Source organism: Ammospiza caudacuta, chromosome 2, assembly GCF_027887145.1.
Source record: "Ammospiza caudacuta isolate bAmmCau1 chromosome 2, bAmmCau1.pri, whole genome shotgun sequence".
Lineage (NCBI taxonomy): Eukaryota > Metazoa > Chordata > Aves > Passeriformes > Passerellidae > Ammospiza > Ammospiza caudacuta.
In genome coordinates, this window is record NC_080594.1 from 48,599,444 (window position 1) to 48,671,148 (window position 71,705).

At 43.3% G+C, this 71,705-nt stretch overlaps 3 protein-coding genes across 7 annotated transcripts; all 3 read right to left on the bottom strand.

Moving 5' to 3' along the window:
* Positions 1–9,152: 9,152 nt before the first annotated feature.
* Positions 9,153–10,694, bottom strand: GJA3 (gap junction protein alpha 3). Its single transcript, XM_058825202.1, has one exon. It carries the CDS (start codon positions 10,692–10,694, stop codon positions 9,153–9,155), a length of 1,542 nt encoding a protein of 513 aa, XP_058681185.1.
* A 15,882-nt stretch (positions 10,695–26,576) lies between these two features.
* LOC131572036 (gap junction beta-2 protein-like) lies at positions 26,577–31,743 on the bottom strand. 3 transcript variants are annotated; one of them, XM_058824918.1, is made up of 3 exons: positions 31,639–31,743; positions 31,509–31,548; positions 26,577–29,244 (listed from the first exon to the last, which is right to left on the bottom strand). In XM_058824918.1, exon 3 carries the CDS (start codon positions 29,220–29,222, stop codon positions 28,545–28,547), a length of 678 nt encoding a protein of 225 aa, XP_058680901.1. In that variant the 5' UTR covers positions 29,223–29,244; positions 31,509–31,548; positions 31,639–31,743; the 3' UTR covers positions 26,577–28,544. The 3 variants fall into 3 exon arrangements, with proteins under 3 accessions (XP_058680901.1, XP_058680903.1, XP_058680902.1); XM_058824920.1 differs by lacking the exon at positions 31,509–31,548 and having other exon boundaries at positions 31,644–31,665; XM_058824919.1 differs by lacking the exons at positions 31,509–31,548; positions 31,639–31,743 and adding an exon at positions 31,599–31,620.
* A 19,520-nt stretch (positions 31,744–51,263) lies between these two features.
* On the bottom strand, positions 51,264–63,585 carry LOC131572013 (gap junction beta-6 protein). Of its 3 annotated transcripts, none has more exons than XM_058824863.1 (3): positions 63,428–63,585; positions 63,013–63,089; positions 51,264–54,057 (listed from the first exon to the last, which is right to left on the bottom strand). In XM_058824863.1, exon 3 carries the CDS (start codon positions 54,033–54,035, stop codon positions 53,244–53,246), a length of 792 nt encoding a protein of 263 aa, XP_058680846.1. In that variant the 5' UTR covers positions 54,036–54,057; positions 63,013–63,089; positions 63,428–63,585; the 3' UTR covers positions 51,264–53,243. The 3 variants fall into 3 exon arrangements, with proteins under 3 accessions (XP_058680846.1, XP_058680845.1, XP_058680847.1); XM_058824862.1 differs by having other exon boundaries at positions 63,013–63,092; positions 63,428–63,583; XM_058824864.1 differs by lacking the exons at positions 63,013–63,089; positions 63,428–63,585 and adding an exon at positions 59,880–60,017.
* Between the last annotated feature and the right edge of the window lie 8,120 nt (positions 63,586–71,705).

Consider the following 71,705-nt stretch of genomic DNA (forward strand, 5'->3'; position numbering starts at 1 on the left):
ACTGCACTTCTCCTATACACCTAAAAACTTGTAATGCACATTTCAGTGTTATGCATGACTTGCTACAGCAGCTGTAGGGAAAAGGAATTCCTGATATACAAAACTTTGTTAGAAAGCTAAGTCATGGCTTTAGCTGTAAGAGATTTCAACATCTAAGCAAATGCATTTAAGCTTTTCCATTATGCATGGACAGAAGCAGTCCATGCTCTCTCCAACTTATGGGGTAGCAATAGAATTATTTTGCCACCAGGATCATCTACAGAGATGGCACTTCAGCATTCTGAGTATGAAAACTGGGTTTGAACTCAAGGGTGGAGGAATAAGGTTCAAAATAACTAGGTGTCTAAAACAAAACGATAAATGAAATTACTGAGGCATTTTACATGGTGTCATCTTACACAGGAAGACAAGAATTTTTTCCTACTCTTAAGGAAGTTCTGAACCTGAATTTAGCCCCACAGCTTGAAATAAGTCAGGAGCAACCTGTGCTGGCAGAAGGACTGATGCTGCCTGCTGCAAGGAGAATGGCATGGAAGCAGCCCAAAGGCAGGCTCTTGCAGCTCCACCTACAGCCACAGATATGCTGAAAAGAGGCTCCACTCCAGTAAACAATAAAGAGCAGAGATTTTAAAAATACATCCTGAAAGTCAGATAGAATTCTCATGTAGGCCACAGCAAGAGGCTGGTGCAGACTGCATCTTTCTCCGTGCTACAAAATCCCAAAACACTGCAGTCACTAGTACAGCCCCATTCACAGACAAATGTAAATGTAGGCATTATTTTGTAGACTCCTGGTCAAGAATTTTGCTCTCAAAGCATTGGGCTGCACAACTTCAACTGAATACAGAGTTTAAAAGACTACAGGATGTAGAAATTCCAGAGAATCAGCCATGTGTGTTTCTGGCATCCCAGCCAGGCTGGCTTTGCTGCAGGTTTTTCTCCCATAATGAAACCGATTCTTTCCCTTAGAGTATCCATAATCCAAACACAGTGAGTTTGCTTAGGCAAAACCTCCTTAGCTGCTTACTTCTGCATTTTGTGCAGAATTTATATAGCAAACCCCACTACATAAGACATGCAAAGCAAACAGTAGGTTCCTCTGTGGGGCAGGATAGTTCAACCATAATTATCCCTTAGTCTCTGCTCAAAAGACCACAACATGCCTTAAAGCCAAAATCTTTAGAAAGATTAATCTTCTCAGACAGGAGAATGAGATATATGATAGCTGCTAATTGTTTGCTCTTCCTTTTTAGTTTTCATTAAATTGAGTATAGAGATAGAATCTATATTTTCACATGAAAAGTAAAGGTTTTATTTCACTGTATTCTATCAATTCACTGACTTTGGTGGATCCTGTGCAAACACAAGAAGAATGGATCCCAAGGAAAAATGCATTGTCTTTCTGAGAGTCTGAACTCGTGAAGCCCTTTCTATTAAAAAAAAATCCCTAGAAACCATAGCAACTCTTTAAAAAGCCATGTCTCATGCTACTTAGAAATGCAAAGGTCTGGACATTTTAATATATTTTATCATACTTTCATGGGACAAATAAATGGTGAAGAACTTCAAGTATTTGATTTTTCTTTTCCCTCAGGAGGCAACATCTAAGATTACAGAGATCTGTCTAAAAAAAGGTTAGAGATGGCTACATTAGTGATGCAAACACAGTGAGCCTGGGCACTTCTTTGTGACCTGGGTGTCAGTCTGCTCATTGCCACTGTCCATGGCACCAGGAACCTCAACTACATCTGTAGCCACTGTCATAAACACTCCCTTAAAAACAAGGTGTGGCAAAAGCCCACCCATTGAATACTGTTCTCCATGGACTAAACAAAGTTCTGACAGGCACTGTACAACTGCTAGTGACTCAAAGATACATAGACCACATACTGCAAAAAAAAAAAAAACAAACAAAAAAAACCAAAAGGAGGTGACTACCACATAGGACAGTGCTTTGTTGCTATGTACCACTAATCTCTCTTTAAAAATGAAAACAAACCTTGCTCAATGAAGAACAGCTGGTGCAATCCAACTGTCCTATTAATGCATCATCAGTAATTAATGATACCTGTAATTCTGGCATAACATCACACACCTGTACTTCCTCAAACACCCTGTCTTCCTGGTCTACGACACTCTGAGTAAAACAGTCTTTCCTAGATCATCTTTATGAGAAAGCTCTCTTCAGTTTGTGGGTTTGGATAAGCATCTGCTTACTCTATTTTCTGCTGAAAATAGACACAAAGACAATTAGACTTGATGCACATCCAGTTGCCAACAGTGATCAAAATGTCAGAGCTATTAAGATCTCACTATCTGACATCTGTTTCCTTGAGAGGCAACATGTATTGCCTTCATTCCCATTCCAGCTACAGTGTGGGGAAACACTGATGGTGTTAGTTAAAGCCCATTCTTAGTGGAGCCACAGTGAAAATATTTGCTAAAGCCTAGTTGATTGTTCCTGTGCCAAATCCCTGGGAACAGCAGGAGCAGTACAGGGGTGTGTGGAATGCTGCTCATTTGGCTTTCAGCACAACTGTTCAGACACTTACTGGAGCAGGTTGGAGAGTTCCCCCCGGCACACCTCTTTTCATTGCTATCAGAATCTTCAGGGTGCCCTGACACAGCCGTGGATGAGGAGGGCACACTTCTCAGGCTTTCTCCAGAAGCTCACATGAAGCTACCTTGCTCAGTGTGGCAGCAAGAGATACCCACACCATCACAAAGGCCTTCAGAGACCAAGAGTAGCAACACTTGTATCTCCTACTCCAGCCAGAAATTCTTTAGAATCAGTGGATGGAAGGTGACAGCTGGGTGATTTTGTCCCGAGGGAGGGAGAGTCCATGAGCAAGCAGTGTCCGCACTGCTGATGCTCTCAGCTCCCTTGGGAGTATCTGTCTGTTCCTCAAGTGACAAAATGGTGAATATGCATCTAAGTAGAAAGCTTGCCAGATATATTTGCAGCAAAAGGTGCTCTTGATCAGAGGCAAGTGAGTTATCAGCAAGTATTACCATACAACTTTATGCAATTCCTCAGTTTACTACTGCTAAGCACAATCTTTAGTACTACTCATACTGCCAGTCATCAGAGATAGTGAACAGTCTGGTTTACCATATGGATACATCAGGTAAAGCAGAGACAGCACTGCTTGAGCACAAGGAGGCACCAAAAAAATATCCTTCACTGTACTTCCATGAGAGAGAAGCACTCAGTACTGCAGGGCAGAAACTATCTTAACCTGCCAGGTCCATGTAAGTGCTGCAGGTAAAACAATGTTTTACAAAGCCTTCATACTTAACAGTTCTGGAAGACACACTTAGTCTTGCCTACATTGCTGCTCTCCACAAGTAAAACTTCTCAGAAATCTGGCCCTGGCCTCTTCATGGGCCTAGACAATGTTCAGACTGACTTGCCTTTAGCATATTGTACATTCTCAGTGCAGAATTGAGTTACACTTCTGTGTGCTGAACTGTGAACATTCCTAGAAAGGGGCAAATCAGCAAATTTCAAATGCAGTGGACAGCCCACATTATCCCCAGTAAGGACACACCTTCCCTGCACTAAAACCCTTCATGCATTTATAGGTAATAGTCTCATGGCACAGAAGCTAGATGGTTAAATCATTATTAGTGAGTCAGCACCGGGGGAAGGTGGGAGTCACTGCCAATGCCACACTGCATGAGATGAACAGTAACTCCTGTGTCAAGGCAGGAGCCAGGAGTGAAGCCTGGATTTGGTGTAAGGCAGAAGCAGACCTCCCACTGATGTCAAGGCAGTCAGCATTTCACCCTTGCACATGCTCAAGTGGGTCTTGCTCCCACGTGTCTTCTGGACTGTGAACTTCCTTTGAAGCCACTGGGAGTTCTGCAGGGAGACAGGTTTCAGCATCCAGTTTTCCAAGAGATGCAGTTCAGTGAGCACTTCACATGATGAAGGAAAGCAGCAGTGTAAATGATAAAGGGAGGGAGCTTACCCTTCTGTCTTACTCTTAGTATTTTAAAAGACCATCTACACAATCATGAAAATTTAATCTAGAAGAGACAATGCTGTGGTACAAAAAGTTTATTTAGTCACAATTTTGTAAACATATGAGGTAAATTAACATTTACATCAACCTTCTTCTTACAGAATTTAATATACAAGGCACTTCTCAGAAGACAGTACTGTTTGCTGGTTTTATTGTTACTACAAGTTCCTGACTGCCCAGAAAACTTGCTATGTTTATTGTCAGATTCCGTCATGTAAAAGACAAACATGTGGAAAGCAACAAGAAAGTTCTGAGTAAGTTTTCTTATGCATTAGAACACTTTAACTGTGAGAAACAGTGGCAATGCAAATAGCAATGTACTCTCCACCTTAAAATATGCTCACACATCTTGCATAACTCTTCAAGAACTGAAAGCTCTAGAATTAGATTGGCATCTTACAGCAAACTTAAAATGCAAATCTACAATTTCTTTAATACACCAGTGTTTTTAGTTTATGCAAAGAGTCCCATTGCCTTTAATGGTCTTATTTGCAAAAGTTAAAATAACTTGCATGAAATTGTATTTGCAGGCTCAGAACCATATTTTTGCCTAGAAAGCAAAACATTTAATTTATTTTTTGTAAAATCTTCTACAGTGTAAGAGTGCCGTGTTTATTCACAAGTACTTTGTTTGGAATTTTAAACCAGGCTGTAAATTTAGCTCGTAAAGGACATATGTCACAGCAAATTTTTGTCATTGAAGCTCTAAACACACAGGAAGGCATATGAACAAGAGTGAGCCTTAGTTTATTTGGCAATAATTGAATTCATGATTAAATTTTTTTCCCCCCTTGGTGTGCTCCCTATATATCCAATGCCCATATTTTAATTGCACAGAGAAAGCTGATATTATGCATCAGTGATCAGGTTAAATTTAATGGTACTGCCTTATGTCTGAAGAGTTCCTGTGTTATAGTAAGACATTTCTCTCATGTTTAACACATTGGCAGAGTCATTCTTTTACTTCTTATACAAATGTAAACTTAGAAAGCAGTTTATTTCATCCAAATGTGCAATCTGAAATCAAAAACTGAATGTAAACTTCAGAAAATCAAAATTGCAAGAGCACACTTTTCAGAAGAATCAAAGTAAAACATTTGGAATTTTAAAAAAACCCAGCCTGTTCAAATGCATGGTGTTAGTATCTGTACAAAACAAAAAGACCTGGGGGCTCAACACTCTGCTCCTGCAGACTGCTGTCATCCACATGAACACAGGGGAATACAACAGTTTGGAGCAGCTGAGGAGGTGGTCCCATGACTAACCAAAGAAGGACCTAAATAGTGATCTGATTTTTAAACCGTGCTTTTATTATTTTACTGATCCTACACTTATGTATTCATACCATAAAATAATCTTAAGAGCTGCAAAATGTCAGACATTTAATTAGCTCTAAGTGCCTTGTTGAACAACAAATATACTGCAAAAGGAGTAGTACATCATACACCTGGTAACTTGTTCAAAGATTATCTTTTTTCAGTTTTCTTTTCCATAGCTTACCTCAGCACATTTTTTAACTTCAAGTAAGAGAGAGAACAAGTCTTCCCACAATTATTCTACTCAAAGAGCAAAAATTAGTAGGTTTTTTTTTTCAGTCTGCTTAATATCGGGCATGATTCTGTTCTGACTTCTGCTTTTGTGATAACTTACCTACTGGTTTTGTATCTTAGCTGTGCACTTGAGGTCTTTCAGAATTGTGTTTGAACAGCCACATGACTGGGCGAAATCAGGGTATCACCTGCTTCCAGTTCCCATGAAACTTTCTAATTAATTGACAGGAAAGAGTCAACAGCTTAGAAATTAGCAGATAATTTTTGCCAATAGACTCTATTCTGCAAGTCAATGGATGTTTGTACATATTTTCTAGAACTGTACAATTCTGCACAGAATTCAGCACTTGACTCACAGGACGTTGAATTCAGTGATCGTTCATGAGTAAAGATTGAAGTCCTCAAAATTGGCCACACCAGTAAGATTTTTCTTTCAACAAATCTGAATCCAGGTGTGATGCAGCAACTACAAGCAGTTGTAAGCACTAAGGAGGAGTTCTGCCAAAACAGTTACCTGGGCTTAAATGAAGAAACAGTTACTGGACTCCAAAAGAAACTGCAGGCAATGAAGAGGCGTGACGCTGCATAGTTACGTGATGGAACTTAAGCTGATCTTAAAAGCGCAACCTGTGAGTTGTAGCTTTGCTTTCTCAGACCAGGACTGCCTGGATGCAGAGGCTGCTCTCTCAGACTTCTCTTAGGGGTTGCAATAGAGTTACATTTCTCCCCCCGAGCTTCACCTAACAGGAAAAACCATCTTTTAGAGCTTTCCAGTAGTTACTCTGGCTGAAAATACCATATATTCCACAAAAGCAGCTGAACTTTCTGCAGGTCTAACCACACACATTAACTTGAAAAGGTCAGCCTAGGTCTCAGTTGACCCCAAGTTAAATCCATCTCTCTTACTATTTTTTATATACAATATGGATTCAATCCTGCAGGACACACTCTGTGAGGGTAGAACTAAAGTAAGGGCTGCAAGATGCAGAGCCCCATCAAACATCATCAGTTTTGCTCTCAGGAAGTGATATTTAAAAGCACACATTCCAGGTGGTCTGGTTTATATAAATACACTCCAGAAAGATTTGGACTTCATTCTTCAGAAACACAGAACAAAGGAAAATGTAGCCCATAAACTCCAATGTACTAAAACACAGAGATGCATATATTGCATTATTTCAGCAATGTAGTTAACTGGCATTTATCAAAACTTACAAAACTGCTACTATAGATGCTAGTAAATCTTAAAATTTTGAATCATAATCTCTGTTTACATCTAGGCAACTTCATCAACTTTAGTCTATGTTTAGCATAGTTGCATGGATACAATAGAAAGCAGAACTTGGCTTTTAGTTTTCTTGCAGAAAATGTTTTTATGGCTTGTAACACAGAAAATCCACGAGAGAATGCCTGAAGCTGAATACTGAATAATAAATATCTTTACTGTACTACTACATATCGACTTTTAATGCAGTGGCTGCCCTAAAGATCCATGGAAGCAGAAAGACTTCTCCTCACCTGGTTCAACACAAGCAGGACAAGGAAGTCATGAGACAACATGCCCAAAGCTTGCAGAACAGTGCTTCTGATCATATGAAGCTCATTGTGACTACTCAAAAAGCAGTAAAAATGTTTAATCTTGTGTGGTGGGAATATATTTTGACTGTTGAATAAAATAAGCATGCTCAGGAAAACATTTAACACCAGAAATAACTGGTAATGTGAACTACTTGCTACAGGTTGACCCTGCTTTGCCTGAGTAAGGACTGCACTGCCAGGCCAAACACTTGGAAGATGCAAAGGGTTATCCCAGTGTGTTTGATTGCTCTTTTCCAGTTACAGTACGCTGGATTTATAGCAGCAACAGGACTGACTCCAAGCTTTAGTTCTTTTGGATTTTGCTTAGAACAGAAGCTGGGCTTAATTCTGTATTCCTTTTGTACTGAAACTCTTCTGAGCCTATTCAGGCATGCAGAATTCTAACATCTTGTTTAGGAGGGAATAAAGGACAAAGCCTGTTGAAAGGAAAGATACACCTTAGAAAAAAAACCCTAGTACTTTCCTCCACCCATTTTTAAGGGACACGCACATTTTTCAAAAGCAGGATTTCAATGTCTTTTCTAAGGCCCAAAATCTAAATTTCTTCTGGCTCCCAAAACTTCATGGGAATGTTAGCCTTGTTTGAATAAGGCCTGCAAGATCCACTCCCAAATCTTGCTCTTTGTTAAACTGAACGGAAATTCTGAAAGTGACTTCAGTTGGATTCAGACCCTTCAGCCACCACATTGCCCAGATATTTTAGCCACTTTATCTGCAATACAATCTTATCTAAGTCTGTTTTCACTGACCTAAAGACACTACAGATTGATGTTAAAGGGTACACAACAGGAAATAATGTTGATTTGGGAATTTCACCATTAGTAAGTTTTTTTCCTCTTACATTTTCTTGTAAGATCAAAGATCAAACTAAAATTATTAAGTACACAGTCAAGTAACTTTAAGCCTACAGATTATTCTCAAAATGTTCAAATACTCAAAAATAAGCACTCAAGTTCACTTCTAAAAAGCATTTTTCCAACAAACTTATGCTGATATCTAACAGTCTAAAATGCAGAGCTGTACTTTATCCTAATTGTCTGTCCATGGGCAATGTATGAAGCCACATGTGTATTGAAATCATAATCCTTGCTTTCTGAAGAGAAATTGTTCTGTGTAATAATTTCCAAGGTGTGGTTTGAATTCCTGTCCTCCTGTAAGCAATTTTAGAAGTCAGCTAAAATTATAGTCAAACATGCTCAAACATATTTGCAGGCTTATAAACATGGTGTGATCATGGTTGGCAAACACTGGATAGAAGGTCAAACTGAACACTTCCTAAGAGGTCAAGAGTGAAAAAAAAAAAAAATTATGGAAAAAAGAACCTCAAAAACCCTATTCCAGGGGTTCCCTAAACTTTGCCTGGCCGAGGACTGCATCGGTGACTTGCCATGAACACAAAGGCTCATAAGGCACGTTATGTGGAAGAAACTGAGTTACCTTTGGCAAGCTGGTCCATACACACTACAGGTGCCAAGAGGCAATATACCACCCTGATGTTTGCCATAGGGCTACGTAAGATTTAAGAGGAAGAAAGTAAGTCATTGCATCTGCTCATGTAGAGCTTCTGGGAAAGAGCTGAAGTGAAGGTAAGGGCAGGAGGGAGATGACAGCCAGGTGCACGGGCACCAGGGATATTAACATTTTTCTCAGATGGAAGTCAGCCTCAGGGCACATGACCAGCTACCATCACCACCTGTAATCTGTGCAGGCCTCCCCTACAGCTGCCCTTGAGGGATCTGCTGTGAACATGAAGGAAAGCGGGACTGGTCCCCTGGCCCACGGGCTGCGCTTCGGTCACCCCTGACCTATTAGAAGATGTTGATAATTTTCCCCACTACAACTCACAGAGTGCAAAAACAGCAAGCGTCTAAGTTTGAAGCCCAGGCCTCCTCACCCACGCCAGGCCTGGCCTCCCCAGGCAGCTCCCCTGCCCACTCCGCCTTCCAGCACCCGCTCCCCGAGCAGGGCGACCGCCTCACACGGCCAGATCGTCTGACCGGGCTCTGCAGCTGCTCGACTTACTGGCCCTGCTCAGGCGCCGCGTGTCTACGAGCAGCGGCGGCTCGTGCATCTCCACCGTGGTGCAGGCGGCCGACACGGGCCGTGCCCCCGACAGCTCCACCTCGCCCTCCACATCCCACTTGCTGCCGCTCGCCCCGCTCAGGCTGGTGCTGCTGCCGCTGTTGGCTGCGGCGATGGGCAGCACGGCCGGGGGTGGGAGTAGCTGCTCCAGTGGCTCTTCCTGCTCAGGAAGGGGATGCCGGACACTGCTGGGGGTAGAGGAACCTGCTGAGCTGGAGGAAACCTTCCCCTGCTGCTCAGCTGCCATGTTGACCCAGTTCTGCTCAGATGTCAGGGCACGGCTGCCGCTGTTGAAGTAGTTGATGACGGCTGGCGTGGGCGTGGGTATGGGGGTCGGGATGGTGACGGGAGTGGAGATGGGTGTGGGAGTCACAGCGCGGTGCCTCTCTTCAGGAACTTGTGGAGCAGCGGGGTAGCTTGCCATGGACGTCGCGTTGGAGGGGGGCCGCGGCCTTGGAGCAGCTGTAGCGTAGTACGATGCCATGGTCACTGGGGCCAGCAGCGGTGTGACAGCACGGGTGTCAGGCAGAACAGGGGCCGGCGTGGCAGTCGTGACCACCACAGGTGGTGCTGGCGGCGGCAGGGAAACAGGTTTGGACTCCCCTGTTACCATAACTGGCGTCATTGTTGCGACAGGCATCTCTAGGATGTACTGACTCGTCATGCCCTGCTTAAGCTTCTTCCACCCCAGGTGATATATCTCAAGCATGTTCAGCAGCAGGGAGACTGAGGCCACCACCAGCATGAAGATGATGAAGATTGTCTTCTCAGTGGGCCTCGAGATGAAGCAGTCCACAGTGTGCGGACAAGGAGAGCGGCTGCACTGGTAAACCGGCTTTAGCTCGAAGCCATATAGGAAGTACTGGCCCACAATGAAGCCCACCTCAAACAGTGTCTTGAATATGATATTGAAGACATAAGTACGGAGCAAGGCACCTCCCATACGGATTCTACCACGTTCATCACGGATTGGGAGCTTCTCCTTCCCCCTTTTGACAATAGGTTGATCTTTGACGTTATTGCTGCCTCCTCCACCACCGCTGCCAGATGCTGCTGCTGCTACTGGGTAGTTGCCATCTTTGCTGCTCCCCTTCTTTTTCAGCTCCTCCTTCTCTTTCCTCTTCTCCTCCATGCGTACAATGTGCAGGACATGGCCCAGGTAGATGAGGGTTGGAGTGGAGACAAAAATGATCTGCAGCACCCAGAAGCGGATGTGAGAAATGGGGAAGGCTTTGTCATAGCAAACATTTTCGCAACCAGGTTGCTGAGTGTTGCATGTAAAGTCCGACTGCTCGTCTCCCCAGACCTCCTCAGCAGCAGCCCCCAGCACCAGGATCCTGAAGATAAACAGTACCGTCAGCCAAACCTTGCCAATAACCGTGGAGTGCTCCTGCGCATTCTCTAACAGTCTCCCCAGAAAGCTCCAGTCACCCATTGCTTCAGATTTCTAACCTACAACAAGAACATCAGAGCAATTAGAGCAATGTTAAAACATCTTGGAATTGCACAGCGCGGGGGGAGTACAGATTGATCCCAGACAAATGATATTTCTTATCTTGCTTTTGCAGAATATTGCACACATACATTAAGAACTAGATAACCCTGAGACCTCACAACCACAGGTGTTGGTAAGCACAGAAGGGAGATGTTTAAAATGATCTCACAGAGCCCATACAGGCCTATACACCACTGGTAAGAAGGATTTGGAAGTTAGAATTTCTACCAGATTTAAATATTTAAAATAACATTATTTCTGTTTCCTCTGTCTGAGATGGCTCTATCTGCTCCTGCTTTTATTTAGAAAAGAACAGGTAGAAACCAGATCAATTAAACAGAATAAGGCTGCTATTAATGCAACTGCACTGGTATCCTGAGTGTGATGCTAAGTTTGCCTAACTCTAATAATTTTATTGTTATCAGAACTTATTTATTCCAGCAATCAGGAAGTTAGTAATGGGTCTCTGCTATTTTCAAACTGTACAAACACAGAAAAACGATTACTCAAAACCAATGGAATTTACAGTTGAATTTTGGAATTTGTACGACTCAACAAGCATGTTCTCAAAGCCTAATCATATTTGAATTTAATTTTTAAAAACCCCAGACATTTTAATAACTTGAAATATTGGGAAGAATGACAAATTCTGCACAAGGAATGGTGAAAAGGTTTCTGTGCTATTTCCCCTACTGTCCTGGCAGTTTGTGTTACTGAACCATAACTAATGCAACATCATTAAAACCAAACAAAACAAAACAAAAAAACCAAAACAACAAACTCAAGGTCACTTCAGCAACTATAATACAGATATTTTCTTGGAAAAAAACAGAATTACATCCTATGACCTTATTTCTGCGACAAACAACTGGCATATATTCTCAGCAGTTTCCACCAATTCATGCATGATGGGCCTCCCAAGTCCAATTCTAGGCAGAGACACAATTGCTGATTTGGAAAGGCTTAAAGTGTGAGATTTTTTTTTAATATCAGATTCCTCACAAGCTTCCTCCAATTGAGAAACAAGAGAAAACTCCTGGTATCACTTCTCTTATCCTTGGCCTGTTCCTAACGGGATTATATGTAAGAATACTGGAATATATATAAGTGCAATTCATTCCCCAAATAAACTCACTTCTATATTTTATATATCAACCTTCAACTAAAAACAAAATTTAAAAATTTGCTTTCAGCTAACTTTAATACCTTCAGAAATACTTGTATCATAATTGTAATTCAGATTTAACAATTTGCATAGAGTAAAAACCACTGTCAAAAAAGTAAGTATCTTCTTGTTTAAAAATCTTAGAATATTTTTTATATAACTTAATTACATCTAACTATGTACTTCTTATCCAAACACCTGGGTGTCTTACAATTCCTGAGGAAAAAAAGTTGTTCATGGCTACAGCTAGGAATTTACCACAGAAGAAGTGTACTATTCTCATCATTAGACGAATGTAATTTCCAGCAATTATGTCACTGGTTTTCCAAAATAAGTACTTCCAAAGTCTGTCCTGAACTTCTTTCAGGCTTTTAGTTAAGCAATGAAAGAAATTAAATTTATTTAAGGTACTTTTTTATAACTTGATTTTACTGTGAGGCAATGAAATACCTATAACTGTAGAGCAGTATGCTTTCATACAAAAAGCAACAACACACCCATTAGTATTTTGCAGTTCTATAAATCCTGGAATACTAACTCATTTTTCATCACACTAAGTTAATTTAATAAAAGCTCCCCCTAAAAATACATCTTTGATATTCTTAAAAAATGCATTCCCTTTAATACAAGTGAATTCTTTTTCCAATATAAAATGATAAACCAGAAACTGTACTAACAACAAAATACTGATTTTGTGTATGTTCCCTGTCCTGAAATATTTTTTTTAAATTCAGATTATTTTTGAAAAGTGTATTTTTTCTCCTCTTAAAAGAGTAGCCCAAAGTTGAATAAATTATGTTATAGTACTTTCATAGTCTTAATTAAGTATGTTTATATTACTTTAAAATTTAACCATCCATCTTAATGTTGTAAGGTTTAAAATATTTTGGATGGTTAAGTAATTTTAATCTTGACAAATAATAATTTTTACAGCAGTAATGAATTAATTTTATACTTTTTTTACTCAAAATCACTTGAAGATATACCCAGTTTAATTCCAGCTTTGAAGAGAACTAAACTGTTGTTCGGGTATGTTCTCATTATGAGTGGGAAAAAGTAGGAAAAGCAAAATAAATAATGTGATATTTGATGGATTAAAGAAGCTTAGCATAAACCCAAGTTTATTATTTCCTTTCTCTGCTATACTTTGCATTATTCTGTGCCTCTCAGTTCAATACTCTCTGCCTCACTCTTTATTTTCCATCCAGATAAAACAAAATAGGCAGCTCAGGTACTGAGCAGGCAATGATGTCTACAATGAAAACAGGATGTTTTGTGCTTTTCTGAGAATTTATCTAGTGATTAACAGAAGAACATTAACAATTTTTAGAAGTTAAAATGACAAATAATAAATCCACCTAACTTAATCATTCTCCAATCACTAACACTACTCAAGATTTTTTTTCTTTTTACTACAGGTCAGCAATGCCCAGGCTGAGTTAATTCAGGACACCACAGACATGACACAATGCACTTCTCAGAGGATACACGTAAAAAAAGCTATTTTAGTGCTTACATTAGCTATAATATTTATTTCTGTGTATTAGAGTGCAAATTCATCCTGCACACCAAGACAAAGTGTTTAAACCATGAGCAGACACTTCACAGCATCTCAGCTGCACAGAGGTGAAAAGTCTCAGTGTACATCCAAGTATGAATTGCAGCAACTGCTGCCGTCACCACAAATGTGTCTTGTCCATAGTACATAAATACTGGAAGGACATTTTTTTCCAAGGGCAATGCAAAGTTACGTATCTCCACAGGCTGGAGAGTTCCCAGAAATCCAGGTCCTGTGTCTTTCTTCACTGCCAATATATTCTTCAGTAAGCAATTCTTAAGGCCAATGTAACTCATCCTAAAATCACACCAACAACTGCAAAGGGGTGGCTTGATACAAATCATTATTAAATCACATTAAATGAAAACAGAAAGTTCACAATGCTCAGAGAATGTTTGATTTTTCCCTAGTGAGTTCAAGAATACCTATGTCTAAATTTAAACAGCCACAACTCAATATTTTAGCTGAGAATATCCCAAGCTTGCTTTTGTAGTATTACATAAAATTCAACTGTATAGAATTACTTTCAGTGCTACAAAGACAGGCAACTCTTAAGACCTAATCTTCAAAAAGGATTGTGAAAGGAGACATTTTTTCTTTTTGTGCTTGGAAAAAAATGCAGATTACGAAATGAAACATCTTTATCTGCATTTCATTATGTCCATGAATACCCACAAGAGAATGACAGAGAATCTGTCTCAGGAAACAATCTAATCCAACAGTATGAAAAGCAAGGACTTTGTGAACCTTCATATCATTTAATAAGAACTGGGAGTCTTGTATTATTTGGCATATTCTGCTGTATTGTATTTCTTGTATTAGAAAATAATTCCTTTGAGACCACGCTGAAAAATGGACACTCATAAAAATTGGCATGGCATTTAAGAATCAATGCTGTGTTATTAATTACTAGTTTAGTACATGCACAAACACACTTTGCACATAACAAAGAGAACAAGAAAGCAAGAATAAATTTTAGAAGCTGCAATGTCATATCTATCCCTCTGCAGGAGAAGAATAATTATAATGTGACATTGACAAACTTTCCAGTTATTTTTATTTCTGATGATGTCACTGAAGAGGCTCATCACTATGTGTACTAGGTGTGCAAAATTCTGTTATTTATAAATTTACTCAACATGCACATATTTATGTATTTGTATACACATATGAACACAAATAAGTACACGGCTGTACTACATATATTACCAGATTATGACACTTGATGTATTTATGATTTCATTATACTGGTATATCCAAAAGATGTCCCATAACAAATATTTAGAAACTTAACAGATATCCTTGTTAGAATACAATTTCTTAAATTCGGCCCACATTTCCTTTAATTTCTTGTGACAGTCTAAACACTCGGGATTTCGATTTTTTCTTCAAAATTATATCTACTTTATAAATCAGTATGACAAAAAAAAAAAAGCTGTGAAAACAACTTGCAATATTTACTTTGTTTTTACACCAAGCAATCAGGAATCTCCACCACTACCAGGTTCTTAACTTTGCTAACTTAAATGAGACAAAAGCAGTCATCCTGCAGAAAGTCTGCAGCGTGACCATGTACTTCCAGACAAACTGGCATATGTGCGGGCACAGAATGAGCTACTATTATTTCCAGTGAAACTTAATGGCTTTTGGCCTTGTACATGTATATGAAGCACAATGGTGAGTGTTGCATAAATCACAATAGAAGTTTCACAGTTCATTTTGTAAACTTCTTTCAACAAGGATTTGAAAAACACCTTTCTTCATGCTCCCAGTGTCATACTTTCAGACACATCTATCACCACTCTCATTGTATTTTAAACACTTGTTAAAAATTAATTCCTTAACTGATCTTGTTATTACCTTGAACTTACTTTACTGCTATGGAGCCTCCTCCTTACATCCGAAGCAAAACTTCTTTAGACTTCTTCTTGACTCCACTTGACCTCTGAGTGAAAGTTTGGCCTGAGTAAAGGAAAAGCGCGAGGAGTGCAGGGCTGAGCCCAAAGGAGAGCTACACCCCACCTGTTAAACTCCCCTCTACCCTGCTGGAGCCCCTGCCCTGGTTCATTAGCTGCAGGAGAAAAACAGGAACAAAAAGCAACCCCTTTTCTCCCCCAGGATACTCAAATGCCATCTTAGAGCTCTAGGTGGGAAGGAAAAGACAGCGACTTACCAGTAAAGCTGAAAGGTGTGAAGGGTGTGGAGCTACCGGGGGACTGCGGAACAGCCGTGGAGCATGAGGGCAGCAGTCCTACATCCCGAGCGAGTGAAGCATGAATGAGACAGAGCTGTCAGGTGCCCACACGCCATCAGCCACACAGATGTAAAAACTGCGCCGTGAGGAGTGTCCCGCCCCCCGCCCCAGACACACAAAGGAAAGATGAGCCTTTCTGGCATCCAAAGACTCAAGACCCTTTTTTACTGCAGAAAAGCAGGGACTCCAACATTTGAGTACCTGTCTGAGAGGACTTCAGGTAAGTTAAAGTAACTGCAAGGGAGACCCTGTTCAAACTCCTCAAAGTACACTTTTATACTATAGAAACAATTTAAATTTTTTTCTAGTTTCATTCTAAAATATTCCAGCAGGATTCTCTCATTTACCTTTAAATAATAAATACCTCTAGTATCTCTGACTACTCAGTTCAATTCATTTTTCATACCTATGTCAGTACTTTAAAGACCTAACACAGTAAGGATTTCTAGTAACATGCCAGGCTTATATGTTTTCTTCAGTGAGTCAGCAACGAACCCAAAAATTTTTTGCATACAGGAAAAAAAAGGACACAAATGAAACAACTTTTTTTTTGCTTATAACACTGGCAAATTTTTACTTCATCAAGCTTCATACCTTCCTAAGAATATTTATTCACCTCAATACTTTGCATCACTTGTGAGTCCTACATGAACAAGTGAGTAACTGGCACGTTTTGGTAACTCTCGGACCAAAGATGTGAACAGAGTGAGGTAAATGCAGGGAGGCCACCTGGCCGTTTTCCCCACTATCAGTAGAAACTGTTCTTTCTACTGAAAGTACATCAGTGTCAGTGGAACCCCAGAACCATCTCGGGTTATGCTTGTGAACTCCATCATTCTGTGCAGCACCACTTACAACGCTGGAAGAAATTCTGGCTCTGCTTTATATATTCAAGTCTTAACTTTACTCCAAGTTCAAAATTGGCTGGAAATGCATATCAGTGTTCACAGGCTAGTGACAACTTTTAAGGAAGACATTACACGTGCCTACACAACCATCCTGGATATTAATACTTGTTACTTTGTCCTCCACTGCATCTTCTGAGGTACTTGGCGAGGTTTGGACACTTCTCCCTGCCACACCAGGCTCAGTTACCGTCCCGTCTGTGAACGCCGCTACCTGCACACGGTTCCCTGGGAGCGGCAGGGACAGCGGGACACTCGCGCCAGGGTCCCTCAGGAAGGCACTCAGAGCTGCAGGGGCCACGACTGGCCCCTGCCACGACTCCTCCTCAGTAGGACGAGCAGGCTGGGCCCCGCCCTGCCCTTCCCTGGCGCCCATCCCACGGCCGGGGGACACGGCGAGCGGGCAGAGGCCCGGGCAGGCTCCCGCCCCCGGCGTGCCCGCGTCCCCTGTACCGGCCCTGCCCGGCGGCGAGCGGCGCAGCCCAGGCCCGCTCTACTTACACTTGGCGGGAGGAAGGCTTTGTAAAGCAGCAAGGGCGCCACTCCTTCCGAAGAGTCCGGGCGGAGACGGCGCATAGGTCGCTTAAGCGGGGGGAAGAGGCGCCCCCAAACTCGGCTGGGCTGTGGCAGAAGCGGCGGGGCGGGGCGGGCGGCGCCGGCAGCCCCTGCCCAGCGCCGTGCCCTGCGCCCTGCCTTCTGCACTGCCTGGTGCCCTGCCTGCTGCTGCCCGCCCAGCGCCGTGCCCTGCGCTTTGCCTTGTGCCCTGCCTGCTACTGCCCGCGCTCCCCGCCCGGCGCCGGCACCTCTGGCGGCCGCCCCGCAGCCCCCGGGCACCCGGCCCTCCCTCTGCCCTCCCCTCCCCGCCTCCCGCCGCGGCTCCACACGGGACGGGCAGGGCCGGCAGCCCCTCTCCTCACCCGGGAGGCTCCAAGCGGATTGTCTCCCTGAATTTTAAAATGTTTGTCACTGTGCAGATGGCCCATCCCACCTCCGCGGGATTTCCTGGGGGATAAAAGAGTTTATTTCCCGCTGAGGACAGAAGCGCGAGAAAGCCCTCCCAGCACCGCCGGAGCCGCTGCCCGCTCGGAGGGCGCCGAGCCCCGGCCGCCGAATGCGCCGCCCTCCGTCAGGTGTCAGAGATCCCTGAGCAAAAGGGGGGGGAAAGCCCAAAAGAACCGAACGGCTTCTTCCCCAAAACCTGGGTTTTCTCTCTGAGAGCGGATAAACCTTGCAGGTGGTGCCTGTGTGTCCTGCATGGAAAGCCCCCCAAAGGGCTGCCAGCCCCTTTTTTCTTTCCCTCAGACCCTTCCTCAGTCAGGATCAGCTATCAAGCTGTTGTTTGCAGAACTTTTGGAAATAGAAAAAACAAAAAGCCCCCAAAACAGAGATCAGTTGTCACTGTTCTAAAAGTTATTATTTAAAAGTAGCTCTTGACATTTTCAGCGTAAGTACTCAAAAATCTTACTATCACCTATATTTTGGTTCTGTGGTGTTGCCCCAGGAGAAGGAAAACAGCCACACAGCCTGGGCAGCATCTAAAGCAGAGTGGGAGGTGGTTCTGCTCAGAGCAGGTCCAGGGAGGTCACATCTCCCTTGCTGTTCTGCTCTCATCGCACCCCACCTGGAGTGCCTCGCCCAACCCAAGGGGCCCCCACCATAAGGAGGATGTGGATCTGTTGGAGTGAGTCCAGAGGAGGGCCATGAAGATGATCGGGTGGCTGGAGCACTTATGAAGACAGGCTGAAAGAGTTAGGGCTATTCAGCCTGAAGAAAAGGGTGCAAGGAGACCATACAGGAGCCTTCCAGCTCCTAAACAAGCCTACAAGAAAGCCAAAGAGGAACTTGATACAAGGGCATGTAGTGACTGAACAAGGGGGAAACTGAAAAGGAGTAGATTTTGATTAGATTTTAGGAAGAAAGTCTTTCGTGTGAGTGTGGTGAGTCAATGGGAACAGGTTGCCCAGATAAGTTGCAGATGCCCCATCCCCAGAAGTGTTCAAGGCCCAGTTGGATGGGGCCATGAGCAACATGGTCTAGTAGGTGTCCCTGCCCTTGGCCAGAGGGGTTGCAATTAGATGATCTTTAAGCCTCCTTCCAACCCAAACCATCCTATGCTTCTATGAAAGAATGACTTAAAGTGATAGGATGGCTCAACAGCTCTTCAGCAGTAACATATGAGTTTCTCTTGATTCTCTACAAAAACAGAACCACACCAGTCATTCCCAAGGTTTTACTTAGTTAAAAAAAATCAAATAAAAATTTTGAGACACTCTGAGAAGCTGTGTGCAGCAGAGAACTGTTGAGAATCTGAATCTGACCATGCCCATGTTCTTGTATTCTTGCACTGCTTGATTGGTCCCTATAAATATTTCAGCTGAAAGCACTAGAGAGGAAGATCTCTGTGGACCCTAAGCACTAGAGGTGGCACAAGGACAAATGACTGTTCAGAGATGGGTGATATATCTGAAACACAGTGCTGCCATGATTGTAAGTGTATCACAGGGCTGATCCTGAATCGCTGGCGCATGAGAGGCTGTGTTAGGGTACAGGATGGAATCCCAGCAGCTGCAGTAACTCCTAACATTAAAACTTTCCCCACACAGTGAAGTGTATCAGCTCATAAGTTTTAAGAGCATGAAGCACAGTGTTTCTCTGATGGCTTTCTCACTCTCTGGAAGTTTCTAGTGGTATTTCCCACTCTCTGTACAATCTGGCCTTGACACTTGTTTTTTTAAGATATTCTTACTCAGGAGGGCAGTGAGATTCTAGAGTATCCTTTTAGTAGTGACACAGAAGGTTTTTATGATAGAATCCTTCACATTTCAAACTAGGAGAAGCTGATGCAGTGCCTGCCTGCCATGAGAGCTAACAATTTCCTTTCCAAAAATTCCCTTCCAGGTTCATACAATAAGAGATTTGGTCTATCAGCAAAACCGTCTGGATCATTTGTAGAAAATGGGACAGGCAAGGATGCAAAATCCATGGGGAAAACTTGAAGGAAGCAGTTTGAAAAATGAAGAACCAATTAAGTACTGGTGAAAACCCAAGCCTGTGTCCTCAACATGAAAGCATATTGAGGACATACGACTTGTCAGTCATATAGTAGATACACAGGACTACCTGTAGTCGAACAAGGGGGTAAATAGAAAAAAAGTAGGAAAGAAAAATATGAGCCTATTAATTTTCTTTCAGAAAGAAAATAGGCTCATATTTAGTTAATGATGTTCAAAAATGTCTCTTCATGTGGAGTTTCTGACAGAAGGATTTCCTTGGAAGAGCCAACCTGCTGGTTTCCTCATTTATCTTTAAAGAAGCGCAGCATTGCTAGTTCTCATTATGTTTAAAGGGTTCCCTCCATTGACATTAACACTAGACAGCAACATACAAGGTGACATTTAAATTTTTACATTAAAATGCACACTTACAAAATTTTCAGCCTTCCTTTAAATCACACAGAATCACAGAATGGTTACGGTTGGAAGGGACCTCTGGAGGTCGTCCAGTCCAACATCCTTGTCAAGGCAGAGTCACCTACAGCAAGTTACACAGGAACATGTCCAGCTGGGTTTTGAATCCCTCCAGAGAGGAATTAATTATCTTCTTTAGTACCATCTTTTGTCTTCCATCCAAGCCTCCACACAGGTGACAACCCTGTTCCACATGTAGGCAGACATTTAGCAGTACATGATGTGGCTGGCACAGAAACAATGTGAATTCAGGAAGTGGAGAAACAGTGCAGTCAAGCAGGTATTTTTAAGATTAGATGAGTCGGGTTTTCATGACAAGGTACACGGAAAGAAAATTAAAAATAGACACCAAGCTTTATGAAATGATAAAAAGATCTTGTAAGTTAAGGAGGTATTTCTTGATTGGTCTTAGTCTGAACCTGAGCTGCTGCTCAACAAGACAAATAGACATTTTGAGATCAGTACCGATCTATAACAATATTTCACCCCTTGCTATTTCTAATGTAAACATCTATTTTGAAGTACAGAAGAGGATCACTCTTATGTAACTGTGCATCCAAGCACAGTCTGGTGGAAAGACCCCTGAACTGTGTGTGGTACATGTCTTCAGTCATAAGCCATGCCAAAGTGACACGTGGCTCAGCAGTGCTGACAGCAGTTTTATCCACACATTCAGCCGAAAAAAAGAACTACAAATGCCTTCAGTTCAGCTCATTGTGTTAGTAAAGAGAACTGCACTTGACATGCCACTGCCCTTCAGAAGATGGCACTAAAGATATTTAAATTCTGGGAAAGGGTAATGCACAGCTTGAAGCAAAGAAGATTAAAATCTCTAATTGTTTTCTACAAAGATGAATCGAAGGACTTTAGAATTAATTAAATAAAATGGCAATAAAAATAAGGAAATGGCAATAAAAAGAAGGAAATGGCAATAAAAGGAAGTTGTAGTTTGATCTCATATTATAAACTAATTTTTATTATTGTACCAGTTAGTGGTTAGTGTTCTGTTCTGTTCAACACTACTGCTAAGCACATCAGAGAAGGCAGTGCAAGAGCTGGCGTCAGGAAGTATTAGAATGTCTACTTTTGTAGGATGCACTGTGAGTTCTAATGGGTAGGAATGGAGGCACAGGAAGACTAAATATGTTGTCCCAGCTTATATGGTTCTGAGAGCAGCAGAGAGACTCTGGGCTGGTGTTTCACCCACCAGAACCAGCTTCCTCTGGTCCTTTCTGGTTCTTTCCTTTGGAAGCGTGGGAAGTCTCCTAATACTGCAACAAGAACAGCAACAACATAAACCTGAATGTTCTGGGATATGGAACAACAAGATGCTTTCCATTCATCTTCATGGAGTCTAAAGCTCCATGTAAGATGTAGCAGAGGAAGAACTAGAACTGTACAAGCCAGGTGACTGTTAGGAGGAAGAATCAAAAAGAGAGACACAGGACATGCAGACTCCTAAGAGGAATTAGGCCTGCTATCATTCTGTCATGGCGTGATGGTATTTTTTTTTCTGACATTACAGTCAGAAATAGGAAATAAAAATATTGATGTTTGAAACACATCAATTCCTGCCACAACAGGAAATCTGGCAGGAATCTGAGCTGAAGAAAACAGATTTAGAATGCAGAGTTCAAATAGTTCACTGCTGAGTTAGTGAGTTAAATCAAGTCATACAGAAGTTGAGGAAACATTGTGTTGGAGCAAGGAAGATGGCCAGTAGGTGAGAAGCAGGGCCAGCAGAGACGAATAGGGAGCACGGAAGGGTACAGCAGCAAAGGGAGAATAGGCAGTTAAGGTTTTTGCCTTTCTAGTAGCAGTCACTCAGGAAAACACAGCCAGAGGCTGTGGTTTGGAATTGCAGCATGTGTAGCAGCAAATAACCTTCATGTTGCCAATCCCTCCACCCCTTCCAATCACTCCCTGAAGCTCTTCTTGCCCAACACCATGGCCTACTGCCCCACAGTCCTGTCAATGTGGAAGTTCATATGGCCTCCTTGTAATGAAGCTCAAGGAATTAATCCATCTGAAAAACAATCCAGCAAAGCAAAACATTTGTTTCTTCATCAGCTGAAAGAGTGAGCCAGGCCAGTACTGAGCACAGCTGTGCAAACAACTGTGCTGGCTCAATGCAGGTCCTGGAGTTGGAGGCACCGTGTTGAATGGGGTGGGACAGACAGATGGGATAAGAATGAGCAGAAAGGAATGACATCAGTATGGGTGCCCTAAACTAGTATTGCCGGTGGGCAGTCATTGTGCCAAACCACAACCAAGGCTTCTAAACAAGGATGTTCTTTCTCATTGTGTTCAGGGTAAGAGCAAATACGGTGTGTTTTACCAGGCATATACATGAATGTCATGCATTATGGACTTGCAAAGCCTCAAATAATTACTACCTTCCACAGCAAGAAACAGCAGTAGGCATCTTGCTTTAAAATAGAAAGAACAGTAAAATGTAAGGGAAAATTCCTCTTCAAAATTCAAACTGCTGCATGATGTGCAGGTCTGCCTTTGGAATTAAAGAAATCAGTAGCACAAAATGGCATGCCACTGGTGGGAAATAATCTAGATGCTGATCAGGCTTCAGTGAACTCCACCAATGTTTGCACATATAGTAAAATGGGCAGCAAAACAGAACAGTGATCTGGGTTTCTGTCTTTCTCCTGTTGGGACAAATGCCTGTTTTGTGAGATACACACCCAAGGCATAAGGAGCTTTTTACAAACGGTGCTGAGAAGAAAAAAAAATCCATCACCAATTTCACTTATATTAATTGGAGTTTTATTTACTCACAATACCACCTCATATACCTAGTTAAGTGGAACATACTATAGCACACCAATATCTTATTACAGTTGCTAAAAGCACAAAGGAACCAGGTTGACAGAGATGGTCTGGACAAACGGTGATCCGGCAAACAGACTTTTGGGCGCTTACAAGACTGAAAACCTAATTTCAAACATCCTGGTTTTTACAAATCTTGAATGCATACCAGTATGATGTTTTTTTTCAAGGTCAATCACGTTATTGTGTAATGTTCCACGGATGATCTTCCACAAACTCCAGCTCTTTACAAAACTGTTTTTTGCTTCAGAACAGGTCTCCCATCCGAAAGTTTTGCAAGTGCTTCATGTTTCACAATAGAAGCGCCTACACCTTCCTACCTTCTAAAACTGCTATTGTTAAACCATTTCTCCCGGTGATAAAGATCTTACTGAATCCTAAGTATGTTCCCTTGTACCTGCAGCTCCTCCCAGCTGCATGCAGTTTATCCCATTTGGTGGATCCTGATGCTCTGACAATGAGTCATTAATAACTATTTTACTGCAATACACAAAAGCTTCTATCGTGGCATAGACAGAAATTATGCCTGACAAATCCGTGTTGCGATTTCTCATTCAGTCTTCTATCAGATAAGTGAGGGAATGATGTAGTCAGTTTGCTGCTCTGAGTCTTTGTGCACGTGTGTGTAGAGGAATAACTGGGTTTTTTATCTGTGCTGGACAGGTTGTGGAAGCTGTTTAAACTGTATATTGAATACTCAGTCCTTGGAAAGGATGCAATACCTAGGGCAGGGACATGACAAACTGTAAGCAGACATTACGCTAACGATGCAACATAATAGGTTTGAAATCTTTACCACACAATAATTATATTTTTTCTGGCACCTGTTGCAATGATCTTAACAAACAGTGTTTGATTAAACTGTTCTGATCCCTGCGAACATGACACAGTTGTCACCTTTATCTTTCAATTGGGAAAACTCAGGAACAATGAGAGTCAGGGTTGACTCTGTATACCACGACTGCCATTACACTTTCAAATCAAGTGAAAGAAGTCTTGTGATGAAGAAAATGTTGATAGTTGGATGCTAAACAGATAGCAAGTTTTCCAATCAGCACAACAGAAGTGCAGCATTCCTCCTGCTAATGTGTGGATTGCTGAGAGGTGTGGGAGAAGTTTTTATATGTTGTCATAAAGATTGAACCTCCACAGCAAAGTATCTGCAGAACACTTTTAAACCCTATTTCATTATCTTGATTTACACAGTTTTAAGCCTGCTACTGTCTTTCCCAGATGATGTGTCTAAATTACCACAATTGCCAAGACAACAGAAAATATACATCTTGCATAAGCAAGTAGACCTGCCCAGCACAGCTTGTCCATTGAAAAATGCCTTGTGCTTCAGACCAGTGTGTCTGCACCATACACTACAGTATTCCTTTTCCTGGGGACTGTTCCAGGCTGTGACTGGAGTGCTGGCTCTTAGCACCACACAGAATATATGCTGATGTTCAAAACATCCATCTACAACCTGCAGTCATTCATGGCTCAACTCTACAAGTTCTGAGTTCACTGAAAACATACTTCCCTAAACTGTACATCATTCTGATACTGTATCACTCCTTTGCCACAGAGACTTATGCAAGCATCTGTCAACCTGGTGGTATTCTTGGAGACGACGTTTTTAATTGATAGCTAATTCAAATACAGTGGATTTGGCTATTCAAATACATAGATGTGAAATAATCTCTGAGTTAGTGGCAATGATTAAACTCTCAGAAAAGAGAGAAAGTAAGTGCAATGATGTGACCAATTCTGGTATTTAAATCTACAGTAGGATGGGAGACCAACCATAGCAGGAGCAAGGAATGTTCTCAGAGATGGAGAGTCTGAGATGTGACTTGTTTCCTCATCTGGGCCTTCCAAATTAAAGATAAGTGCATTTCCAAGCCTAGGTTATAAAGACTTTCATTTGGTGTCTAGGAAACTTTGTGTAGAAAATAGCCAAGTCAAAGCTGAGCCAGCTTTATAGAAGAGAAACATAACCCTTAAGAGAAAATGACAGTGACAAGCTAGGTTGGTCAGATGGGGACAAAAGTGTAGGTACCTTCTGAACTATCTTGAAAGTCATTACCATTAGTCTTAGCTCATTAAGCTTCAAATAGTTACCATTGCCCTTGCCACTGTCTGCAAACAAGTTCAAATGACCGTGTAGATAATAAGATGGTGAAAAATCAAATGACCCTGTAATACTCTGGGTAGTGGCTGTCCTGGACATCAGAACTGGTGAACAAAAATACAGTGCAATCCTTTGAGTGTGATTTTCAGGGTAAATCTCATTAGTCTAATTTTGAGGTGAGGAAATTATAATTAAAAGAAAAAAAACCCAACAGATTAATTTTCATCAGGTTTACTTTCTAGCAAAGTGCTTTTAGCTGTTCCTTACTGCTACAGTACACTTTTTACAAAATAAAGCAGCTTGTTAATAGAGGTGCTATTTTGAATTGAACCTCCATAGTACAGGATTGCATTTCTCTGTATGGACCATAAAATTTGTCTTTTGTGTTTGTCCTATCAGATATAAAATAACTTAGCACGCTGGCTTACAATATCTGTAAACAACCATAGGATATTTTTATATTTGTCTATGAAAACCTTTAATAAAGGTACTTCTATATCCAGAAGATCTATATTCTGGTTTTCTTTAAAGTCACTCCTTCTCCCAAGGTAGTTAGGATTTCTTTTCTGTCTGGGTCCATGAGTAACCAAGGAAGTTTGCTTCCCCTCATCTCCTCACTCTTCTGACAAACATGTTGCTAATTTTGGTTTCAAGGTTTTGGATCAAAGTTTAACCTGATTGAGTCAATCGTAATTTTTCCTGGCAATTTCAGTCAAAGAATAATTTCAGCCAGTCCCGTTCCTACACTCCCGAGTTCTAATATCACATTATTAGACACTTCATGGCCTGGCTGTGCTGGACACTGAACAATGAGGAATCAACTGCTACTACAGTCATGATCTCAGATTTGTTGGTTAAGTTTTCAACATGCTTTGCGATCTCTACTCTGAGGAAAGCCTAGAAACTAAGTACAAAATGCAGACACTACTAGTGCATTTCAGGAAAGAACACACAATTTCAACACAGCAATGTATTTTAATCTGTGTGAAATCCATTTGGAAGTCAGCTATGCAGTGTAGCACATGTAGAAATAGGTGCAATTCCCATGTTCCTATAAAGTATCTGATGTTTTTCACAAAGAAGCTTTTCAGTCAAATTAAATGTACACAGATCTCAGAGCTATCATGGCCTGATGCTGCAGTTCTGGATCAAAGCCCTCTCTTGGCTACATCCAAACACTTTCTTTTTTTGCTGTCTGATAATCTTGTTGCCAGATTGCCAGTTGAAGATAACTTCATAGTGTTAGTGGTAACAGTTTTGGTGTGTCTCATTCCAAGTTCCAGCTAAATTCAAAGGCAGGTGGTGAAAATAAACTCTTTCCCTATGGAGCTGGTTAAGTTTATCATTGGCCTTTTCCAGCTGCAAGGCTGTCTTAAGCAGCAGATTTGATTTCAAGTGGAGATTTCAGGGTAACAGGCAGTGTAACCAGTGGAAACTCCAACCTGCAGCAGAAAGCTAAAATCCTTACACCAGCCCTTGGTTATTGAGTATAGTATTGGTGCACATCCACTATGGTAAACAGATTTTTATTAGACACATTAGGTAGCACACAGCATGTATAAGTAATACAGAAAACAGACACCACAAAAGTGCTTTAATTGTAATTTCAGGAAAAAAAATCTTGTTAATGTAATACTAGAGCACTGGGACTAGTTTGCTCTTTTTGTACATGTAAATGGAATAATGCAGGAACTCTATCAAGCACAAACCTGGTATGTACCAAAGTGTGTTCTTTGGAGTTGAATTAAGGATATTTTCACAGTCCAGCTCATTATGAATGACCTTCTAACGTTTTCATGGTTCTGAGGATGGTGTTTTTATGGTTTTCTTGCTTTCCTCTTAGATGACAGATTTCCATCTGCAGTCAAGTTGTAACAGTGGATGTATCTCACAAGCAAGGTAAGCCTATTTATGCTCCACTTTCAGGGCACAGTGAAGGGTCATGGGTGTTAATTCATACAGTTTTGTTTACTCCAACAGTGACAAATTTAAATGTACTGTAAAAGATGAATGCAAATAGAGAAGCTGAGCTAGTGCTCATTCCTTTGAGAAAAGCCAGTTATTACAGCTAAGGAGGAGAAACAGCTTTCTAGAAGTGGGTTCAATGGGCACTTGGGAGATCAACTGCGTTGCCCTATGTTCCATATGCTGCCCATTACAGACATAAAACACCTTTTGAGACAAGACCAGACTGACTCATATAGTAGTTCAAATTACTAATATACATTTTACAGCGCAGCAGTGTGAACTTTAAGAAAAATATCAAGTTCCCTCTCATTTGTGATTGGGTCCCTTTGTTATTTTAGCTCTCCAAACTGTCTGTAATTCCTGCTAGGCCAACTTTAAGAAAAGGAATGGTGATTTAATCTCACTATGTGGAATGTCAGAGAGACTGGGAGTGGTTTGCTCAACTCATTTGAAGGGCACCTCAGATAGGGAGAAGGCTTTATGAAGAAGAGCTAGATAGAAAAAAAGGAACAATTGAAGGAGCACTGGATATCATGTTGTAATTTGAAGCACTTCTTTTGGATAACCAGCAGAACAAAAAAAGAAAGGTTTTTTTCTTGATTTTTATTGGAAAAAAAAGTTTTAAGAGTATATAGCTGAGTGAGGCACAGTCAGATGGTAAAACATCTCTTTATCAGATGAAGTCTACTGTACTAAGATTCTTCACACCATATTGTGAGAGAACAAGAGAAGTTATTGCACTGCCTCCTTCCTCCCAGAGGTGACAACCCCTTTTTTCATCTGATCAAGAGAATGAAAAATTAACTTCATTCCTCCCACTGCTGTAGTCTTTGTGATTATGGGGAGGCAGCATTGACCTAATGGCATTCACAGGCAGTTGACACTGGCCACCCCCTACCCTTAAGGAAATGCTTCTCAGTGCAGGCAAGAAGATGAGAAGAAAAAAAACATGCTGGTGCCTAGCAAAGCTGACAGCATGCACTGCCAGAGTATCTTTGTTCCTACACCATTTTCTTGCCCTCCAGATTACTTAGAGAGGACACCTAGTATAAACACAATCACCTCCCTATCTTTTTCCTTCTCAAAAGCTGTGATGTGCACCAAGAAAATCCTTTACCGCACTTTTCACCAAGAGTCTTTGATACTCTGTTGCCTCTGAGTCAACACAGTGTGTTTGTGATTCCTGCATGTCCTCTGGGCACTAGAGCCTTCTCTGGTCCTTTCCACTCCCAGTGTTTGAAGAGCTAGCTGTCCCAACAATAGGATCCCACAGTAGGCATACTTGGAGAAGCTGGTGCCAGAAGGCCACTCTCTCTAATTGTGGATGCAGGAATACTGATCTTTAAAACCTGCCTTAGCACCAGCTTCCCGGGGAGGCTATCAGTTTTAAAACACAACAGAACATTCATTTTTTATCCTTTCCTTGAGTATGAAAATATTGTTTATTGTTTTCTTACACCTAAGAAAGCTGAAGGGAAATGGGGAGCCAGTAAATCCTGAACCCAGGGACTTATTTCAAAACTGTTGCTTTCCCAGATTCTTTTGTGCAAACTTTTATCACTAGGTAGCAAAACTCAGCCAGATTCAACATCATGCAGATCCCAGATACAGCAAGCATGAAAATAGTAAATGTGGTTTTCTCAGTGGGCCGAGACACGAAACAATCCACAGTGTTGGGGCAGGGCCAAGCGTCGCACTTCACCAGGCGGGGCATCTGGAAGCCATCGTACATGTAATAGAACACGTACATGAAGACAGCCTCAAAGATGATCCTGAAGAAGATGCTGCTGGTGTATGTCCACCACAAGGGGCCCCGAATGTGAAGCCTTTGATTTTTTAGCTCTTCAATATCAATTTTCTCACCGTTTCTGAACCGCCTTTTCTTCTCATGCCTGGTGTAAGCCACGTGCATGGCCACCAGCAGCGCAGGTGTGGAGACAAAGATCAGCTGCAGGGCCCAGAGTCTGATGTGAGAGATGGGGAAAAAGTGATCATAGCAAACATTTCTGCAGCCAGGCTGAAGTGTGTTGCAGACAAAATCTTGTTGTTCATCTCCCCAGACTCTCTCTGCAGCCACAACCAGGATCATGATACGGAAGATGAAGAGGACTGTGAGCCAGATCTTCCCGATACTGGTGGAGTGCTTATTTACACCTCCCAAAACACCCTGCAGAGTTCCCCAGTCCATCTTCTCTTCTGTGTCCTTTTACCTGCAGGATGACACAATACACAGAATGGTCACTTTTCAAACTGTGAAAAATCAACTCTAAACCTGTGAAAAAGAAAACTTACTAACAGTCTCTCCAGAGCCATAGGCAAGTGTAAGTCACTTTCATTTATGTCACCCATATGTTTATGGATTCAAACAACTTATTAAACTCTCTTTCCAGCAGTTTATGATGGGACAAGCATACCTCAACATGGTATGCTTGGGACAAGTGTATTCCTCAACAAGGCTTTGGGCAGGAAATTAGTTCATCTTAATACAGTTCCTCTGTACATCCTCCATGTTCTCCTGCCCTTTCTGTGGTGGACTCTGGTTAGTATTTTGCCTTTCTGTGTACTTCCCAAAGCAAGAGAAATTACTATCACTGCATGAGTTAAGCCACATCTAGACAAACTAGTGTCTTCTCTAGCATTTTTTACAGGATTTCTTTACCAACACCATAGCCCTAGAAGGCTGAGGTGCTTTCTTTGTACCAGAGGCAAGCACTATTTGGCCTTTTTCAGCAGTAGTCCTTGCTCCACACAGACACCTGCAGCAGGCCTCCAAGGCTTTCTGTTGCAGCTCAGACAAGGCCCTTAATCTCAAAAGGGTAATGTTTGAATTTGCCAACACTGGTGAAAAGCCTCAAGCCAGCTCTGTCAGGACTGCATGCTTATATAGCACAAACCAGCAGGCAAAGGCAGATAGAGCAGAGCCTGCCCTTCCACATTCATTGCTATGTCATCCAAAAAAGGAGGCAGGCAGAGTCACAGAGTTGAGAAGAAAAAGCCCTCGTCTGAAGAGTTTATGTTGGTTTTCTAGATGCTATCACACTCCAGCAGAATACAGAAAGTCAAACATCAGAGAAGTTCCATTTCAGCTTTCCTAATTCTCTCAAAAAACTAAAATCCACTCTTTGCCATTTTTGAAAGTAAGTTTTGCTGAAGTTCAGACCTCAGTCTCAGGGCTCAGCTTTCACTTATTGCAGCCATTTGGAAGCTATCACTGAAGTGGACAAAACACTTTGAAACCCGACCTGGGAACCTGCATAGCTGGTCCATCATGTCTCAAGGCTAGACTGGGAGAGCCACAGGGGCCATGGAGAAGAGCTCCATCTCCTCTTGGTGCTGGCTGTGTGCTGTGGGGAGAGCATGGTACCTTGCAATGCAACACAGGCCAAAGTCTACAAAAATCTCTCATTCTCACACAGCAGAGAGGGGGGCAAAAAAAAAAACTTTTTACCCTGGTGCAGTTACATCCCAGCCAAAGGACAAAACGTGCCCCAACACATACCCTTGGTACGAGGGCCTAGCTTGTACGGACAAGCCTGGAGGCAAGAGGGAGAGGTCAGATTTACTGTGATGCGGAAAGGTAAAACTGGGTAAGGCAAAAAAGAAAACAACTTTGAGAAGATGACTGGAATTCCTGAGACTTCTCATGCTTTGTCTCTGCTGAAACTGGCACCATTTTATACTGAGCTAACCTATAGGCTAAGGTGAGATAGCTGCATAATTCTGTTAAGAATTCCCTCATATCTGTTGCACAGTCAATAAAATGAAGTCAATTAAACCTTCACAAGAAGCTAATCAGAACTGAAAGAAAGTCTAGAAGTGCATATCGCTGAGCTGAACAGCCTGGGTTCCAAGTGCCATCTCACACTGCAGTTCCGAACCAAGGCTGCAACTTTTGGGGTAGCAAAAAACTCTTCTCCCTCTTATCTGCCACTACCGAAACACTGCAGTAGGTTGGTAGGGAGCCAATCTATTCGGACCCCCAACTTGCCAACCAAGACACCGTTATTGAAAACCGCTCCAAGCCCCCACTCTGAGTTAGTAGCTGGATGCCAGCCCCTCCCTCCCACCAGCCGACCTTTATCCCGCCGAGTTCCCGCGCGGCTGCGAGCCCTCAGCGGCGGGAAGCGGCAGGATTGCCGTCCGCTCCTGTCAGCGGGCACCCGGGGCAAGCACCGGCTTCGGCTCGGAGCTCCGACGGCTCCTCCCGGGACGGGCTGCGCGGTCCGAGCTCCGGCCGGCCGCAGTCACCGCCCCGGCCCCTGCCCCGCCGCTCCCGGGGCTCACAGCCCCCGCCCCGGCATGGCTTGCCCGGGGCCGGGGCTGCGGCGTGGCTGCCCCAGAGCCGCCGGGACGGCCCCGACCCGAGCCCCACTCCAGCACACGGGTCGCCACCCCCTCGGAGAGGTGCACAGCCTAATCCCACCTCGGTCCCGATCCCACCGCTGCGGCACGCGGGAGCCGCTGCGGACCTCACCTGGCACGGCTGGGCAGGACACAAGGAAGCCGCTGCGGACCTCACCTGGCACGGCTGGGCAGGACACAAGGAAACCGCTGCGGACCTCACCTGGCACGGCTGGGCAGGACACAAGGAAACCGCTGCGGACCTCACCTGGCACGGCTGCCCAGGACACGCGGGACGCGACAGGCGCGCCGCGCTGCCCCAAGGTCCGCCGATAGCTGCGGAGCGGGCGGCCCCAGCCTCTCTGACCCCGAACTGTAAGGTCCCGCCCCATTCACCTGCAGCCGCTTTTAACCCGCCCCCGCCCGCGCCCGCCCCCGCCCGCGCCCCGCTCCTCCGGCCGCCCGCGGAGGCGGCGGTGGGAACCCGGGGCGGAGCCGGGCCGGGCCGGGCCGGGCCGGGCCGAGCCGAGCCGAGCCGAGCCGAGCCGAGCCGAGGGGCTGAGACGCGGGCGGCGGCGCTGGGCTCTGCCGTGCCCGCGGGGCGGGAGCTGCTGCGGGCGGAGCGGGACTGGGGCCGGTGCCCCCGCGGGAGCGCCCTCGGGTTCTCCCGGCACGTCCGTGAGCACGGGGCGCGCATCGGGCGGAGCGCGCTCGGTACCTGCAAATGCGGCCCGGCGCCCGGATTGATTCCCAAGTGTTGGCAGAAAACACGTCCCGCAGGGAAATCAGCCCCGCGGGACGCTCCGAAACTGCCCCTGAACCGGAGGAAATCGTCACCTTGAGAAAGTTGGTACAATGTTCAGGTAAAACGCAGCTCCCATAGATTTTCTCCAGGGTAAGGCAGGGGTACGGAGAGAAACCTCAGAGACCTTCTTAGAAGGCCTGAGTTTGGAAGACATGGAGTAGGTAAACTAGCTAATGAATTGATCATTAAAAATTCTCGGTAGCCAGATGTAGGGATAACAAGGGCATCAGACAGCTAAAGGCGGGATAGAAGTAAGATCTTGGTTTTTCTTTGAGAAAGAATTCCTCACTAGGGTGCACAGCCCTGATTTTACTGCTACTGCGCAGAGGGAGTGAGGATTAAAGTTGGTTTTGTGAAAGTAATCTAGCAGGAAGTATAAAGGGTGACTCAAATCAGAGTTGCCATGTGAAGATCTGTCACTAGGTGTTATTTGTCTGGTGATTGACCTCTGTTGTTCACAATAAAAAAATAAAAAAATTTCTTCTTATTATGGTACTCTTTAAGCCTCATCTTTAAGGAAGGGTTTTGTGGACAAAGTCCAAGCCATCCAGGTATGAATTACTTGTATCAGCACTAGAAGCCCTTACCTTGGGCTTTGCTTGTACATGTAAAATATACCCAGTGTTGCTGTCAGGCTCAGGTGAGCCTCACACAGTCTGCACTTCACCCAAAGCATCCAACCAAGCATGACTTCTATTAAATGATGCTTCATTACAACTTAGTAAAGAGTTTTGGCTTTTCAAAACAATGACAAAAATTCCTACCAGAAATGAATGCTGTGTTAAAAAGGATGTGTAGGAAAAATAATAAAAATTTGTCTGAGTATAAAAAGTGTTGCTGAAAATGCTGTGTTTGTTACTGCATATTGAAGTAAATATCTATATATTACATCTAGTACCGAGTCTGGTTTTGTGACATGTGTCTGGGAGTAGAAATGCTTTCATCAGTAGGGACTTACTTAATATTTAATTTGATCTAGTAATTTGTATAGAATTACTAGAAACTTGAATTTGTGTGTGTATCTGCAAAATTACAAATTAATTTGGCTTTGCTGTCAGAGGTATAAAAAGTTAAGTTGGACTTCATAGGATATTCTGAGTTGGAAGGGACACACAATCATCATTGAGTCCAACTCCTGGCCCTACCCAGGACACCCCAAGAGTCACACCATGTGCTGGAGAGCATTGTCCAAACACTTCTTGAACTGTGTCAGGCTTGATGCTGTAACCACTTCTCTGGGGAACTTCTTCCAGTATTCAACCACCCTCTGGGTGAAAAACCTTTTACTAATATCCAGCCTAAACCTCCCCTGATACAACTTGAGGCCATTCCCTTGGGTCCTGTCACTGATCATCAAAGGGGAGAGGTCAATGTCTGTCCCTCCTTCTCCCCTCACAAGGAAGCTGCAGACTGCAATGACATCTCCGCTCAGTCTCCTCCAAGCTGAACACATCCAAGTGACCTCAGCCACTCCTCACATGGGTTCCCCTCAAGGCCTTTCTCCACCCTTGTTGCCCTCCTTTGGACACTCTCCCACAGTTTAATGTCTTTTTTATGTTGTGGCACCCAGAACTGCCCCCAGCCCTGGAGGTGAGGCTGCCCCAGAGCAGAGCAGAGCAGGACAATCCCCTCCCTTGCCCAGCTGGCCGTGCTGTGCCTGATGCCCCCAGGACAGGGTTGGCCCTCCTGGCTGCCAGGGCACTGCTGGCTCATGTCCAAGTTGGCACAGACCAGGACCCCCAGGTCCCTTTGTGTGGCACTGCTCTGCAGCATCTCATTCCCCAGTCTGCCCATACACCCAGGGCTGCCCCATCCCAGGTGCAGAATCCAGAAGTTTCCCTTCTTGAACTTCATCTGGTTGGTAACTGCCCAGCCCCCTCATTTGGCCAGGTCTCTCTGCACAGCCTTTCTGCCCTCAGGCAAGTCGTCAGCTCCTCCCAATTTAGTGTCATTGGTGAACTTAGCATATCTTTGAGCCCTGCGTCCAAGTCATTTATGAAGATGTTGAAGAGCACAGGGCCTGAGAGGGAGCCCTGTGGAACCCCAGTAGTGACAGGTCACTAGTCTGATGTCACCCCATTCACTGGAACCCTTTGTGCCCAACCCATGAGCCACTTGCTCACCAGTTTGCATGACATGTTTATCCAGCTGTGTGCTGGACGTTTTTTTCAGAAAGGCACTGTGAGAGTATTGAAAGTTTCACTGAAATCTGAGACCTTTAAATAATCTAAACAGAAAGATCTCAAATAGTTAACTATTTTTTAATGAAATGACACTCAGGTTTGATAGATAGTAATTGTAAATGCTTGGAAGAAATTCACAGCTTGTGTTGCTCAGTACTGCCACAGTGTTTTTCATTTACAATCAAACTAATTCAGTGTTAAAGCTGAGTGCTCCTTTTAGTTTCCCTGATTTTTGTTTGCTTGTTCATGTATGCAATGTTTTATTTGGGAAGGAGAGGGAAATCCTAGCAAGGAATTCTGACAGAGCATAGATCCAGGGTTACAGGCTTGTTGTATACACTTTTCTTAACACCTGTCTCATTGGCAGGAGGTGCAAGAGACAAGTTTTAACAACTCTGGAATTTTCAAAGGTCCATCTGTAAGCAAGGGGTAGCATTGAAGCTGGTGAATGCTATGAAGTGTTCGTTTACATACAAAATGTTGCTTCTTGTGGCTCATAAAGTAATGCGGAAATAAAAGCTTCATAAAAATAGGAAAATAAATACTGTTGTCACCTCCTCAACTCAGAAACAGGTTTTAGCTTATCTCAGGATGGCAGAAATCTTGGCATCATCTCCCAGTAATGCCCTATGGCTTTCTAAAGACTGTGTCTTCATCTCTGCTTTCAACAGCCCCCAGGCACCTCCAGAGGCTCCGTCTGGATCTATAATTTTAATATTCTTAATAGCATTTGTTTCACTATCTGCTTTGCCCAACTATGTTTTGATGTCACCTCTATATGGCTTATATAAATATTTAATATTTATACCATATATGTATAAAAATCCACATGATCCTGAAGTAATTAACTCAGTAGCTTAATTAAGTGTGGTGAAAGAGAAAAAACTTTCATTTCCTATTAACTTGCTCTTAAATAATTACACGGGACATTCCTGAGTCCTCATCATTGGGAGTAATAGCTAATTATCTTTTCCTGATCATCTCCTTTAAGAGTATAAACTTCTGAGAGCATAAACTTCTGTCATATCCTCTCTCCATCCTTTTTATTCTGTGCTGAAAGGCCTCATTTGTTGAAGCTCCATGCAGGAGCTGTTATATAACTTTATGATTCTCATCACAACTTGTGATGTGTGTCATTTTTACAAGAGCAGTCCAAGTACCTGCACAGTTTATAAATTCACAGAGCAATGCTTCCTATGGCATTTGCCATCATTTTCTGGTAATCCCTGTTTACTTATTTTCATTTTTCAGGCACATTATAGCAATAAGTTGATTTTTTCATAGATTCTTTCCCAAGCATTGTTAGAAATTAGAACAGTACCTCCTGGAGTACACATACACCCATACACTTGAATAGGTGTATTTTGAACTAATTTGCACACTGTGTAGAGGTTTGCATCAGCAGATGCCCAGGTTCACTTGCAATTTTATTATCCTGTTACACTGGAAAAGATCTGCTGCTCCTCATGGTCAGGTTTAGTTTTGACTACCACAAAGCACTGCTTTTACAATTCACAAAGATTTTGATTTTTGCTGATTCATAAGTGCAGCAACCTCCTTATTCACCTCTTTTGCTTCAAATGGGGCTCTTTCAACACTTAGCAGCTTACTCACTACTTGTCATGCACAACTGTCATTTTATCAATTGAAAATGCAGCTACAGACTCAGACCACACTTTGGAAATAGTTTTCCTTTCTTTGAGGCTGGATTAAACATGTCAAACCTGGCATTTTTGCACTATCATCAGCAATAAAAGCACCTTCCCAGTTCAACTCAGCATGTGTAATCAGTTTGCTCTGCTGTTCAAACACTCATTTTAGTCATTATATGACCAAAAATACCGTACTTGCTTAGCCCTTGAGCAAATAATTTTGTCTCCTTCAGTATCTTTCATGTATATTAGTGTCTGAAATACATACCCAGTCATTTTTATTACATGCACTTTAATTGCCCTCCCAGCCTTTTAAAAAATAAGCCTTTTATTTTATAGAAAAATGCCTGAAGTGCTGTTGGCAAGGTCTGCCTAATACAACTATTATTAGTTGTAGGAGCTCAAATCCATAAAGCCATAACTCCCATGTCTATTACACAATATTAATTTCTTACAGCTTACAGAGCCACCATGTTGGGTACAACTCTGCCTCCTCTCTCCCCACACAGAAGTAATGGGCTCATGTGTCATTTTCAGGGAACATTTTATTTACAAAGAACACACGTTCATTGTTTGACGTAAATACTTCGTCACTTTATCATCTTTCAGCTTTTTTAACAGTAAAATGTGATAAAAATACTGCTGTGGTTTATGGTGTAGGAGGAGGATCAGGGATTGGGAGGCTGCTCTGTGAGTGAAAACAGCACTCAGCATGCTTTGAGAACACAGCTCGATGTAAGGGCTGCACAGATGCTGGCTTGTGTCAGTGTTGCCGCAGGTGACTCTCAGTTCTCTGGCCATGGCATCAACCCCTCGATCATCACAGTCTCCCAAGGCTTCTCCTCCTCACAAAGCTTGAGACCCCTGACAAAAGAAGGCAGCACAGAAGACATCAACCTTCTTTTATGTTTGCTGCCTAGTTCAAATAATTCAGGAGACTTCTGGAGAGGGACGCAGCGTCTGGTTTGCTTCTCCGAGTAAGAGTTGTCTTCCAGAAGTTCCTCAAAATCATCTTCCAAATGTATTTCATAAAGCAGCATGGGTTCTGCCTTTTCTCTTGGCTGGGCAGGTCAACAAGGAAGTTAAACAGTTTTCATCATTTAGTCCAGCTGAAAAAAAGACACTTTACAGAACACTTAGTGACACAATTTAAAGTGTCAATAGCTGCCCGATCCTTTGTTTCAACCCCCTGTGGCAACCAGAATTTTCTTTGTAGTAGCTCTTTGCCTTTCCTCCCTAATTAGCATAGATAAGTAAGCTTCCCTCAGCTTCTCAGGTCGTTTGTCCAAGCCCTGCAGCTCCAGAGACACCTTCACAGGGCCACCGCCTGTCGCCTCAAGGGGCACCTGGCTGCCCAGCTCACCTTGCAGCGCTCAGGGTCTCCAGTGCCCTCAGCATCACATGGACACCGCTAGCTGCTTGTGCACAAAGGCTCAGACCCCCTCACGGGTGAGACAGAGTCGGTGGGTAGGACCCCTATTTCCTACCTGTTGCAAAAAAAAAAAAAAAAAAAAAAAAAGTTAGTGATAGGGTGGGGAGTTTCATGTGAGCGATACCTTTTCACAGAGAGGGTCACAAAGATGCACTGTAAGGCCAGGAACGGGCAGAGCAGGGTCTATAAAGGAGCTTTGTGATTTTCTTTGCATCTGGGGAGGTGCTTTCCTCAGTCTCTCCAAATTAATCTTCCCCCAAAGAAGAGGGTGTAGGGCACAGCCAGAGCTAGGGGCAGGCCTTATGTTTGACCAATTCCCACCCTTTGCCATGCTTATTCCATGTCTGTAAATGCACTATTAGAGTTCAGGCAAACTTCTCAGGCTTGTCGGGAACACTTTTAATCTTTGATGTTTATCTGACTAGGTTCTGTCCTTCTCTATCTCTTGGAGAACATAGAGAATTGAAGAAACCCCGATTCATTTACTTATTCACTGATAAGGGTGGGAAGAAGACAGTGAGCAAATACTCGAGGATGGGGAGAGAAATTGCTAAAAGCTGGGATGATGGAGCTTCTATGGACAGCCATAAAAGCTGCTAAATACAAAGGGTAGTGCCAGTGAAGACTGAGGAGAGGCTGGATGCCAACAACGGGGAAAGATCTGATTCTGCACACCGCACAAAGAGAAGGGCAAGATGTGGGTGGGAAGTGTGATGGTTAAAATTTCTGGTGTGAATCGTTGGACTCAGTGACAGGAACTCAAAGGGGATGGTGGGGAAGCAGGCAGTATGTGAGAACGATTCCTCCATGGAAATTGGGCTGGATTCACATCTTTAGCATTGCTTTAATTTAATCAGAATAAAGTACATTCTCTTTGGTTTTTTGTCAATATTCAAATTGTTGACTACGTGACTGATCCAGCAGTTTGCCAAGGTCTGAAATTCCTGTCCTGAATCAAATGAAAAACGAGGATAGGATGATTCAGTGGTTGCACCTATGTATGCATCATATTAACCAAGTCATCTCTTGCATGCAAATACATAATGGGAAACATTTCCTCTTGCTAAACTATTTGGGGAGATAAAGGAGTTGCACTGGGAGTTGAAAAGAGCTGGGAAGGAAGAGTCATGAGGAACTAAAGGGATACACTTGAAATCTCATGCTGTTAACAAAATTAAGAAAAGCAGTGACTATTAAATGAGCTTTCCAGGCAGAAGCTGTGTCAAGCCTACACCAACATGTTCCTCCAACAGATCCATGCTGGGTTATAGCTGTGCCCTGTGCCCATGTGTCTGTGTGGTGCTCTCAGTCAGTGACAATCCCAGGGCCCTTTGGGTGCTATCCCCATGCCCAGTGCTATTCCCTGGAGATGAGAACATGCTTGTGAAGCTGTCTGGGATGTATCCAGGCTGTGTCCTAGGACATATGGACAAGACAAAATCTCAAATGCCCACTCTCTGTTTTTTCATTCCCTGGGTTTTCTTCATTCCCCACTCTAAAACTTCTTTCCTGGCTGTTCAACTTGTGAAACACCTGCCACACATCCCATAGATGGCTCCTTCAGTGGCATAGCCAAGTGGCTGTCTTCTCCTTTGTGGGTATCCAAGAGTGAGGGCTCCACTGTGGGCTGAAAAACTTTTAGCATGTGGCAAGGGGGTTATGCACATAATTGGGAGAAGGCTCAAAATCTGCTGACTTTCAGCAGCCATCTGTATTCAGTGCAGGAGATTACAAAGAACACGGGTGACAGGGTAAGATTGTTATGCTGATGGGGCAAAATCTGCAGCACCTGAAGAGCTCTTGGGCACTGAAGCATACAAAGCTGTGAGCAAAGCTGGCACTGGTGCCCCTGGGCAGAGACAACATTAGGAGAGCTCCTGTCCTGACAGGAACCAAGCAGGCAGCTGCATGCTCAAGCTTGACTGCTGTTCTGTTGGTCAATGGGCTACAATTTGGAGCTGTAAAGTTAACAGAAATTATGCAAGACTGTGAGGCTTTGTTTTGTGCAGGAAATAATAAAGGAAGCTGAAGTAGGCTTCAGGAAGACTTGTTTGGCCAAGGGCCAGCAAGTGTGTAATAAAAAAGGGTATACATCCAGGTTATCCACCACCTTGTACCTAAGAGGGAAATGTTGCCAACAGAGTGGGGAGAGGTCAGCTTGCTGGAATGATTCTGCTGACCTGAAACAACCAGACATGAAACCAAAGAGCAAAGTACACAGAAATGCTGTTGAGCTGAGGGCAGTTCCCTTTTCCAGAGGAAGGCAGAACATGCTTCTCTGGGGTTTGGGGGACATGGGGCTGATGCTTAGAAGCATAGCACTGATGCTTAGAAGGACTCTTCTAGACAAACTCCAGACTAGCTCCACAAGTCTCAGATACTGTATGTGGTATGTAAAACCTCAAAAATAAACGCATGAGTTAAGCCAGGGAAAATGTTAGATACCTTGCTAACATTAAAACAAACAAACAAACAGCCACAAAAAATCCCAACAACTTTTTTACTAAAATAATTATTCTGCAGCTGAATAAAATGTTCATAGGCCAGTGTGACCCTTTTCTTGCCCAAGTGTTTCTGGTTTGCTATGTTCATTTCCTGCATTTTCTAGCAGTGATAAACAAATGTTAGGTATAAATAGAAGAGCTTTTGATTTTTAAGGGCTTAATAATGGTCAGTGCTTATAATTTTTGACCCTTACTGACAAATTGGGATGACAGTTGAAGACAACAACTAGAGATTGAACCAGTATTTCATTAAATGAGTCAATAATTGATGACAACATTAATTATTATGAATAGTTATGAGAAGGGTGAAGTGGTGATTTTGTATTCATCCATTTCATAACTCTTGTCTGTAACAGGTTGGAAAGGAGTAAGGATGTTGGCTCTTCTCCTGCTTTGTTCAATAAGAGGTGGAGAACACTTTGAACAAGGCAGTGTCCTTGGGGTACAAAGGCTGCTGGTGAAGAAATCCCTGGAACTCTTGCCCCAGTAGCCTGAATAATCTGTCTGCTATTTTAGGCTCTCCCTGACATCCTTCCAAATTTTACGTGAGTTCTTCTCAGTTCTGACTTTTCTAATACCCCTTTTTGTTGCCCTTTTCAGTCCTGTCACTCTCCCCAGTCTTTTTGCCAGCAGCTGCCACAGGTTGGAAAAAACTGAGAACTTGTCTCACTTCTGTGTTTTTGTTGGGTACCAAGAAATCTCTGGTGTGCAGAATGGTCCCAGAGAGAAGAAAGGCTTTTCCCTGGGTCTGACTAGGTGGTGGAAGGTGGCTTTGAAGCTCTTTGAGGAGACTTGTACTGGCAGATCTGAAAAGAAGGTAAGCTGCAAAGTGCCAGGATGTTCCCTGAAATATCTCAAGGACTTCTCTGCAGTTACATTTTAACTACACAGAACCAGGGAAAGGAGCTCAGGTGGTCATTAAGTCTACACATAGACTGAATCAGCTGGACTTGGAACAAACCAAAGGGACCAGATCATCTAGGACTGGATCAGCAATTATTGCTAAATGAATATGAGGAAGGAGTCCTTGATTTCTGTCTCCAAAGGGTGGTGGAGCCTCAGGGAAGATAATGTTCCAGGTACCAGTGTCTCTTCTCCTTGCTTGTCATCATGCTGCTTACCACAGGATTCCCAGCAGAGCCCACTGAAGGGATTTGTGGGAAGGGACCTTGTAGACATGGAAGAAACAGAGATATTATGCCAAGAAATTGCAAAGAGCCATGCAGCATCTCCTCAGAAAGGCCACTGAGCTTATTCCTAAGAAATGTAGGCATTCGGGACCACAAAACCTCCAAATAAATACATGAAATATCCCTTTCAACCAGTACCCTAAAAGAAGGAAAATCAAATCCCTTTGGGTCAGGAATGTTTCTACCTCTGCTCTTCATTTTATTCAAGTACACCATAAAGGGATTTGCTTCAGGCAGGGAAAGGTGGACGTCCAATAAAACCACTGTCTTTTGCAATGCTTTTATTATCCAGATACTCTCAGTACTTAAAATCTGGCACAAAGTCAAGGGCTCCAGCTGAACAGGTGCTTGGTGACTTGCTGGCATAATTTAATGGGTCAGCAGATAATTTATTTTGCTAATAAATATTTTTTTTTCAGGTTGCTGCTACTTATTTGAGATTCTTTCTCAGCACCATCACATGCCTGCTGCTGGGTGGCTCCTGTTTGAGCTGACATTTTTATGAGTAAATGGTGGGTGGCAGAATAAACTGACCACGGGGGGGGGGGAAAATCAGTTTCTTTGTTATTTGACTACATGAAAGGATAGCATTTTGCAAAAGAGGTTGGAATTGTTTGAGGCGTGCTCAAGGGGAAGTGCCCAAACCCGACACATGAAGGGCATGCTGAGTTGTGTTAGCTGGGGATTCCTTGCTCTTGCGGCTTTAGCTGCTCAGAGTGACCCCAAGATATGTCAGAAAGTCTCTTTTCCCAGTTCCTTCTACTCTAAACCAATTCAAAAGTGCCAACATCACAGCAGAAGATGGAGGCCAGGAAGAAGAAGAAGAAAGGCTGGACATGCTCAGATTCCTCCATCTTGCCCCCTGAACCCCCATTCTAATACCCCCAAAAATCTATTTTTCACCCTGTGATAAATTCACTACCATTCTATGTAAATTCTCTTGACTTATAAGTCTTCATATAAAGGTTGGTAATTTTTTCCGTGGGTCAAGATCAAAGGCACAGGGGTCTTGGGCTCTGTGCCAAGGTCTCTGAGGCCCCTGGGCAGGGGCTCGAATCCTCCAGGGCAGCCAGAGCAATTTCCTGGGTTCCTACACCTTACCAGAGCCCCTTATCTATGCTAGGATAGCCTTCCAGGAGACCCCCAGTTATAACTCTCTTCTGTCCAACCTGTGTGTGCAGTCCCTTCTCAGTCTGGCCAGTGAAGAAGGGCTGGTCGAGGCAGCGCAGAGGAATTGGGTGTTGGGCTGACTTGGCACATAGCTACGAGTACAATTGCAAAAATAGGAGGAAAAAATTGCTCCCCAAATATGTTGGGGTTTCAGAGAAAATGGAGAAGATGGGAAGAGAGGCAAATTTCAGGTCTTGCTGACCCACAGGCTGTGAGATTCCAGACCAAAATGAGACCAGGAGGCATTCACAGTGGGAGCAGTGGTGGGAAGAAACAGGGTGCTCCTGCTGGCATTTGCCTGATATGGGCTGGCTGCTGTCCTGAGTTACGCAGGGGATGTTGTCTGGACAACAGAAAAATAGAATTAAAACAATCTTATAGCAACTCTGTACATGTCTAGTTTGTGCAAAAAGTGTAAAATAAATAAGGTCTAAGCCACACCAGGTGTTTTACTGCTAGATACTTTATCATTATGGGTAGAGCATCAGGCAAGGGTGCTCATAAATCACTTGCAGTAATTTCTATTATTTCAAAATAGATGGAATCTACTGGAATTTATTTGGATTGACAGCATTTATGTGAAGCCACAAGGAAATTCCATTCAAGATCAGAACATGCAGAGCTTTCAGTTCCTGCCAGGGATTGCAACTGCTGTTGAAACACTTTATTTCCAAACTGCAGCCCACAGCCCCAGGTGAGGTCATTCTTCCCTGTGTCAAGACATGTTGCATTGTTGTACAGCCCATTGTATGTCCCAGGAACAGGTATTTTGCCTGTAAGTCAGCAAAATTCCATGCATGTCTATAACTTGAGAGACATGAAATAAAAAACATAAGGGCATAAAAAACAAGATTGTTCATGCCCTTTTAGCTACGCATATCTCCAGCTGGCCTGGTTAATTGTATTTGCATCTCTTTTTCCTTTTCTGTGGTACTCAGTACATTTTCAGCACTACCCAGTAATGTAATAGCACTGCCTGCTGATGTGAAAGTCACAGCATGATATCTGAAAATAACTAAATTAATTATTATTTTTGTTTTTGCTTATTTGACACGTGCTATGACAGAGTGGCCACAGTACAGCTCCAGGAATAAAACAGCTTGTGCTCCCTTTGAAATTCCAGAGAGCAAAGGAAGAGATGCAGAAAGTTGTCTAAATACTCCCCAATTAGACCCAGAAGTTACTGGCCAGATTTCTGAAATCCACCACATTCTGGAAAGGCTTACATTTCTATACCACAGCCCAGGACAGCTTGTGAGCTGTGCCTGTAGGGGAGGTACTGTCACTTCTTTCTCCTGAGGTTAGATGGACGTGTGGGTTTGAACCTTGCAGTCTAAAGGAATCACTTCAGCAACATGTTTCAGTCCTCAGTGGTCTCTTCCACCCTCTGAAAATGATAGTTAAATTATAGCCCAAGATAAGAAATATTTGGGCTTTTGCTGTCAGTATTGCTGGGCTTGGTAGTGCTGAGAATTTACCCAACATTCAAATTGGTTTCACAGCACTGACAGCTTACCAAACTAAGCTAAAATTATGTAACCAAGGTTAATTGAAATATATGTACCACAGGAATTTTACAGGATTTTATCAAGATAAATATAAAATTAATTTAGTTAATCAAAGCAGCCTTTCTGATACAGGAAGTGCTCAAGCAAGATCAGGTAGTGCTTATTCTTCAAGCATTCTTCAAGTCAAATACAACTGAAGTATGATCCAGGTGAATTTGATGCTGCTTCAGATTTGCAGATTGTGACATCCTATTTCTAATAGTCACTTTTTTTCATTGGTTAGTAAGTATATAAAAAAGTAACATTTCTTCCTATCTTTCTAACAGATCCATCAAGAAACAATGCCTTTTCTGCTGGCTTTTAATCATATTTAATAGCTGGCTATTCTTCAGTGGTCGATTCGATAATACCTTCCAGCTCTTTGGTGAATGACACTGCAAAATACCAGAACTGTTTAAAAAAAAAAAAAGAAGAAGAAGAAGAAGAAAAAAGTGAGAGTTAGCTTGCTGAGGAGTAAATTAAGCTGGTGAATTGTGTGTGAACCAGGTGATGTCACAAGACCATTCGGGCGTACAGCCACACAGGTTGGTCCTCCAGAGGCTGTGGGGTGTTCCCTTTGGTTGGTGATTGGCTGGTAGGATGTCTTTGACTGCCAAAACCTTTGACTGCTAATCAGGGTTTCCTACACAGTGATAAAGGGGGTAGATAGGTTTTGGAATGAGATCCAAGAGACTATTTAGGTACTTATAGGATTTAAACAGATGTCAGACACCTACTCAGTTCAGAGCTGTAATAAAGGAAACCCCCATCCAGCTGCCGCCCAGCCCTCCAGGCACTTGAATTCACTGGATGGCTTCCACTATCCCCTGTGGACATTTTTCATCCACATCTCCTCTCTCTGCTGTCTCTTGAGGGACCAGAGGGATGGACAAGGGGTTTCCCCATGTAACCCCATATAACTTCCATATTAACCCCACCTCGGTGCTGGGAAGAACAGAAGAAATGCCAGAGGGACAAAGCGTGGGTGGCAGTTTGGCAAGTCAGGCTCTCCCTGCAGAGGAAGCTCCAGCACGACTTTAATCTTTACAATAAGCAGTGGATAAACACAAAAATAAGCTTGGAATCAAGGTTATCCCTCTTGGCTGTGAGGAGGTAAAACTGAGTTCTGCAGCATTCCCCTTTCAGCTCTAATTCCTGTGAAATGATGCCCAGTAAATGCAGTTCTAGGTTATCAGTTTCATGTGTCTGTGAACAAGTGAAGAAGTTACTTCATTGCTGCTGCTCTTTTTCCTTACAGTGACCAAGAAAAAGGAAGGTGTTTCTGGTCATCACTTCTCACCTCTGCTGGGTGTGGACACACTTTCCAGCTCTGTGCCAGAAATCACGCGTGTCTTAGAGAGCCCCCTTTGGGTCTCTGACTCCCCAAGGACAGCTTACTGGGAACCTGCCTCCCACCCACCAGCACAACTGGGTGATATAGTTATCTATTTCATTAGCAATATTTTTCTTTACACATCTAAATATTTTGCTTCTTGTTGTTGTTTGTTTTGTTTTGTTTTTTCTCTCTTTCACATCAGGGCACAGAGCAGAGCAGACTGAAGTGCCTGCCTAGACAGTTCTTGTTCCTGAAGGTGTTCAAGACACTGGAAACCAGGGACTTGGATGAGGAGTTAAAATCTTTCCTTGAAATTAATTTTATTTTTCACCTGTCATACTGGTAAAAGGATCTTTCCTCAATGTGCCTTAGTTCCTTTCTCATCCAAACTTCTCTTTCATAATCTAATGATTTTATCTTCTATCAGACTCTTTTGCTGAAAATATCCCTTTAAACATAAATAATTATAAGGGATGCCAAAACAAAACTTGAGTCCTTAACCGAGGTTTTAAAACATTTGCTGGGAATCCTACTTTTTGCTACACTTATTCAGTGTCAATACAAACTATTATTTTCATTATTCCTCCCTTTGGAACTGTAGGATCAGAGCTGGGTTCAGCCCCATTTGGACAGCTGTGGTGTGAGAGACACGAGTGTTCTTGCTCTCTGCACAAGCCTTATCTGCTCTGGGAAACTTTGCAGGGACTGGTGAACTAGTTAAATTTTTACCAGATAAGAAACCAAAAACTGAGTAAATAGCTGAGTGTGGCAATATTTTTCTGACAGCCTCTCTTGGGCGCTTTCAAATGTTTTTTTATTACCCTCAATTGAACACACACTCTGTGCCTACCTGGGCAATATTTTAATTAAAGCCAAGCCATCATACCTAGTAACAGGATTAAATTCTCCCTCCTGTGTCACCCACATCTGGCTAAAAGCTGCAAGAGCCATTCCAGGTTCACTGTTGTGAACTTTAGCCCCAGGGACATACTGGGAATTTTACCTGGGTCACAGGGTGTACCAGTTGCTTTTCTTTCCAGGCTTTTCACATCTCCTAGGTGGCATCAAAGGTCTCTTTCTCAAGGCCATTGTCATGTTTTGTATCGTGTCATCGTTTAATATCTGCCAGATGTTTTTAATAAATTTCCCAGATGTCCCAAAGGCATAACTGAGATGGGTCACTGGCCTGAGAGGTCCACCATGTAAATTATAACAAGGAGATGGTGGCGTAAAATACTGGGAGAATTTAGATTAGCCAGGACTGCACTGTGGTTTTGCTAATACAGAAAGTCTGCAGCATGCTGCTCTGGATTGTTAGGAGCAGAACCAGCTCTGCCTCTGGGTCTGAAGGAAGTCAAATAGCCTGAGTGCCATGGACTAAGGGTTCTGTTGGGTTGGGAGCCAGCAGGGTGTAAAACCTTCCTGCTTTACTGATCCTGCTGTCCCAAACTTCTCTGATTCATGGGCTCGTACACAAATAAATGGCTAGACAACATCCAACACAGCAGGAGGAAAAAAGGCTCTTGGATTTGTTAAGCCAGAACATTCTAGGGAGCTCTTCCCCTCCGACTCTAAGTAATGAAGTCCTTTCTGCAGCCACCAGCAAAAACTGGAAGTGGCTGAAGTGGCTGTGGGAGCATGACCACACAGCAGTGTAGGCTCTGCAGCCTGCCCAGCACTGGGGCACCATCACGGCCGGCAGGAATTACAAATCCAACATGGAGATCTGCTGCCAGCAGGTAATAGCTGCTGTGTGAAATGGGACTGGTGTTGCAAAAGGGGAGTGCAGAAAGCGTCTGGGTGGTATTGCAGTGTTTGAAAGGAGGTACGCCCTTCCTAAGGGCCCGGCCCAAGCCTGCTTGGAATCAACAGGGATTTGCTGAGTGACAGTGAGGAGCTTTGGATCTGAAATATCTGCAAGCTTGCAGAAAGGGCCAACCTGATGTTCAGAGCATTGGCGGGGTGGGGAGGCCGAAGTGCAAATTCTAGCGTTGATGGGTGTCCTAGCAGCTCAGGCAGGAGGTGGCCATGGTGATAAGGTGCAGGGAGTGGCACTCCTGTCCATACGCCTCTTGCCAGGGATGAGACAGGGTGCTGACTGGGGCCCTTGCTGGGACTTGATGGCTGAGTCAGGGCTCTGCAAGAACCTCTCCCTGCCTTTTCCACCCACGGACCCACCTGTCCATTGCTTTGTGTGTCAATCACAGTGTTGAGTGCTGCTTTCTGGAGAAGTCCACCTGAGCCACCTGGCTCTGCGTGCGTGCTGGAGAAGCTGTTGTATTCCAGAACAGTGTCAGGGGTGCGGGAATGAGCAGGTGGGAACCTGCAGAAATTTTGTTTGCACCCCACCCCCATCTTTTTTTGTGAAACTGATTTTCAGCTTCTGTGGAAGTTGAAGAGAGGCCATTCACCTTTACGTGCCAAAGCTGAGAAGTACAAGCCTGACAATGCAGGGCTCTTCAGGGAAAGGGGCGTAGACAAGGCCTCTGGCAGGGGAAAGGCTGCCACACCAGTCACGCTCTCAGTCTGCAGCCCATGCAATGTCCCTACAAAGAAGTTTGCTGTGGTGGAGATAGCTCTGCCCATGGACCCACCTGGGGGGACAGCAGTGGCCAGTGTGGGGTAGGATCTCATCCTGACAGTCCCTCTGGCTTCAGAGGCCATGCTCTCTGAGAGCACAGCTGTGCTAAGGCACATGGAGGACAGGGAGGTGATTTGAAACAGCCAGCACAGCTTCACCAAGGGCAAGTCCTGCATGACAGACCCAGAGGCCTTCTGTGATGGGGTGACTACAGAAGGGCTACAGGAGTCATTTACCTGCATTTCTGTGGGGCCTTTGACACAGTCCACTCACAACATCCTTCTCTCTGAAATGGAGAGGTGGATTTAATGGGTACGCTGTTCAGTAGATGAGGAATAGGTTGGGATGGTCATATCCAAAAAGGAGCGGTCAATGGTTGAATGTCCCAATTGAGATTGGTAAAAAGTGGTGTCCCTCAGGGACCACCTCCATATTAGGACCAGACTCTTTAATATCCCCTTTCCTCTTCCATGGCAGGTGGTTTGAAAGCATATGACCTTTAATTTGAGCCACTGAGATTATCTCAGTTGGTTAGAGCATACTGCTAATAACACCAAGGTAGTCTGTTTGAATATGGGCCATTCACTTAAGAGTTGAATTTCATGGTCCTTGTAGGTCTCTTCCAACTCAGAATATTCTGTAATATCTCTATCAGTGATATCAGAAATACACAGTGGGATGAAGTGCACCTTCAAGTTTTCAAATTACACACCTGGACAAGTTCAAGAAGTGGGCCCATGGGAACCTCACAAGGTTTCAACAAAGCCAGCCTGGGTCAGGGCAACTGTAAGTATCCATAGGATGAAGGGATTGAGAGCAGCCTTGCAGAGAACTTTGTGGTGCTGCTGGGTGAGAGACTGGACACAAGCTGTCAGTGTGCTCTCACAGCCCAGAGAGCCAAACGTGTCGTGAGCTGCATCCAAAGCAGAGTGGGCAGCTGGGCCAGGGAGGGGATTCTGCCCCTCTGCTGTGCTCAGAGCCCACCTGCAGGGCTGCATCAGCTCTGAAGTCTTCGGAACAGCAAAGGTGTGGACCTGTTGGAGTGGGTCTAGGAGAGGGCCACAAAAATGATCAGAGGAATGGAAGGTCTTTCCTGTGAAGACAGGCTGAGAGAATTAAGTTGTTCATCCTGGAGAAGGAAGGCTCCAAGGTGACCTTTTTGCAGCCTTTTAGTACTTAAAAGCAGCTTATAAGAAAGATGATGATGAACTTTTTAGCAGGGCCTGTTACAATAGGACAAGGGTAATGGTTTTAAACTAAAGGAGGGCAGATTCAGACTAGATAGATATAAGGATGACTTTTTTTCACAGTGGAGGTGGTGAAACACTGAAACAGGTTGCTCAGAGATGGTAGATGCCCCATCACTAGAAAGATTCAGGGTAATGTTGGATGGGACTCTGAGCAACTTGATCTAGATGAAGATCCCCAGCTCATTGTAATGGCGTTGTACTAGATGACTTCTCAAGGTTTCTTCCAATCCAAACTATTCTATAATTCTATGAAAGATTTATTTCAGCAGGATTGTCATACAGCTTTGGCTTGGTAAGGGGAATACAGATAACAGTGGCAATAGAAAAACATAGCAGGCAGTTAGGAGCAGGGTTCTGCCTCATGTTGGCTGTGGCAGTACTTCCCAGCATGTCCTTGCAGGGCAAGGATGGCTGAGGCACTGGGCTGCCACAACACACACGACAAAAAGGCCTGGGGAGCCAAAGTGACTCTAACCTGGCAGCAAAGAGCTCATGGCTGCAGCACCTGGCATAGGGGAGGCAGCCTGAGTATGCAAAAGGAGGAGAGTGAGTTCAGACCATCCCACAGCTGGTCTCCTTTGCTTTTAGATCTTTGGCATGCAGGGTTGCTGGGATGGGCGTAGGTCAATGGAAAACAGAGTCAAAGTTGTAATGGGGCTGGGCTGAGAGGGAAGGATGGAGCAGGGTGCTGGAGTCAAGGGCCATGGTGCACAACAGGAATAGAGTCCAGCAGCCAGTGCTGCTGCACTTGTAGGCAGTCAGAGCTCCTGCCTATTGAAAGGACAGCAAGACAAGAAGGTGGGAGGCAATGCAGGGAATTTGCAAGAGAGCTTTTCCAGAGGCTCTGATTAATTGTTTGGCATCAAAACCAATTTAAGCAATCTCTGCCCCAGGCATAACAAAGGAGAAATCTCTGGGTGGGGAACAGCAGCAGGGATGGGCAGAGACAGTTGAGCCAGCTGCCATCAGAGAAAACTGGCTGAACTACCATGGGAGGATGGTGGTGCCCGTAGAGTATAACCCAGTCATCAGTAGGTGAGAGAGTCAGAGGGTTGGGGAGACCCTTTCCCAGAGGGATGGCTGCAGGGCAGGAGCAAGGGCAAGCACAGAGAATGTCTAGGCGCAGGCGTGCTTTGCAGTTTGGAGCAGCCCCAGCCAGCCTCAGGCAGTAGGGTAAGGCACAGGAAGTGGAAACTAAGAAAAGCACCTAAGCTTTTCCCTGCAGACAGGGTTAACTGTGACCCTATTAAACACAGCTGCCTCCTCTACTGAGGCCACAAAATACAGCAGGCAGGGGGAAGGTGACTTGGAGAAACAAGTCACTAAAGCTGTCATTTCATCATGGTGCCATCTACTAGGAATAATTTAAAGAGAGCACTGAAACTGTCAGGGACTTTACCTTGGCAGTAAGAGAAATTAGGGATGTTTCAGAGGAGAGTGTTCATAATGGGGACTGTACATAGAATGAGAAGAAATATTTCAGCCAAACACATCAGTCACAACTGGTCTTGCCTGCTGAGACGATCAATAGCTTTAGTGCTAGTGAAGCCTTGGATCAGCTCTGGCTCTTTGATTTACAGCTGCCCTTGGTGCAGATTCGACAGGGACCGGCACATTTGTTCCCAACCCATCTGGCTGCCAGGACACCACAGCAACAGGGCAGTGTTGCCAGACTGCACCTTACCAGGTCCTGCTACCACGCAGGAAATGTCCAGCCAACCCAAATCCATTTACAGCATGGCCACACACAGACTTGTGCTGGCCTACAAAGGACTGCAGACAACCAATTTCTTCATTGAAACTTTGCCCACTTACCCAGGATGAAAAGAATGAACAGGAATGGAACTGACATTTTAGAAAAAACTAACTGCTGGAATATAACTCACTGTCTGAAAATTGTGAGCGGGAAAAGAAAAACCACAGAGAGAGCTATCATCGTATCCCCATTTGGGGTTTTGTAGGCCTGCATTTTATCACAGACCAAGAAAAACTACCCCTCCTCCATTTGAGGAAAACATATCTACCTCAAGGTGCTTCACAGTTTTATTGGCATGCAGCATAGGGCTATTTCAAATAAGACACAGGTAAGACACAGTCAAGCATAATTATTAACTGATCTCCATTCATATTGACAATATGGTATGTGATCCACAGATGTCCCAGATGAAAGTCAAGTCTCAAGTTGTTCCATGAAGCACAGTCCTGAAAGAGAAGTAGGTGTATCTTCACACTCTGGAACCACCACTCTGCTTGTGCACCTGGGCAGCCTGGGGAGTGATCCAGCAAGGTACAGCCTGAGCACCCACCTTCCTGACCCTAAGGGATCAGCTTCCCTAAATCTGCAGAGAGAATAATATACACTAGTATACTATAGTTGTGTATACCTTTTCCTCAAGCTTGCTGGTAAATACATTCAGAAGACTAGCAGCAATTTCTTTTCACAACAGTGATTAAAAAAGAAAATGTGCTGTGAAGGCAGGAAAGATCAGGAGTTTGCCAGTGGAAGAGAACAGATAAATGGCAGGGCTCAGCTCAGGCCCTCATGCAGGGACAGAGCTGACTCTAGGTATTTTCTCTCTCCTGTTGCTTGTGCCTGCTCCCTGTTAGGGTTTTACTAGTCATAAATAAAACAACCAACCCACTGAAGCCCTCTTACAGCATGGATACCTGGGCCCTCCTTCAGGATGCACACAGAGCTGTGCTAGCACTGTAAGAAGTGTGATACAACATGAGGAAAAGGGGACAGTGCAATATCTGCTCCTAAGGATACCTGCTCTTGGTTCTCCACCTTGGAAGAGTAGTTCCATTATAGAAAAATAGTGAGGCCAATCCATTTGTAAAATGACAACAAACATACCAACCCCAAAACTTAGTTCTACCAAGGTCAGTGTATCCATGGTGGTAAGTGGCCCAAAACAGGAAGCACACAAGACAATACAGCTGTTTTGCATTGCACCCACCTCTGACTTTCAGGTTCCCCTGCTTTCACAAGCACACCTCTCCCACAGCCACATACTGCCATGCACTCAGAGTTTCCTGTGTATCTCCATTAGAGTATGGACAACAGAATAAGGGCATTAGTGCCCTGGATGGGAATGAGAGGTGCCTAGGGGTTATGTGCACTTTGGATGTAGAGTCTCTACTTGAAAAAGTTTTTTTTTAAATTCCTACTTAAAATATTGCCTAGCATTCACACATAGACTCTCACTTCACTAAGAAAGGTTAAAGTGTTTGCCTTTTATTCAGAAGACTCGCTTCATTTCCAGGAATACTTTCCCATGTCCTTGAAACCAGACAGACTCTAGTCTCATAACAGCACCATCAGTCTACTACAAAAAAGCAAACAAATCAAAACCAAAAAAGTTCCATGATGTGATACAGTATAAAGAAACAGCTAATACATTAGAGAAAAAAACATCTACATAAACTTATGTAAGTTGCTATAAAACTGACAGTATGCAATTAAGAGATTGGTACAATTACCAGGTCTGCTAGGTGTTTAAACAAGTCTACATAGGCTGTAACTATATTCCTGTGCTGTTTTCAGGCAGGAGTTTGCACTGAGAATCTAGGTACCTCAATTGTACACACTGGTGGGCTTTCATACAATTCCCCCTACAGCCAGCAGTGTGTATGCAAGCATCTCAAGCTACCTGCCCAGACTCAAGCAGCACTTGCAAAGCTGTGAAAGTGCATGTAGCCTATTGCTGTCTCCTCCCTATGAATATGGTATTACAGGGTTCATCTGCATATGCCTGATTAAGAAATAAAACACAGTCAGTTGTGTACTATAACACCTTAAGTAACATGGAATCTTAGATTTTAGAAAAATATTTTAATCATCAGTTCACAAGTAAAAACTACCACTATTACAAAACATCTTGTAATACTAGAATACCTAGCTTGGAAAGAGTTTTGTTCTTATTGCTGTTGCATTTAGCTTTCAGGAGCTGTGTCAGCATGAAGGTAGCAGTGGGCTTCCCACTTGTCATAGTCAGCTTGTAAGGGTACTCACAGGAAAGTGTATCTTCCTATTTAACCCTCATGCAATTTTCACATGTTTAGGCTGCCCTGACTTTTCCCAGACGTGTACCTACTCGACATCTGACACTATGCATCAAAACCTCAACCAACCTTGTTTCATATGACAAATTTCATTTGCAGCCTTTAAATAAAACATTCACTCCAAAAAGAGTGAACATCAGCACTGGCATCACCTTAGCTACTTGTAAACCCTATAACTGTGTTCTGGCAGCTATCAGATATTAACTCGTTCATTTCATTTTGTTTGGTTTCTTCCTTATTCTCATTGTTGGGCTGCTGTTTTGAATTTCCAGCGTTTTTAGACCTTCTGAGGAAAAACTTTGCCAGTAAGTAACATAATTCAGCCACATTTAAAAGAATGCAAATGCTGGACACAGCAATCATGAAAATAGTGAACACGGTCTTTTCAGTAGGTCGGGAAACAAAGCAGTCTACAGTGTTGGGGCAGGGCCAGGCATTACACTTCATTAAGCGAGGCATTCGGAACCCATCGTACATGAAATAAAACGCGTACATGAAGACGGCTTCAAAGACCAGTCTGAAAAAGATGCTGCTGGTGTACGTCCACCACAAGGAGCCCTCAATACGAAACCTCTGTTTCCTAATTTCTTCAATGTCCTTGAATTCACATTTCTGGTCTCCTTTTCTGAACTGCCTTTTCTTCTCATGCCTCCTGTAAGCCACGTGCATGGCCACCAGCAGCGCAGGTGTGGAGACAAAGATCAGCTGCAGGGCCCAGAGTCTGATGTGAGAGATGGGGAAAAAGTGATCATAGCAAACATTTCTGCAGCCAGGCTGAAGCGTGTTGCAGACAAAGTCATCTTGTTCATCTCCCCAGACTCTCTCTGCAGCCACAACCAGGATCATGATACGGAAGATGAAGAGGACTGTGAGCCATATCTTCCCGATACTGGTGGAGTGCTTATTTACACCTCCCAAAATGGTATGCAGAGCTCCCCAATCCATTGTCTTGTTTCAATCCTCTGACCTAAGACAAGACAAATAAATAAAACTAAGATTAATCAAGACAGGAAACGAATACCAGCAAGCATGTGGTTTAAAATAAAGGCAATATCATAATTGCAGCACATTCACCGGCTGTGGTAACGCTTTGTTGACGCAGTGGGCTTACCTACAACTAATCACACATGATAACCTAATCACATATCAGCAGGTAGTATTTCATACTGGATTACACACATGGCACCACATTCGACTCCTAGGTGTATTTGCCAATGCCACATTAAGTAAGAAAGACAGATGGGAAAATGATGAACACAGCCTTCAATGAAAATATACAACTTCTAATAGCTTGAAAACAGTAATAAAATGATAGAAGATATCAGCCAAAAGTAAGGTAGATGTTATGTTAAAAAAAGTAACATGTTAGACAGACAGAATTCCTATACAAATCAAAGCCAATTAGTTTATCCTTATCTTTAGAGTGTAAATAATGACTTAAGTACATGCCCGCAATAAAGACAGGCCTTGAGCAACTACTGTGGATGCTCTGCACCTTCCCTGAGAATGTCTAGATAACCTGCATTCACCAGTTTAAAGAGTGTGACAGCATTCTTAGTCAAAGCAAACCCCACACCAGCTTGAAGCAATGAAGGTAAATCTTGGTCATTACCCATCTCGAGCTGGACTTTTAAAAATCAATGCTTAAGATTCATACCAAAATCTCTTTTCTTTGCACTAACTACAAAAAGGGCCTAGGGTAAGTGGATAAGGACTCCTCCCTTGTGAATGCATGTCAGGTTGGAGTTTTCTTCATAACACAGACTTCATTAGTCCTAGATTAGGGGAGATATTTCAGAGGCTGGGAGTGTGCTATAGTCAACATTTGAGGAGTTCAGACAGGCCAGCAGTAGCTCAGAGATTTTTTTCAACTTTTTCAATAGTTTCCAGTAGGTGAGTTTCAAAGTAGTATGACTGTAATGAATTAAGGATTTCATCTTTTGGTCTCCTCAGGAACACCACAATTATCTGAGTTTTTGCAGCTTCCACAAACAGCTTTTCACAGAGAGCATTCAGAGGCATTCCAGCCCATCTTCCCACACTCCTCCACTTCAGATGGATTTACAGAAAATTAGTTTGCAAACTACTGTGTATTCAAGAAACTGGCACTTTTGCCTATCAGCCAGGACCCTGTAAGAGTGCTTACAGATCTCTCGATTCTGAAATTGCTCATGAAGGTTTTTGTTTCACAACTTCATTAACTTGTTTCTATCTCAGAGCACATATTTCCTTGGCATTTACAGCACAAGGCACCAATAAGCAAAATCATCTTTTCAAAGTTGCTTTAAAGAGCAGCTACTGGCAAAAAGGTCATCATATCAATCACAGGATTTTCCTGACTCTGAGCTGGATCACACCACATGAGGAAGAACATGATGACACTATTTTGTAGCTGTCTTCCACGTCACACTCCCATTCTGAGTAATGTCAAAAACCTTCCTGGTTTACAGTGAGATACATATAATCAGTAGGCCACATGCATTAACTGAGTATCAATCAAAGTACACAACAGCTCAGAGATAATGAGGACACTTAATTGTTACGCAACACAATGGTATCTTTTCCTTGAGTTACTGGGATTTAAATGTAATCTCCCTTCACTAGTTCCATAAACCAGATCCTGCTGGTTGACTGTGTGGGGCTATACTCCAGGAGGTGAAAACCAAGGGGGAGATCCAAGATCTCCAGATTGGAGAGAACTTTTCCTGAGCCTCCTTCAGGATGCACAATCTATATGGGCTATTTCCTCTTTATGTGACTGAAACCACACAGAAACAGATTTACCTTGCTATGCTCCTACGTTATTTTTTCCAAGAAGAAAGATTATTTTTTAATTAGCAAACAGTTACAGAGAGTCTCTAGGGTTAACCCTATGAAGACACAGGAAAGGTCCTTAATACTAGAGATCCTTACTAAGCATATCAGCTGGATTTTTAACTGTTCCACCCCTTTTCTGTCATCTGATTGATGAAAATTCTTTCAGAATTTTCCTTTGTAATTAATGCATTGTTAAACAGAGGGACAGTTACAATTTTTAGTGTTCTCTGCTACTATTACACACATATGGCAATTACAGTACTTATAAAATGACACCACAACTAAGTACTATGATTAGAAATACTTATGAACATTTGAAAATAAATCCTGTAGAAGACTGGCACCAGGCAAACAGTGTTATTACACACATTATCCATCTATCCTGTAACGCCATCACAGTCCTTACTTTCTTCTCAGTCATTCCATCTTCTTCTCCTTGCCTGTCAACCATCTTTAGAGTGAAAAGGCTGTGAAGTGAAACCTATGTTCTGCTCCTCATAAGCCCTGTTTCTTAGCTTCACATCTCGCTGCACACCAGCAGTGCTGCCATTTTGTTATAACTTAACAGGGATTTGTTTCCTCCTCCTCTGCAGAAGGAGATTCAAAGTACAAGTTCCCCAGTGTGTAGTTAGCTCAAGAAACTTCCCTAGTTCTGTTTTCTGCTAAGGTCACACTACAGCTCATCTCCTGTGACTTTGTGGAGGTGCATTATAAAGCAGGCAACTTGTCCATAAGTTCTTCCCAGGACTAGTATGTTTTGGTTGGTTTGGTTTTTTAAACCTAATCCATTTCATCAATCTGCTTAACAGTACAGACCCACAGATCATCTGAAAAGGACAGCTACATTAAAAAAAAACACCCAACCAAAACAAACAAAAAAACCCTCAAAACCAAAAAACCCCCAAAAAACCAACAACAACAAAAACCCCAGGCTACAAATTGCAAAGCATGGGTAAGAATGAGCAGTTAGTGGGAAAGAGGCATTGGCAGCACTCCTCTTCATCTGACTTGCTCCATATTCTCTGAGAGTATATTGTGCTTGTTAAGCCAAAAATCTGTGCTTCAATTCTAGCAAAGACATGTCTGTGTCTGGATCAAGAAAGAAGAAAAAGAGCCATCACACTGTGAAGAGGCAGTCTTTTGTCCAGAGTCTCCTGGTTACATCTCCTCTTCTTTCCAAAAAAGCTTTCCTACCTGCCCAAACACTCCTCCCTTCACCCTTCCCACACACCTTACCAAATCTTCCAGCTGTCTCTCCAGCTCCTCCTGCCACCATCCACTGGTTCTTCCCACTGCTTGCTGAGCAAGTGACCAACCTTTGCCCCTTCTTGCTCACAGCCTCTCAGGCTTGTTTTGACATTGGTGGAGAGTCATATGACTGGTGGTCTACTACAGAGTGCTACAGGCACTGACCACATACCAGTGAAGTCTCACTATCTTCTCCCTGAAAGATTGTAGTGCCATATCCAGGCAGCCTGAATGACATCCAAATACTCTGGCCACAGTGTTTCCTGCTAGCTGGCTTTAAACAGTTCCCCTCAATGCAACTTAAGAGGATCCAGTAAAGGCAATTCAGACACTGCCAAAGTGTCCTCCCCTCTCCAACAAACAGACACAGTGATCCAAGCAGAATTTAAGTTAGCCAAGTATGGCCCTTCACACTACTGAAGCCACTAGTGCAGATCATGCCAGCTAAACACCTCATCAGGGCTACCTGTACTGATGTGATGGCTCATTTACTTTTTACTCACTCAAAAGCTAGAACCTTGATCATAGGCTTGATCATCTTTCAAATACTTGCTTTCTTTTTCACTAGCAAGTAAAATATTAACTGTCTTGCAGACCAAAGGAGAAAAAAACAGGAAAATGACATCCCTTTAATGGGTTGGTAAGTCCTATTTTAATAGGACCAGTCCAGATACTATTCTATTTCTATATGAGCAAATCCTGCCAAATACTTGCAGAAAGAATAGTATGTAGACAGCCAAGGACTTACCTAGTTTGCTGGTACATTAAAGACAAGAAAGCTTAGGTGAACTTTGGGGAAAAAACAGAAAGTAGGAATGAGGATAGGGATTGGTTCTAAAGGAAGAAACTGGGAAGAACAGAAGACAGCTGAAATTAGCAAGGTTGAGTAATGAAGCACTTAGAATAATTCCTAACAGGGGAGTGCATTAAATATTAAATTCTCCTTCACAAAAATTGCACCTGGGCATGAAAATAAGCTTTTCCAAGTCTCCACATAGATATCTGTTCTACCACCAGCAGCACCTTCTGTTTCATTCAACAATTAGAGGACCACAGTGGGATATGGTTGTTACAGTTAACAGTTTAAAACAATCATAAAAGATCACCATGCTTGACTGAAAAGTTAAGTTACAAAGGAACCAGTTCTGTATGATCACACAACATAGCCACATAAGCAGGTGTTTCATTTGGGGTTTGGTTTTTTTGTTTTTGATTTGTGGGTTTTTCCCCCCACCCCAGTAAGCTAAACAGCAGAAAGAGAAGAACTACAGCTTAATGCCTTCTGTAGTTCTACAGCTCATGGGCAGTATTTTGAGCTCTGTGCTGCCATGGCTATACTGCCTTCTACTTTAAAGCCAGCTCCCGTAAGCCTCCATTAAACTGCAATCACAGCACGGTGCACACACCCAGTGAAAATCCCTGCAATTCACAACACCGAGGACAATCATCACCGAGCTCCCTGTTTACGAGTACAGCTGGCTTGTTAACAGACACCATTTTCCTTTGTTAAAGACTGTTATACTGGAAATTCATTACTCAGTGGCTAAATCCACAGCTGGACTACAGCGAAGGTGTAAAAGCAACAGAAGATGTTTCTCTATCACATGCATATATGGTGCTTGTGCTATAGAATATTATTGAGCAAGAAAATAAAGTAGTCACAAGCAAGTATTACAGTATCTGCTTATGCTACAGGAACTTCTAGGAGTCCTATTCAAGAAGAGGTCCACAGACCCCTAATTTATGCACAAATTCAGACTATGATTATACCCTTATCTTCAGTTTGGATATCAATTTATTTACTGTACTGGAATTACACAGAAATGTAGAGGGTATTCACAATGACTCCACTTCCATCAAAATTTTAGTGTACAGTGTACCAGAAGTTACCAGTTTGGGGTGACTTTCCACCACTTTCAGCACGGCCTCCAGATACTGATAAAAGATCAGCAGACTGCCAAGAAAAGTTACTTTATCCCAGGTAGGAATGTGTTAACCAAGATAATCTTTAAGCCAAAAAGAACTGGTCTCAAGTATCCCTGCTTCCCCCCCAGCTGGGGACAAAGGCGAACTCACATTCCTAAGAGAAGCAGTTTAATGCAGAACTGTTGCCACAGAAAAACTTCAGAACATCTAAACTAACAGATGTAAAATCATTACAAAAATTATTTTATAACCCAACTTTGCACAAGAAGTACTGCTGCATGTTGAGGTCCAACATGCATTCAAACGTGCCTCTGAGACAACTTTCCCTTCAGGTGTTGATCTCAACAGCTGCACTGGAGCAGGGGCTCACAGGGGGAGGTGATAACCAGCACCAAGGTGTCCTAGAGCTGCATAATGCTGTGTCATTACTCAGATTTGAAGCACACACTAGTCTGGGTTTCGGCAGTTTTGCACCAGCATGCCTCCACCCTGCCAACCTGGCATCTAGTTTACAGCAAGCACTTAATTGCCAGTGTGTAGATTTTGTTATTCCTATTGCTGAGCTAGTTTTGGTGCTGTACTACCAGAACAGCAGCACTGTCAAGGCTGAAGCAAGAAAGCTTCTAATAAATACAGATTAGCATCTTCCAAAAGACAGCATCCTTTCATTTCACCAAGAAAGGTGGGTACACAGGCTACAGCAACCACTTGCTAACTTGCTCAGACTTCCTACCTAATTTCAGTCTGCCCCACGCCTCAGTTTCCCAGACATTAAACTAGAGATAACAAAAATCTCACCATCTCACAGGGCTGTCCTCCTGAAATGCTCCACTGCAATTACAAGCTTCACAGGCTCAAAGGACCAAGACAGATAAGTAACAGTTCAAAGCTGGAAGCACCAAGCTTGAATTCAATCATCCAGGATATTTCTGACATCTGAAAAAGATTGGAGCTCCCTACATTGCTATAGCTTTAATACAGAGTTCAAAATGCAAGAAGACAAAGCTTTGAATTTAGATCTTGGAAACTAAAATCCTCTAATAGGTAGCCTTCCAGCTATTTTAATTTTACAGCAGTATATTAAAAACTTCAAGGAGTATGCAGCTGGAAGACTAGAATATCAACAATGCTTTCCTAAAAAGCTGAAAGGGATCAAAGGAGCAGCCTAACAATCACAAAAGCCTGTGCAATTCTCTCTAGTAGCTCTTAAACTTTGTTCTGAACACCTATCTCCAGATCAGAGTGGAAACTGGAGAGAAGATCAACAATAGAGGGATTACAGTATATCTGATTTGACACAAGAACAGGCAAAGACTAACCAGGAACAGGAAACCTCTGACAGTTGCAGGTCTGAACACTGCAAGCATTGTTCTTTCCTTCTACTCAAGTTTACGAAAACAGGAGGCATTCTTTGTTCTAATTAAACCCAGCAAGAAATCCAGAAAAACCCAACAGATTAGGACCCAATTTATATGCAGTTAAATGTTATTAAAAAATTATGCTACTTAAATATCAAGAGCATTTAAGGGTTCAGTTTCTGCCCACAATGACACCCTTATGACTGTCCCATATTCATGTCCTCACATAAGTTTTAAGTCATTTTTCAAGGATGCTTGGAAACACTCATACCTATTTCACCAGCCTGCAAGTGGAACTGGAGATTGCAATCCTCCAGAACATCTCTGCAAAAAATTCATTCCACTCGTGCAAACCAGAAAATCAGAGGTCACACTTGAAGGCATAACAAGACAGCACAAGTCCTACTGGAGTTTAGCCTGTCTCAGCCATTTTCCCCTGTAAGCCTTTCCTTCAAAGTGTGCTTAAAGCTTCTTACTTTGGAAGAAAGCTGAATTCCCGAGGACTAGGTCTCCACTGATACAAGTGTCCTATTTCCTATATATCTTAAAGAAAGCTTTAGAGATACTGCACCCCACTTCTGGTCATCAAAATAACTTTTCAATGTTACTTTTTCTTTTCAGCCTGTTACCTAATTCCTATTTCCATCCCCCTACACCTAGCCAGATGTCTACATTCCCTCTACAAGTCTCTCCTTTCCTCTAAAATTAACAAGCTTCTGTCTTCTTTCACACACAACTTAAACTCATAAACACTAACATTTTACAGTGCACTGTAGCTTTCCTTGAGCATGTATTTTGTTATTTCATTCATCAAGAGTAAAGTCCAAAGTAACTATTTCCTTTTTAAAACTCTATCACAGGAAGAAATGCAGGTGTATGATAAGGAATAGAATTAGATTCATTTATCAACTAACAGAGGATGTGCTTCTCTTTTTCTGCATTCCTGCTGTTTTGACAGCATGTTATCTCACCCCATATATCATCACTTCAAGCTTTTCCTTACACAAACTGGTATTTAGCCAGGTAAGAGTCACAGTTTTCCTTCCAGATACTTCATCAGTCATCATTAAGTGACAATTAAAATCAGCAAGGAAGAGAACAAGGGAAAACATCAAAAGAAAAAAACAGCTTCAACCCATGCTCCTATTTCACAAAGTGTGTGGGACCACTGATTTACCGGGAAGTGTTCACAATAATCAACTTGTAAGAGCATCTTCTTTGCTCCCAAGTACCCATGGAGGTTATGCAGTGATCGTGACAAACTTGCACATATAACTCAAAGTGCTGTTATTTTTCCAGCTACTAAGCCTGCTAGACATTTTTCAATGTACAATTACTTTTTTTGCACAAAATAAATGAGGCTGCCCAAATAATCTACCTGGACTGCACACCAAGAGATGCAAAACAGCAACACTATCAGAGGCCTAGCTTCAGCACATTGAGAGAACTGGTCCTGTCAGGACAAAATCAATTTCTCCAGAGAAGTATGCTAATTCGTGGGGTTTCACAGTCCCATTTTTAAGTTCTGAGATATGTAATCCTACATATACATACATAATCCTACAATTATGAGACTGATAGTTCTGGGAATTGTGCGACATCTCCTACAAACACCAACACATGCAGTACGGATATAACCTCATAGCTCTGGAAATGAGCTGAAAAGCCTGCCTGGTAAACTTACACTACAATGCCTAGATGACACGGAGATACCACCTTCTTCCAGGCTGAGGCTTGTCTCACCATTGCCTTGCTCTTTAAGGCAGGTCAAACCCAATCACACACACACACATCCTCCTGCCTACTGTCTTTTCTCTGGGGCTCCTCAAAGGATGCATCTGGCAAGCAGGGTTTCCAGGCTAAGCAGTGGAGGCCAAGAAACGTTAAGAATTACATAACTCCTTTAAAAAAAAATTAAGGATGAAAATATATTTAATTCTGCTTTTGACTCAGTGTACACACATACACTGGTGGTGATCCCAAACCAAATCTGGAACCAAACCCTCAGTATTTCATACAGGATGCAGCCACTGATCATGAAAGCTATAAAACCTGGATTTAAAAGAGCATTCTTAAAACAAAAGGCCACTTCCTTCCTGCAACCCTCTGTCGTCTTCAGAATATTTTCAGGCTACATGGTGAGAACTAATGGGATACAAGACAAGGAAATAATTTCCTCTGTTGAGAACAGGGGAGAGATTCTTCAACGTGAGAGACTGTGAAAGTAACACCCAATCTAGGAAAGCCCGATGACGGAAAAGCCAGTCATGCCCAAAACATGCCCAGCTCCCAGCTAGTGCCAGGCACTAAGCAAGCACTCCTGCCCTTACTCCAGCCCGTCCTTCGGGTTTTATTTAAAGCTGTAAGTACTCATTCTTTGTGCGATCTTATCCAGCCCCGATACTCAGAAATACATTTATTTCTGACTCACACCTCATTTCCTACTCCCCCTGTAATTCTAAGGAATGTTTCCAGCGTGCGATCAGACACTCACAGGACCTGTCAGTTTTACTGATGCAAGCTGTTTACCTTCCCGCAGCTCTCTTAACATCTGTAGGCGTGTCGCAAATTACCTGTAATTGCAGGAACCTTGATTTTGCTTGGTGTCGCAGCTGGTCGGACGCACTTCACATAACGCGCTCACACAGAGCTGCTGGGAGGTGAATAAAGATTTCGCCCTAAGTTAAACGCGTAACCATCAGAGACAGGAGCATGCCCCGCCAAAACTGCTCGCGGGCTTCGAGCACTCCCCGTCATGCTCAGGCTGGGGACGGGAAGCGGAGAGCGCCCATGCCGAGCAGGGGAAATCCTGCCGGGGCAGGGTGGGCAGCGCACACGGCGGCTCCGCGCCCGGCCCCGCTCCCTCCCCGGCGGGCAGCGCCACCGGAGCTCCCAGCGGCGCCGCCGCGGCCCCGGCCCCGCAACAAGTGCGGCCTCAGCTGCCCGCTGGGAGCTGCCCCGCCGCGCCCCTTCCGTCCTTCCCCTCACCTGCCTCAGCGGCCCCGCTGCTGAGGGGCGCTCACCCCGCCGGGAGCTCCCGGCGCCGCGGCCGGGCTGCGCCGATCAACGTGGCTCCGCCGGTGGCTGCGGAGCGGGCGGCCCCGGCCTCGCCGCCCCGGAGCTTTAAGGTCCCTCCCCGCTCACCTGCCGCCGCTGTTAGCCCGCCCCTCGCCCGCCCCGCCCGCGCCCCGCCCGCGCCCCGCTCCTCCGGCCGACCGGCCGCGGAGGCGGCAGCGGTGGGAAGCCGGGGCGGGGCCCGGGGCCCATCCCTGCCGCTGTGCCCCGCTGAGGGGGCTGCGCCCAGCGGGGCTTCCAAGGTGAGGAGCTAAGAGCCAAAATAAGGGATGGGAAGGGCTTGTGTCCGCCCCAGGGCCGCTTCCTGCCGCGGAAGGGCTGGTCTGGGGTGGCAGGGGGAGACCCCGAGGGGAAGGGAGATCAAGGTAACAGCAGATACTTGGGAGGTTTTCAGGGGAAACGCATATCTGTTTAAGATAACAGGGTCGTGTTTCCATCTTGAGGAATCCAGGTAGTCAGAAGGGCCTTGGGACAGAAAAAAGCTGGGTCTTTTCTCCTGGAAATCATTAAAAGAGCTACTGGCCAAACACAGAGGGAAGAGCCAGTCGTTTCTGGCATTTTGAGGTTTGTTTTCCGAGTGCGATTGAAATGCTAGAGCAGTGCCCTGCAGACTCGCAGGCTTTCACGGAGATGTGTGTGTTTGCCAGTGCAAAGACCTATTTTGGAGAGTTTTCTGTTTCCAAGGAATACAGTTGCTGAGGAAACAACTCACTTCAGGTTCAAAAATCCCTGCCCAAAACTATGTACCCTGTCTTGCAGACAGGCACATCAAATTAAGTAAATAGTTTGTAAACCTCTTAACTAAATTTCCAAAGAAAATGTACACCACAACTGGACAAACAGGACATTTGCTCAGACTTCAGGTGAAAAACTCTTGTGTTTGTGCGTGTTTGGAGTATAAGGACCCTATGATAAATTATTTCCAACAAAGTTCTACTGCCTTGTCTTTCCACCTTCTAGAATACAAGTAATCCCTGGGGAAATCTTTAGCAAAAATCAGTTACTTACTTTTTATTTCACATTCAGGAAGAAGAGGTAGGAATTTCTCTCACAAACAATCTAATGCTTGAAAGATAAGAAATCGTCATCAGCTGTGCTTTAAACATTACCCTGTGTCTCTGTGCTGCTCATCTTTCCTCCCACCCTTTCTTACTCTTGCAGTTAGATCCATAGAACCTATACATTAGGACCATAGGAAAATTCGGGTTGGAAGAGATTTGAGGAGGCTTGTAATCCAACCTACTGGGCAAAGCTGGATCAGCTCTGGGACCATTCATTAGTTATACCCCATCCAGGGGGAACCCAGGGAAACTGGGTCACTGCAGCAGCTGTAGGACCAGGCCCAAGGTGTATGATGTGATGCTGAGCTAGACATGCAATAAATATCTGAGGGCTGAGTTTACCTGTGCTTGCTCACTTCTGTGGGAGTTCAGTGTGTTCAGATGACGTTCAAGGTCCATGAATATGGCGTGTGTGAGGAAGGGAGGTGCCTCTGGGCCCAGTCATGCATCTGCACTTTGCAAAAGGGAAAGCTCATCTCCTAATAGAAGAAAAGCTTTAGAAGAGACATCTGGAACTCATGTGTTGTTCTCTCTCCAGTCACCTTCCAGCTTGATTCAGTGACCTTGAAAAAGTGAAATGTGTCCTTTTAAGGTGTGAAATACTTTAAACATTGGTTATGTCTGCTGGAGCAGAGGATTTTAAGTTTTGTGCTGTCCTTGCTAGGCTATGTTTGCCACCAAAAAGAGGTTTGGTGATTTTTTTTTTCCCCCTATTGTGAAAATAGAAATCAGAAATGTAAGTCTTATGAGGAGTAGCTTGAGGGAGATGGGGGTGTTTAGCTTGGAGAACAGGAGGCTCCCAGGAGAGCGTTTTGCTCTGTACAACTGCCTGAAGGGAGGTTGTTGTGATGCGGGGTGTCTTCTCCCAGACTCCAATGACAGGAGAAGAGGACACAGCTTCAAGCTGCACCAGGAGATAGTGAGGTTGGGCATCAGGAAGAATTTATTCACTGCAAAGGTGGCCAGACATTGGAAGAGGCTGCCCAGGGTGGTGGTGTAGTCACCACCCCTGGAAGTGTTCAAGAAGTGGCTGGACATGGCACTTAGTTCAGTTGACACGGTGTTGATCAAAGGTTGAACTCGATGATCTTGAAGGTCTTTTCCATGAAAAGCTAGTGGAAACAAGGCCCCATGGGTCTCACAGTTGCCTAAAGGCAGGTAAGCCTAAAGGACATAAGTCATGGGCAGTGTGGAGCTCTCGGAGCTGCCTCATCTCAGCTCTTCACTGCACTGCCTCCAGGAGTGTCACAGTTGGAGGCCAACACCTGGTGTTGCTCCCAAGGCAGAAACACCCAGTTTGACAGCAAAGAAAAGTCTTAAATGATATTCTGCATTTCCAAAATTAGATAGTATCAAACTATCTATTCCCTAGACAGTGGGGAGCACCAGGTGAATGAGTGACAGGCAGAAATAGACCAGGTTCTCCTCTACTGGGTAATTCTTTCATCTCTCATTTGTTGAATGATATTTCTGTTACCCAGTAGCACCAGCACTCTCTTTGATTATGAATGATGACTCAAGGGACACTAGAAAAAAAAAGGAATGGGACATGTGTAAGTGCTGGAAATTTAAGGACTGGAAGTCCTAGTCTGAATCACAGTGTTTCATCTTTATTTATAAGGGTAAAAGGGCATATATTTAGTAATATATGCCACTTAGTAAACAGAGTTAAATTGTACTTATTCCTTTACATATGAGGAATCTTTTATTTAGCTAACATATAAAAATATAGTGAATTATTTAGCTAGCATATAAAAATTCCTGTTTGATAAAACTGTGAAATAAATACATCTGAATTGATTGCTTGGAATTATGACAGCCCCTTCTCCTGCAGTGCACTATAATACAGATTTTCTTTATTGACATGATTTTAAGATAAAAAGTGATAAGAAGGGAATGGATAAACATAAACCCCACCCATTACTGACAAATAAAGAGGAAAATGAAGTTCAGAAATTTTGTGTCACTAGATGTCTCACAAGATAATGCAGTTTGAAAATAATTTTTTTTGAAAATAGATTTGTCACAACATCCTATTGACCAAAAGTAGCTTTAGATATAAAGCCCAAATTTAGGATAAGATCAGCCTCTTTGATAGTGCATGTTATTGTCTAGAAAGTCATCATCACAGTCAAGGTCATAATCACAATCACTGACTGTCCTGTAGAGCATTTAAATTTTGCTTTTTGAAATATTGACATGAGTCAAGTTTTTCTTCTGAGCACTAATAAACTAGATTCTGAAACTACTAGAACTGTTGGCTGAAATTTCAACCTGATTTTTATGTACTTCATTAGACTGAAGATTTGTATAAGAACAAGTCCAACTGCTCAGTCTTAATATTATTCAGAAAGGATAAAAGAGGAGGAAAAAACCCAAACCCCCAGGAAGTTTCTTTTCCATTTTTCCATGGCAGACGGCTGCTCAAACACTGTGGTGCAGACTGGAAGCAGGAGGTTTTTCTTCTTGAAAATTTCTGTTTCCTTTCCAAACCTTCACATCTCTAATTAGACTCTTTTTGCCTTCTGACTATTTAGCAGTTCAAAGCAGGGAAAAGAAGATTATGTCCAGTCCTTCAGTGTGAAACTATTGTTCCACTGTGTTTCAAAGTTCACGCTGTCCTGTGGCACATTTATTAGGAGACAACAGGGATGCATATAATGATAATATATACTAAGTCTTGGACCAAGCCCATCTTTGTTGTGTGCTGCTCAGAAAGCTGTTCTTCTTCAGATTTTATTTTCAGTTTAATTTGCTGGTCAGCATTCTACACGGCAAATCCTGGGCAAATCCCAGGACCTCATTTAGCCAGGAAAAACACCTGAAGAGTCATTTCCTTTTCAATATAATTACTTTAATGACAATGTGTGATATGATAAAGGCTGCCCATGCAATATCCCTGTTCATTAACTATTGCAGCACGTCAAGCATTTGTGCTGCCTGGAAAAGTAATAGGTTTTTTTCTACCTGCAAAGGCCTCAGAGGTACCTGAGAGAATTATTATGATTGCACTTCTCTTAAATAATGGGCAGATGGCTGTCTCCCTCATCTTTTTGACCTCAGGTTGTCCTTATCAATGAGACCTCCCCTTTTTTATTTTCAGTTTGCTGATATGCATGAAAAGTCCCAAAAGAAACACACCAGCTACTTTCCTGCTAAGGTAACTTGGCTATCTTAGTGATGTCCCCTACTTGTGGAGATAGAAGAAAGAACAGGAGAGAACAAAAAAAACCCAAGCCCCAAAAACCCCTTAATCCCAAATTATATAGGGAACCAAAAAAAGGGGATGAAAATGGTTCTTAACATTGCCAGTACATGACCAGCCCGACTCACACCAATCCATATAATTTACACTTTTTAATGTCAAAATGGGCATGGGCAGCTGTTCTAGTACATAGCCATGTTCTTCCAGGATGCCCTTGGAAAATGTACCTCTCCTGTGTGCCAGTTAGGATAGACTAACCCATTGTCAGGCACCCATCAAAGCCTCTCCATTTCTTAAGCTGACAGCTCCGGATATCCAGCATCAGCCTGATTTGAAAGGCAGAGCTTTCTTCATCCTGAGGCAGCCCAGTAATTTCTGCAACACTATTGCTAATTTGGAAGCTGACAGTTTTCATCTCCCCACCCCTTTGGTTTATTGCAAGCATTTCATCAGACCGGCTGTAGACTGCCGTGTCCTTCTGCGCTCTGGGCAGAGGGGGACAAGCAAGGCTGTCAGCAGCAATGCTCAGTTGCTGTGGTGATGTTCCTCCTGGAGCAGGCAGCTGCAGCAAGTCCCCCACCCCGGTGGCACCTAGCCCAGGCTCTGGATGGACCTGTGGAGGCTTCCAGCTGATTTAATTGGTTCATTGTTCCCTGGTTTGATGTAATAAATTCATTGTTCCCCGGTTCAACTTAATTGAGTCATTGTTACCCGATTTAACTGACTGATTGCTGCCTGACTTGATTTAATTAATTGCCGCCTGACTTGCTGAATAAGCAAGCTCCTGCTGCCAGCTGCCAAAATGGCTCATGGCTCCTAATCCATGCTGTCTACCTCAGCCCCTTGTCCTATACCAACCTGCACTTCTCCTGGGACCTGCTCTCTGTTCTACTCTAGCCACATCCTCTGTTACCTTCCCTTTTCTGTCCCCTACCCAAGGAGCTCCTGTAACTCACCCTCTAATTCCCCTTTCCATTCTCCTCTGCTTTTTCCTGTCTTTAGCCCTGGGACAACCTCCACTTTTCTTCCTGGAGTTCTCACCACTGTGTCTCACAGCAGTCGTCCCTGCTTTGATTCCTCTGAGGCTGCTCTTGAGTTCCCCTGAAGACTTTGCATTTCACTTGTTTCATGCATGACAGATTGCCCTTCCTATAGCAGGATTTTTCTGTGTCCTCTTCTGCCCAGGAATCCTAGACAGGCATTAGCACTTGTCCAGTGCTCTCTTTCTTTCCTTCATTTCCACTACTTGCCTGTACCCATTTTTTTCTCCCTTTAAGGTACCATCCAGAAGCCCCTCCCTCCCTCCCCCTTGCATGTTATCTGGCATCCTTTAGGCTCTTGGCTCTTTTTAATCCATTCCCTGCCCCAGATCTCTTCACTTGCTTTGAGATTTCTGTGTTCACTGTAAAGGTATCTTCCCTGATTGCTCCTTCTCTTTAGCCTGTTGTTTTCACTTAAGGTGTTCTGATGGTGGTTCAGGTTTCTTGCTGACTCTCCTCTTTCTGGCCCTTACTTCATTCCCCAATCTCCCCAGATCTCTTTAATTTATCTTTCTGTGTTTCACTGTCTCCATTCAGCAGAAACATGAGATACAGCTAAATCTTGTCCTCTTTTCTCTGCTGTTCTGCTCCACATTCTATCTGATGTCAGTCTGGGAGCAGGCATGCACTTGTTCAAGCAGAGAATTACTGTTCTCCAAAGTAATTGTGTCCAGGTGTGTCTGAATTTATATTAATGATCAGCATGAGTCCAGACTTCTCTGTGACCACTTCAGTTCAGAGCATAGAGGTGAGGTCAGCTTTGCCCGTGCTGTCAGTCCAGTATGCACAACATCTTGTGTGAGCAGATATCCCTCCTGGCTTTGCATTCTCCAGGCCTTGTTGGCCATGGCATACTTCCTGTTCATCTGCACTGTCTTTATTTACCCATTTTTCATTCTCATGTTTTGGAAGAAGGTCCAGGAATGAGTGCATGTCTTTCCAGTGTAAGCACCATCATTCAGTTGCCTGCTCATGTCTGGCTTCTGTATTCTGGGAACAGATACAGAGTGTTTCCCCTCTTTCCTCTGGCTCTCTGTTTTTCACTCGTTTGTCAATGTTTTCTTGAAAAGAGAGTCTCATTGTCTACAATGACACCTCTTTCCCCTCAAGTCTTTAAGGAACCTTCACTCAACGAATCACAGAATCATTTAGGTTGGAAAAGACTTCCAAGGTCATCAGTCCAACCTTTGACTGAGCACCACTTTGTCAGCTAAGCCATAGCACTATGTGCCATGTCTGGTTGTTTCTTGAGTGCTTCCAGGGATGGTGACTCCACCACCTCCTTGGGCAGCCTGTTCCAGGGCCTGACCACTCTTTCAGTGCAGAAACCTGCACTGCATGGCTGAGGGTCTTCCATGTCACTTGCAGTGAGTTAATCTCTCTCTGCTTTTTTTCATGCATGTAAAAGTCACTGTATTCCTAGGGCATTTTTTTCAAACCCTTTGAGGTTTCATATGGCAGATTACATTGATTTCAAATACCTAAAAACCTTGGAAGATGTTTTAGGGAAGCTCAGTATTTGGGTTTTGGGGCTTGTTTTTTTGTTGGTGTGTTATGGAATCTTATGGGATTTTTTTTTTAATTCAGTGACAGTTCAGTTTATTTCTTTTTCTTAGAGTCTCCTAAAACTGAATGCAGTTATCTTAGGTTTCTCTCAGTATGTTAGGCAGAATAATCAGCTTTTTTGCACCCTAGTTAATGCAACTCAACCATATTTCTGCTGCTCTATAGGTAATTCCCTTTGAATTAATCTTTGCAGATCCTTTCCTGCTGTTAGCTTCTGCACATTTGTTAATTTACAGTGGCCATCAGACTGCAGATGATACAGATACTGGCAATACATCTCGCATTACTGGGATATGAAGGCATGACACCCAGTCCTGTTCCCATGAAAGCTGGTGCCAAACCTCCCATAAAATGTGATGAGAACAGGACTGGGCCTCAGAATCTTCATTCCATTCTCCATGATGGCAATTAAAATAACATTAAAATTAGAAACAGAATTAGCAGGTGCCAGACTCTTCTTGTTATCTTCCATCTTCTGTGTTTGGTAAGACATTTTTCTGATAGTGGTTGCATTCACTGAGTTCATATATACAAAATATGAATGCTTCAGGCTTTCCATAGTGTGGGGCACATGTTAAGAAAAATTGAGGACTCTCTCATGTACAGTCTGCCTTTCCATTTGTAATTGCAAAGCACTCCCATGCAAAACCAGTGCTGCATAGATGGCTAAACACTATTTGTGTCCTTTTACCTTTATTTGGTGTGAAGCATATAATCTTTTTCTGAAATGTTAATGACTGACAAGTTATTCTCTTTTTCAGCTCCACCCTGCACTTCAGATAATTCTGCCCTTTGGGAAAACACTGATATCAAGCACACTTCCTTCAGAAATGAAGTTGGATCTGTGTAAGTAATTTAATCAGAATTTTCAATTGGTATCATTACAGTGATATAATTGTCATGTGTCAGTATGTGCTAATAAATACAAGAAATAAAACCCCAAAAGTTTTGCAAGATTATTTATGCAAGCAGTTTTATCTCAAACTGAGAAACAAACACAAAATCAGATGTGGAGCCATTTTGATGTGTTTGCATGCAGGGCAGAATTGTGTGCATTGTGAGATGCTCATCATGATGCAGTCATGAAAGGCAGAACTGTTTATGCACTGGGAGGTAGCTGAGATCACTTTTCCACATTTGGAAATCTGAAGAAATTTTTGTCTTCCTCTGTCTTAATCTGGTAGGTTTCCTTCCTCTGCATTTCAAGTTACAGAGCTGTGCTGAAGGACACAGGACAACTTCTAACATGCCAACACATAGTTAACATTAGTACAGGGAGCTGAAAAGTCGGTATCCTACACACATAACCTTAGAGATAT

Coding starts and splice junctions, on each gene's coding strand:
- LOC131572036 (XM_058824918.1), bottom strand. CDS start 29,222: ATGGACTGGGGAACTCTGCAGGGTGTTTTGGGAGGTGTAAATAAGCAC.
- GJA3 (XM_058825202.1), bottom strand. CDS start 10,694: ATGGGTGACTGGAGCTTTCTGGGGAGACTGTTAGAGAATGCGCAGGAG.
- LOC131572013 (XM_058824863.1), bottom strand. CDS start 54,035: ATGGATTGGGGAGCTCTGCATACCATTTTGGGAGGTGTAAATAAGCAC.